This window comes from Ylistrum balloti, unplaced genomic scaffold (assembly GCF_031769215.1).
Source record: "Ylistrum balloti isolate Yb309-2 unplaced genomic scaffold, AGI_CSIRO_Ybal_v1 Utg370110, whole genome shotgun sequence".
In the NCBI taxonomy this organism is placed as follows: Eukaryota; Metazoa; Mollusca; class Bivalvia; order Pectinida; family Pectinidae; genus Ylistrum; species Ylistrum balloti.
In genome coordinates, this window is record NW_026782132.1 from 1,143,986 (window position 1) to 1,216,074 (window position 72,089).

Genomic DNA, 72,089 nt, shown 5'->3' on the forward strand with positions numbered 1-72,089 from the left:
GTAGGTTAAGTAAGGACAGGGAAATAGAATAATGAATTTATGGGATTTTATCGCTGAAAAGTGCCTCCTTACCTACCTGCATTCATGCTGGAATAGATTTTCAGAACTAAAAAAATGCCTGTTGATGGTAACTGAATAACACAAGCTGAAATAGTTTCATCCTCTCTCATTTACATATTTATTTCCTGGTGTAACCCATACTACAGAAAGCAATCATGATACATTTTTGTCAATATATTATGACTGGTAATATCAATGGTATTATAATTTTGTCCGTTTTGTTGTGGATAAGAAATATCCATAAAATTGTTAAAATATCATTTATGCTGTTACACATTTGATTGAGCATGGTTTTATATTGTAGGCGACATTACCCTGGAAACAGAGAATTATTTGTCTGCTTCCATGAAAGTGTGCCCCAGACAGCTATAGAACTAGCATTCCGCCTGGATTTTGGATCCTGACTAACCATCTGTAACAAGCCAAGGAGACACTTTATATCTTCTGTCCAGCAGCGTTAAAGTTTTTCCACAAAAAAAACCACTTCATTCCAAAAGTGAAAAAATTGCAATTTTTCAAAGTAAGAAAATATTGTTTTGTCACTTAGATAGTGTGTAGACAGGAGACCATCCTGCATCTTCCCTAGCAGGTTGATGTGTTGGGACACAGAATATAGACAGTGCATAATACTAAGGTGTGAACATTCTAGAAGACTACATCATAATAGAATTGGTGCAATCATGTATTTTCAGTTAATTATTTCAAACAAATTGCTAGGTGATTTTGTATTTGCAATAATGTGTCTTCTTTATCTTTTGTTGAAAAATTACAGGGTTTCAAAGGATATTGTAGAATCCAATCAGTTAAGGAAATCAATAATTAGTGCTTTTGTAATGTTTAAAAGGATGGAACGAGGTAAAGTTCTTCTGTTTCAATTTTAAAGATAAATTTTTATTACATGTATATATATATATATATATATATATATATATTAGTTGAATTTATAATATTACAATTATAAGCATTACCAACAATTTATTGATAATATGAATACTGGCATGGTGTTAATTACTAAGCTATATTGCTTCCGTCCATATTTACTATACATTTATACTATTTACAATACTAAATTTATATTTACAGTTGCTAGCCTTGTGCTTTACATAATCAATGTTAAATGTCATTGATTTGTTGGAATGTCTGTCAGATTGTATGAAGTATGTAAGACTATGAGAAACAACCAACGTTTTACAGGGTTGATTCTATGGTTTAAAGGATTGTCATGTGATGCAGTGTCTATTTGGTACTGGAGCAGATAAGGGAGGAGATTTTGGTGTAGTGGAAAGGGACAGTCTGAAAAAAACACTATGATGAAGGTCAAATTAATCATGTAAATTACACATTACTTGTATCTAAAGGTATTTATTGCATGGAATATACCAGTATTTATAATATGACATAGCTTGTTGGCTTTAAAATCGTTTATATCATAACTCATTAGTATTTTGAAGGACATTTTGTACAGATTAGCTGACGTCTTTCAGATTTGATATTAAATATTGCTATTCATGAAGCCAGTTCAAATATTATATAGTGTTTTGAGTTACTTATGATTGTGTTGTGTTCGTTGAGTGCGATATGTTTTGATGTGTTTGTACTCGTGTGCTATTTTTGGGTGGAGTTTTAGTACCAGTGGGATATCATATAGCAGTGAATCTGTGAATGTTATGACTGTGATATGTGCCAAATTTTACATACCTGTGATATAGATATTTAAATCATCACGTCAGTAGTGATTATGTGTGTGTGTGGTAATTAAGGTGTTTAATATTTTATATATATCAAGCACCATGTATTTTCTTACATTGTAGGTTTATTTTTGGTTTAACACTGGAGAGTTATCCCTCAAATCAAATATCTAAGAGAGAAGTCCTGCTGAAAATTTGACTGTGTAACATGATGTTTATATTGTCTTTTTTCTTATTTAAAAGAAGAAAACTGAAGCTATTTAGACTGGAAAGAAATACCTGTCAATTAGAGATGAACATTTAAAATGTCCACAGCTGGATTCTAAATGGCTGTTAGTTTGAAAGCTGACTTGATATATGAAATTCTTATCATTTCCTCAGTTTTCATTGGTTAATTATTAGAAAATTTTACATTCAGGTAAATAAACATTTTAGTTGCCATCTCAAAACTTCATGCATCCTTAAAAAACTGAATATGTTGATATGATTATTTGCTACTTTCATCACCAAATTGTTGAGTCTCAAGGTAGAACAACTCATGTGGATGACTTTGTCATGTTTTGTTAGAGTCAAGAGTTGTGATAATTACTATCAACAAGGACAGGTTGTTTGTAGGATCAGTAGCTACAGAGAGTAATGTGTAATTGTAGACAGAATGTTGGAAATATTCTTACTTACCATTCCACATAGACGGTGCTATACTTAGATAATGTGTTCATTTTACAGGTGTATCAGGTTGAAAATGTAGAGAAATATCATTCAACAGTGTTAGAAATATTTCATTCACTAACGTAGTTGTCACCCTGTCATATTATGACTACACATCAACTGATGTTAAATGTTTATTCGTTGTCAAAACACCAATAAAAATTTAATGCTGCTCTAATCTTCACTAATCTCTTCTATTCCTTGGTATTGGTTAATAATCATTTACACATTTTTTGTGAACTTGTATGCTCATATAAAGTTTTATCTGTCATATAATTGTGAATGATTTAATTGAAAATCAAATATTTGTTAATTGAAAATAAGAAACAGAGATCATTCCATTGTAGTGCAAATGAAAATTTCTGTGTGCAGTATTGTTTGTATTTTGACAAAGCCGTATTATGGATATTGGGAAAGAAATCCTAATACTGCTGAAAGATTTTTAAAAACCATTCCTATCGGGCATATCAACATGTAGTTGATGTTATACCTGTAACTTTCTACTTCTATTACAGAGTGGTCTTGACTTTAAAGCTGGAAAAAGAAAGAAATACTCGAAACTTTCATCTGCTTAAACAACTTTGAATAGTATTTATTATCTTATTTATGGTTTTGACTTTGATTTCTTGGCAACGTTAAAAGAAATTACATTTTTTCCAGGAATGTGTTTTTTGACTGCCCTATTTTAACTTATTTGTATATAGTAAAAATTTGGAAATACTGATACAATGTACATCTTTTTAAAACTAAAAGTCCCTTTGGCAAATTACAAAAAAATAAAATACTTCATGTGCTTAATTTCCCCTTGACGTAAATGATTTTTGAAAGTAGATGTTGGATGTTCATTAATTTAGTGTTACTAGTAATCAAATACAGCACTTTGTGAAGTTTCTATACATTAAAGTCCACCTGAATATTGCCACTTATACTTTGATGTCTTGTTCTGGAAGCAAGAGCTCACCTTGTTACCTCAGCACCACTGACTTTATCATCCTTTATAAACTTATTACTCGTATTCAGCAGGCCATCTACTGATCCTATGTAGATTGTATTTGTTGATATAGTCATGTATGAAACCATTGTTATGAATAAAATTCAAATCTTAACTGATTTGAAAAATATAAAATATTTATGGAGTTTTATTTTCATTTCTTCATCTAAAGGATAAAGTAGTTGAATACAGTGGGAAATAATTCAGATCTGAACGGTACAGTAATAGTTGTATATGTTTTTTTTTAAATCGAAATTTTAAATGAATCATTAACTGTTGTAACTTCGGTATCCAGTCTTCATGTCTCTGGACATATTCACAACAGAAGCAGGTTGGGTACTGAGCAGTTATTGTGGGGACATTTACTTTTTCAATATATTTTACATTGGGATATCTAATTAATCACACCGGTCCAAAGAGAAAGTAAAGATCCATTAGGATGTAGTGTAAGTCCTTCAGTGTCAACTCTATATATTTAAAGATATCTCAATAACCACAAGGTCAAAGGTCATGTTTTTTCAGCAAAAGGAATACTGGGATGAAAGACTTTAATGCAAATTGTTTACCTACAAACGACTTTTAGTAACTAAAATACTTTGGATGCAAATATTTTGCGAGGGGAATGACCTTTGCCTACTTTCCAGATAAAAGAGGTCAAACGGTTATTTTCTGATTAACCAAAGGGACAGTTTTTGTGACAGTTTGCTGGAGGAATATAACACTGCAGTAAACGTAATCAAGTTAGTCAAATGAATAATCCATGTCACAACGGTCAAATAGGTAAACATTTTCGAACAAATTCTTCTGGATAACTAAACATCCAAAATTCATAATATTAGGCTAGTAGTATGCTTGGACGAATGCTATTATGTTTACTCGAATCAAGGACTTTTTATAAGGTCCCGAGGGTCAGATGTGTTAAACATTCTAATGTTGGCTGAATGAACAAGAATATGCCGGAATTAAAATTTTCAAGTTAGTACTTATGAATGACCTTGACCTTGGATAGGAAACGTTAAATAATCTTTCAGTGAATTTCTAGATTTGTTTATAGCCTTTAGTATAATGAGATAAATGCTACAGGTTTGTTCAAATTAATGTCCACAATCCACTTTTCAGGTCACGTAGTCACATGTTAAATCTTAAAATCTGAGAATAACCATAAGGCACAGGGACATGATAATTTAGCCATAGCATGCTGGATGCAGGACAATCATATAATGTGTTACCACTTCCTGCATAAAGACAACATATGTTCAAGTTTGGCGTCGACCATTCATCCGTCGTTCTTTGCCGGCCGTCCGGAAATAACCGTTTTCAATAAACGACATGTAAATAACCACATATATATGTATTCTGACTGATGGTTTCCAACAAAGGTCAATAGACTTAATTTCCTGTAAATACCTTCATTGAAGATTTACAAAAGGAAACTCGGGAAACGTATCTGGGGTCGTTATAGGTTACTTATTTCCGTGAACAATGTCGATCTAAAGAGTAGAAAATATTGCTGTACAAGAAAATAATTCTCATGTGAGATGATACTAAGCATATATTTCGGACATAGTATCGTTTCGACGTGTATATGAAGATTGAAAAAAAAAAAAAAAAAAATTGAAAATCTAACATTACAGAAAGGAACACATAAAAAATTCATATGACTGAGACATCATAACATGTTTATTATAGATTTGACATCATTAGAGCTACGTATTGTAGATTTAACACCATCCAGTTATGTATTGTAAATATGACAACATTAAAGTTATGTACTGTACATTTGACAACATTAGAGTTATGTGTTGTACATTTGACAACATTAGAGTTATGTATTGTACATTTGACAACATTAGATCTATGTATTGTACATTTGACAACATTAGAGTTATATACTGTACATTTGACAACTTTAGAGTTATGTATTGTACATTTGACAACATTAGAGTTATATACTGTACATTTGACAACATTAGAGTTATATACTGTACATTTGACAACATTAGAGTTATGTGTTGTACATTTGACAACATTAGAGTTATGTGTTGTACATTTGACAACATTAGAGTTATGTATTGTACATTTGACAACATTAGAGTTATATACTGTACATTTGACAACATTAGAGTTATGTGTTGTACATTTGACAACATTAGAGTTATGTGTTGTACATTTGACAACATTAGAGTTATGTATTGTACATTTGACAACATTAGATCTATGTATTGTACATTTGACAACATTAGAGTTATATACTGTACATTTGACAACATTAGAGTTATGTGTTGTACATTTGACAACATTAGAGTTATGTGTTGTACATTTGACAACATTAGAGTTATGTATTGTACATTTGACAACATTAGATCTATGTATTGTACATTTGACAACATTAGAGTTATATACTGTACATTTACATTAGAGTTATGTGTTGTACATTTGACAACATTAGAGTTATGTGTTGTACATTTGACAACATTAGAGTTATGTATTGTACATTTGACAACATTAGATCTATGTATTGTACATTTGACAACATTAGAGTTATATACTGTACATTTGACAACATTAGAGTTATGTATTGTACATTTGACAACATTAGAGTTATATACTGTACATTTGACAACATTAGAGTTATATACTGTACATTTGACAACATTAGAGTTATGTGTTGTACATTTGACAACATTAGAGTTATGTGTTGTACATTTGACAACATTAGAGCTATGTACTGTACATTTGACATCTCTGGAGCTATGTATTTTACATTTGACAACATTAGAGTGAAGTGTTGTACATTTGACAACATTAGAGTTATGTATTGTACATTTGACAGCATTAGAGTTATGTATTGTACATTTGACAACATTAGATCTATGTGTTGTACATTTGACATCATTAGAGTTATGTATTGTACATTTGACAACATTAGAGTTATGTATTGTACATTTGACAACATTAGAGCTATGTACTGTACATTTGACATCTCTGGAGTTATGTTTTGTACATTTGACAACATTAGAGTTATGTACTGTACATTTGACATCTCTGGAGTTATGTACTGTACATTTGACATCTCTGGAGCTATGTACTGTACATTTGACAGCATTAGAGTTATGTACTGTACATTTGACATCATTAGAGTTATGTATTGTACATTTGACAACATTAGAGCTATGTACTGTACATTTGACATCTCTGGAGTTATGTTTTGTACATTTGACAACATTAGAGTTATGTGTTGTACATTTGACATCTCTGGAGTTATGTACTGTACATTTGACAACATTAGAGTTATGTACTGTACATTTGACATCATTAGAGTTATGTATTGTACATTTGACAACATTAGAGCTATGTACTGTACATTTGACATCTCTGGAGTTATGTTTTGTACATTTGACAACATTAGAGTTATGTGTTGTACATTTGACATCTCTGGAGTTATGTACTGTACATTTGACAACATTAGAGTTATGTACTGTACATTTGACATCATTAGAGTTATGTACTGTACGTTTGACATCATTAGAGTTATGTATTGTACATTTGACAGCATTAGAGTTATGTATTGTACATTTGACATCTCTGGAGTTATGTATTGTACATTTGACAACATTAGAGTTATGTGTTGTACATTTGACAACATAAGAGCTATGTACTGTACATTTGACATCTCTGGAGCTATGTATTGTACATTTGACAACATTAGAGCTATGTACTGTACATTTGACCGCATTAGAGTTATGTATTGTACAGTTGACATCTCTGCAGCTATGCATTGTAGGTTTATCAGCACTGGAGCTTATGTTGTTATTATTTTAACTAAGTTAAGTTGATTATAAGACTGGAAGGAAGCCGGATGCCTCGCATACTGTTGTATCAGCTACTGGTCAACACCTTTTGCGCGATATCTAGCCTATAGCTTGTATAATCCATTTTGCTTTCTTCGGTAGACACCATGGGGGTAAGTTGCCTGATCACCTTTGAATAGACAATAAATTCCTGACTTCATTTGGAATTTCGTCGATGTTTTCACATCTATCGTTGTCATCTATGTAGTAATTCATAAGTTAATTAAGAATGATTGCATCTTTTATCAGCAATGGCTGTCATGGTTCTTTGGTCGTCAGGACAAAACCAATACAAATAACGATGAAAAGGTAAGTGTTTCATCAAATAAAATTATTTTTAAATGTTTTGTATCTATACTTGTATCAACGTGGAATATTTATGACCCAGTAGCTAGGATACAGATAGAACCAGGTATCTACGTGGAATATTTATGACCCAGTAGCTAGGATACAGATAGAACCAGGTATCAACGGGGAATATTTATGACCCAGTAGCTAGGATACAGATAGAACCAGGTATCTACGTGGAATATGTATGACCCAGTAGCTAGGATACAGATAGAACCAGGTATCTACGTGGAATATGTATGACCCAGTAGCTAGGATACAGATAGAACCAGGTATCAACGTGAAATATTTATGACCCAGTAGCTAGGATACAGATAGAACCAGGTATCTACGTGGAGTATTTATGACCCAGTAGCTAGGATACAGATAGAACCAGGTATCAACGTGGAATATGTATGACCCAGTAGCTAGGATACAGATAGAACCAGGTATCAACGGGGAATATTTATGACCCAGTAGCTAAGATACAGATAGAACCAGGTATCAACGGGGAATATTTATGACCCAGTAGCTAGGATACAGATAGAACCAGGTATCTACGTGGAATATTTATGACCCAGTAGCTAGGATACAGATAGAACCAGGTATCAACGTGAAATATTTATGACCCAGTAGCTAGGATACAGATAGAACCAGGCATCAACGTGGAATATTTATGACCCAGTAGCTAGGATACAGATAGAACCAGGCATCAACGTGGAATATTTATGACCCAGTAGCTAGGATACAGATAGAACCAGGTATCAACGTGGAATATGTATGACCCAGTAGCTAGGATACAGATAGAACCAGGTATCTACGTGGAATATTTATGACCCAGTAGCTAGGATACAGATAGTACCAGGTATCTACGTGGAACATTTATGACCCAGTAGCTAGGATACAGATAGAACCAGGTATCAACGTGGAATATTTATGACCCAGTAGCTAGGATACAGATAGAACCAGGTATCTACGTGGAATATTTATGACCCAGTGGCTAGGATACAGATAGAACCAGGTATCATCGTGGAACATTTATGACCCAGTAGCTAGGATACAGATAGAACCAGGTATCAACGGGGAATATTTATGACCCAGTAGCTAGGATACAGATAGGACCAGGTATCAACGTGGAATATTTATATTAGGATATGACCAGGTATCCGTGGAATATGTATGACCCAGTAGCTAGGATACAGATAGAACCAGGTATCTACGTGGAATATTTATGACCCAGTAGCTAGGATACAGATAGTACCAGGTGGAACATTTATGACCCAGTAGCTAGGATACAGATAGAACCAGGAACATTTATGACCCAGTAGCTAGAACCAGGTATCTACGTGGAATATTTATGACCCAGGATGGAACATTTATGACCCAGTAGCTAGGATACAGATAGAACCAGGTATCAACGGGGAATATTTATGACCCAGTAGCTAGGATACAGATAGGACCAGGTATCAACGTGGAATATTTGTGACCCAGTAGCTAGGATACAGATAGGACCAGGCATCAACGTGGCATATTTATGACCCAGTAGCTAGGATACCGATAGAACCAGGTATCAACTTGGAATATTTAGAACCACAAATGTGCCGTTTATTCGGCAATGTAAGCTTAAATGTTATCCAGTCAACAATATTATCACCTGTTTGTCGTGACAATGTAGGGATTCCTAAAGCAGAATTATTTTAGAAGTGCAATACGAAGACCAATACTTTGGTAATACTATTTCTAAAGAACGTAAATATATAAATCAAATTCTGCCATTTTTATGGTAAAAACTACAACAATTATTTTGTATGATATGTTTAACTGGATGAAAATTACAGTGGTACCGTTGAGAATTAATAGACTGATTTCGTCCTCGGACAATTTCACCTCCACGGGTTTGATAAAACCAAACACCAACCTGGCGAAAATAACTAAATCACATTGTGGTATATGAGGAAATGTTTATTTTCAATATACACATTTATATATATATACACGAACTTTGACATAGATATAGGAAGTCTAATTCATGCTGAATAAGGAAAGCAACAAGATGTTGTTGTGATGCTGAGTAAGGAAAGAGAGAGGATGTCATGGGCTAAAGCTGGTATTTGTGTATACTTGTAAAGATAGTAGCAGACACCGTCTGTTGTCGTACTTACAATGTGGTAAAGAATTGTAATGGAAAATACCTACACTTCAGAACTCATCTAAAATTTCTTCTGATGACACGAGTCCAATTAGGGAAATCTTGATTGAATGTACAACTATTGTATATCGATCTCGATTTAAAAAAAATATTTGAAAGGCCTGCCTCTAAGATCTCATATGATGGTTGTGGTAGATCCCTTGATCAAGAAACACTTTTCCGTGCTTAATTTTTTTATCATTTCAGTGTATTAAATCGAAACCGACTTACGTGACGGATGATGGAAACAGCACATCTAAATCAGGAGAGCAGATACAGCAGGTTGTACATTTAGGCGAATGTCTGCATTTCTTGATAAATAACAAAGCTAAAAATAATCAGACTTTTACAATGTCCAAGTTGTTCATATCTTAAGACATTGTTGACTATAGGAAGTTCTGTTTAATTCTTTTTAAAAAAATGTTGTTGATCACTAATGTGGTGTAATAGGTCATTTTCTGTGAGACTTGCCTCATGCTACAATGCTCTACATGTCTGGTAAATCCATGAAGTATATGTTGCAGACTGAGTACAGGATTACTGTCACAACTATGGACCGGAAAGGTGCGGGAACCAACGCGAACGTGATGTGTGTCCTTCACAACGATCAGGGTCAATCGACTGGTACGATCGTTTTAAATGCGTTTTTGAAAAACGATTTTGAAAGAGGAAATACGGACGAATATCAGATAAACTCTACTCCACTAGAAAAAATAGATACGATAGAGATATGGCGAGATGACACGGCATTATCAACAAATGAGTGGTTTTTAGAGGTTATTAAAGTGTATTCTAAGGCATCCGACACAACGTATGTGTTCCCTTTCCTACGTTGGATCAAGGAACACTATCGTTACAAAATTCGTCATCTCGATACATCGTTACCACAAGATGATCCTAACAAGGAACAAAGACGTATGGAGCTAAATGACAAAAAAGAGGCATACCAAATGGAGGTGAAGGTCCCCGGTCTCCAGATACAGGTAATAAACGACAGACAAGGCAGAGGTCAAGGTCCACGGTCTTCAGATACAGGTAATAAACGACGGACAAGGCAGAGGTCAAAGTCCCCGGTCTCCAGATACAGGTAATAAACGACAGACAAGGCAGAGGTCACGGTCCCCAATCTTCAGATACAGGTAATGAACGTAATACACCGCAGAGGTCAAGGTCCCCGGTCTTCAAATACAGGTAATAAACGTAATACACCGCAGAGGTCAAGGTCCACGGTCTTCAAATACAGGTTATGAACAAGAGGCAAGGCAGAGGTCAAGGTCCATGGTCTTCAGAGAAAGGTAATGAACGTAATACATAACAGAGGTCAAGGTCCCTGGTCTTTAGATACAGGTAATAAACAACAGACAAAGCAGAGGTCAAGGTCCCCGGTCTTCAGATACAGGAAATAAACGATAGACAAGGCAGAGGTCAAAGTCCCTGGTCTTCAGATACAGGTTATGAACAAGAGGCAAGGTAGAGGTCAAGGTCCCTGGTCTTCATAGAAAGGTAATGAACGTTATACACAACAGAGGTCAAGGTCCATGGTCTTCAGATACTGGTAATAAACAATACACAAGAGAGAGGACAAGGTTTCCCAGTCTTCATATATGGCAATAAATGACCTAAATAGAATATTTGCTAGCTTACCAAAGTTAGTAGGCGACCTATAAAGAAACGGTCCGTGACTTCCGATATTAGAAACATTCTACAAGATAGAGGGTATGGATATGGGACTAACTATACAGTTGAATTTAAACAAACAAACATACAAGAAAGATTTAATGTTAAAGAACTTCCGATACAAGTAACATCAAACCTACTTGAGAGGAACAGTTTATGGTACTAGGACTGTCTATACAGGTAACACCAAACCTACCAGAGAGAAAGAATTAATGGTACTAGGACTGTCTATACAGGTAACACCAAACCTACCAGAGAGAAAGAATTAATGGTACTAGGACTGTCTATACAGGTAACATCAAACCTACTAGAGAGAAAGAGTTTATGGTACTAGGACTGTCTATACAGGTAACACCAAACCTACTAGAGAGAAAGAGTTTATGGTACCAGGACTGTCTATACAGATATTATCAAACCTACTAGAGAGAACGAGTTTATGGTACTAGGACTGTCTATACAGGTAACATCAAACCTACTAGAGAGAAAGAGTTTATGGTACTAGGACTTCCTATACAGGTAACATCAAACCTACCAGAGAGAAAGAGTTTATGGTACTAGGACTGTCTATACAGGTAACATCAAACCTACTAGAGAGAAAGAGTGTATGGTACTATGACTGTCTATACAGGTAACACCAAACCTACTAGAGAGAAAGAGTTTATGGTACTAGGACTGTCTATACAGGTAACACCAAACCTACTAGAGAGAAAGAGTTTATGGTACTAGGACTGTCTATACAGGTAACACCAAACCTACTAGAGAGAAAGAGTTTATGGTACTAGGACTGTCTATACAGGTAACATCAAACCTACTAGAGAGAAAGAGTTTATGGTACCAGGACTGTCTATACAGGTAACATCAAACCTACTAGAGAGAAAGAGTTTATGGTACTAGGACTGTCTATACAGGTAACATCAAACCTACTAGAGAGAAAGAGTTTATGGTACCAGGACTGTCTATACAGGTAACATCAAACCTATTAGAGAGAAAGAGGTTATGGTACTAGGACTACCTATACAGGTAACATTAAACCTACTAGAGAGAAAGAGTTTATGTTACAAGGACTGTCTACACAGGTAACACCAAACCTGCTAGAGAGAAAGAGTTTATGTTACAACGACTGTCTATACAGGTAACACCAAACCTACTAGAGAGAATAAAGAACTTAGTAGCATACATTCTTCAACAGAAAGGTTATTGTTCTAAGCTATAGGTTGTCCAAGAACTATTGTTGGCTCAAACCAACTCGGATACAAATATAATTACAGGGTTTAACTTCTAAGTGGTCTGATGGTATTCTGTAAATCGTAATTAACTGAAACCTTCTAGCATTGAATTCGTGCCTTCTTCAGGCGTGGTTAAAGACATTCCTTTTGGACCACATATTTATCTTACCTGTTATATAAACTATCGTCTTGGATTTTCAGGCCAAGGAGATCCCGGATGACGAACATTTTTCATTCGATTATAAGGTAAATGCCAATATTGTTAAATCATTATCATACCGTTACTAACATTATTGTTAATTCATCACCATACTATTACTGACAATATTATTAATTCATTATCATACTATTGTTGACAATATTGTTAATTCATCACCATACTATTACTGACAATATTGTTAATTCATCACCATACTATTATTGACATTATTGTTAATTCATTATCATACCGTTACTTACAATATTGTTAATTCATTATCATACCGTTACTTACAATATTGTTCATTTATTCTCCTACCATAACAGATAATTCGTTCAATAGATTACTTTGCGATTACTGACAGTATTGTTAATTCATTATCGCACCATTACTGATATTAAATTTGAATTTATTCGTTAAAAAAATCAGGAACGGAGAATCTTTTAAAGTTCACTGATCGGTTGATATATTTTTTCAAAATTTTCTACCTCAAGTTTATATGATTATAACTTGTCTGTGCTTGTGATGTTTGGTTAATCGCACGTCTGTGTTTACACTCTTGTCTATTGTTTCGTTCTGAAATCGGTTCGTGCAATGTTAACGTCGAGTCGACTTTTTTTCTTTATGCAGTTTGACATCCTTGCGCAGGCTGCAGGGTTGACTGTTACCGGCAAGATTGTGGAAGTGACAAGTGGAAGATGGGAAGACCTTGATGACCTTTCAAACATCTATTTACCAACAGTCTTCACTAAACCATCAGTAAGTATCTGGCGAGAGATCAGCATTTATAACCTACCTCGAATTAAAAAGGTTTCCTTTAAAGGGCTAGATTTCAACTGGCAATACAATATCATACATCATTAAAACAATTTTGATTTTAAACACACTACCGGGGAATGGAGAGCATTCATGGTAGTATTGAAAACACATATATGTAAAGATGTAACTTAATTACCTGTAAGATATAAACAAAGATGTCGTACATCTATCTACATGGTTTATAACTGGAGGTGTCTTTTATGCTCCACCTGTATCAAGCTAATAGTAAAAGATCACATTGTAGTCACCTAGTTGATAGATAATCCAAAATCAGGACGACACTTGTAAAAGGTGAGAAAGTTATTCTATGTCTAGGACTCGAGCTAAGGAAGACTGCTTTATATACAATATTCTGTCATGGTCGGACCCTATCATACCAATCTGGTTGTTTATGTAAGGGCGTTCAACGGATTTTGCTACAATACTTCGTCTTACAGAGATGTCCTGACATCATAGACCTAAGCATATGCTATATATAAATTCTCGTACCTTTCTCATTGTTTTTATTCATAAATGTAAACATCTGCAATAATCCTTGCATTCCAGCCGCTAGCAAACAAAACCTGGGACACTGATGAACACTTTGGCTTTCAACGAATTGGTCGAATCCACAATACCCTGATTAGTCTCTGTACTGAGATACCAAACAAGTAAGGACTTTCTAACAGTACTATTACAATAACCCTTATTAAACTTTGTAGTAAGATCCAGGTAGCAGGTACTTTAAGCACTACGGATTAATTTAATTTAACATTTTTCACCAGTTTATGGATATTACTCCTACGTAGTCTATGAAAATAGGTCACCGAGGATACATATAACTGAGAAAACGATCTAAGATCAGTTGGTTCACAATCATTTGATAGTATTCCATTACAAGCATTTGATAAATACTTGTCTGTGGTTTAGTCCACTTATCGCCTCAGTTGTATTGATCTTGAAAGGAAAAAGTCGGTGAGTTGTTAAATAACTATGATCTAGGAAAATCTATCGTTGACAACTTTGAATAGACGCTAAAATTAGAAATATGTTTCCTTGGATCCTGTTCTTTTGTGGTGTCTCGAAACACTGACGTTTTTGTCACTTTCTCCTAAATGATATCGCTTTCTCCTCATATGTTAATGATTTTCACTGATTTTTCAGGTAGTAATATTTTCACTGTCCTCAGATGCTATTTTCGCCCCGTTATCATGATTTTACCGGTTCGCAGATGACAATTTTTTAACTGTCTCTACGGTTGCTAACTTGTCCCTTCTCGGGTGTTTTCTGTCCCTACCAGTCTCAGCCTTTATAGTTTGGTGAGCAGATCATCATTTGTATTTTTTACATTTAGAGTGTTACATTCCTACTTATGTCTTTAAAATCAGATATGAGACCCGAGTATCCCGATGGTACAAGTAGATTGTTTTGTAATTTCTCTTATGTATGAGGTTACACGATGAGTGGTTGTTGTACATGGTATTTATTTCACTCGAATTATGAAATGTTTTGTAATATTTGAAAAATAACTAAAAGAAATATCGAATACAATAACTAGAGTTTGTGTGATCTGTTTCTTCCATAAAAGACCTATTCCAGCGATGAAATGACCTGTTATATACCCACATGTACTTTCTTTACAATAACAGTCAGGGCGTAATAAGATGACCTGTAGAGAAAAACTGCTAATTAATATGCAAAAACTGACCATGTCGGAAATATATGTTGAATTATGATTTATATATATAGTGTTATAGGAATCAATTGGTTAATTATCTTCAATAATTGGATAAACTTCCAGTTAAAAAAGAGACTATCACAAAACAACTGCGAACCTTTTTTTACAGTGCTGCAAATGTTGCTGACGTGTATGTTAAAACACCATAAATAGATCCCCCCAAAATAACTGGATTCAATTGTGTTCCAGCAAATCAAAACACCTTCAGAGTATACTTGACGTATGGATTAAATGTTGTCGTCTACACCACAATTGCAATGATTTTTTGATTCCTTAGGAGTTGAATTTAATATGGTGGTATTATTTCAGATTGGCAGTCACTGACGAAATGCTACAACCTTTCCTGGAGGGCCAGACTGTACAGGACGTAATATCACAGAAAAACCTTTTCTTTGTAGATTTGGAACTGCAAGATGGGATACCGACCAAACCTGGATTTACAGTTGAGTGGTTTAGTTAAAGCAATCGATAGTTTTTTGTTTGTTTTTGTTTTTGTATATAATATCATCACTGACGAAAAGATATCTAATCGTAACATTTTAACGTTTCTGTACGTCTTATTTAAACACTATAACCGTTTTCCCCAATATTTCTAAAGATAACAGAAAAAAAAGATTTGAAAGAGAAAATATCAACAATGATACTTAAGTCGATAAGAATTGATTGATCGGCGAAAAAACAAACGATAGGAAATCAATAATCAGTCGCATCCAGCATTATACGTTCTTGGCAATAGAATATATACTCAACAAAAAAAGAAAGGTTAACATATTTCCTTGGCGAATACCTGTAAATGAGTGAAAACAAAATGACGTTTGTGCAATATTAGAAAATGATAAGCGTGAAAGTCTGTATTAGCGGAAGAGCTGCACGAGGTTTTCTAACTTGTATCTTCGCTTGAATTTCATAAACATTCAAACTGACAACTGTTCCTTAGATCCTTAGGACTTAGAAATCACCAAATCTTGCTATCTATCAACTTTATCATTATGCCCCGGCTGTCACAAGTACAGAGAGAAAGGGCTGTAGGCATGATCCAGGCTGGGGAGTCTCGCCGTCGAGTTGCACGGCATTTTGGTTGCAGTGTTAAGACAATTTGCCAGTTGGTAAGTCGTTTAAACATCAACATCCGATCGTCCCCGAAGCGGCCGACCCCGTAAAACGACCGCCAGGGATGACCGTCGTATACGATTGATACACTTGCGCAATCGATTCGTAACCGCAGTAGAGACTACAAGGACATTGTTTGGGCGTCGTGTGTCTCCCCAAACAGTCTGCAACAGGTTGAGGGCCTACCAGTTGAAAGCGCGGCGTCCCTACACTAGACCCAATTTGTTGCGACGTCACCGTAATAATCGGCGTAACTGGACCCGTGTTCACCGTCGTTGGGCCTTACGACAATGGAACAATGTTCTGTTTTCAGATGAGTCCAGGTTTTGTCTGCAACACGGTGACGGAAGGCGCAGAAGGTGGAGGCGACGAGGGAAGCGTTTTGCGAACTGCTGCGTTGCAGAACGGGACCGCTTTGGCGGCGGAAGTGCAATGGTTTGGGGTGGTATTTGTGGGGGACTCGTACCAGGCTTGTTGTGTTAAATGGCAATTTAACCGGCATTCGATATCGGGACGAAATTTTAAGACCAGTGGTTCTGCCATTCTTAAGACGCCATGGCGTTAGCGCCATTTTTCAACTGGATAACGCACCAGCGCACACCAGTCGCGTCAGCAGAACTTTCTTGCAGCAGAATAACGTACAGGTGTTAGATTGGCAATCTAAATCACCTGATTTGTCACCGATTGGGCATGTCTGGGACGCTCTTGGGCGACGCGTGAGAAAACGTCAAAATCAGCCGTAAAACTTGCAGGAGCTGGCCCAAGCCTTGATCGCTGAATGGAACAACATCTCTCCTCGAATTATCCGCCGGTTTACGAGTTCCATGCGACGACGCTGCAATGCTGTTTACTTTTATGAAGGGGTTAATTAATTAATCACAGAATAAAGTAGTGTTACCTTTCTTTTTTTGTTTAGTATATATTGCGACGAGCTACATTCCTCAATGTTGATGGAAATTTTTACGATCTACATTCTATGTGGGTGGATGATGGGCAGTATTGCGATGATTTCAGGTTAAGGGGATTGTTCTGTAACAGGCTCATGGGCTTTTTTGTATACCTTTATGGTCGGCTTCAAAACAAACGTTGAGAACTCAGTAAACTTATAATGTCGATCGGCCATGGCATTTTCCTATATAGATGGTACGGCATATGGTTTTTCCTTACCTTCGTCGTCTTTCGTCAATAAATAATTAACTGTAGAGATGTTATCAACAGAAAACAACAAGTGCAACTAATTATCACAAAACTCACCGGCAACAGCCATTTCAAAAATGCAAAACACATAAGGACCTGCTAGATCTTGGATTATAAGTTTGCAATGTCATATACATATTGACTCAAAAGTAAATTATATTATTTTTTTATATATTAATATATATCAAAAACAAAACAAGCGTTTTAAATAATTCGACATTTAAAAAATAAACCAGAAGGAAAGAGAAACAAAGTAATTGGAATGGGCGCCGACGCGGACGCCGTTATCGAAGCACGAATTTACTGTTATTTGTTGTTTGTGAGCTAAAAAGGGCAGGATAGAAATGAAAATTAAGTCTAGATCTGAAGACTTCTGAGTTATGTATACTGTACATTTTTGTAACATCTCAAGTATTTCTCTCTCTGAAAGGTGTGTGCCCCGATTGCATTATTTTACCATAACAAGCAGTCGAAACTGGTTCCAATAGCGATACAACTAAAGCAACAGCCTGCTGATGATAATCCGGTGAGTAAAATAAATGTATAAATTATTTACCTGTATTTGGCAATGTGTAAGGAACAGCCTTTAAATCATTTACTATAAAGTAAACGTATACAGTACCTTAAATGTATTTACAACCTAATAATGCCTTACATCTCTAGATAATCTTTTACCGAGAGAAAATAGTGGTTTTCATTGTATACAGTATATGATCAATGCATTAATATTTATATTTTACAATGTATTCATATTTATATTTTACGATGAATTCATTTTTGTATTTTACGATGCATTAATATTTGTAATATTTGTCAAAAAGTATAGCAACATGTCCTTCTTCATTAAACTGTTATAGAAGTTCATTGAAGAAATAAAACTATGCGAAGTAATTTATTTGAGATCTTTGAATTTAGCCATGTGTATTTAAGGTTAGAGCACAACAGCAGTTTGATGCAGGTTATTTGACTCTACTGTAGGTAATTCTGAATTTGTATTGAAAAGTGTTATTCACTTACGTGTCTTTTGCACAACTTTGTTGTAGGTTTTCCTGCCCTCCGACCCACCATACACGTGGTTATTCGCCAAGATGTGGTACAACAATGCAGACACATGTTACCACCAGTCCGTCGCACATCTCGGTTTGGCAGTTTACGATATTTTGCTTTTTTCATACCCTTTCCGAACAACTCTTTATCTCTGTTGTTTTTCAGAAGTGTTCGTGTATATATTTCTTTCTTTTGTTCGTTTCCTCGAATTTGAATTAAGATTCTGTTCACATGTCCGTATTTTTTGTGTCGTTTGAGTCAATATCGTACATAGAAATCATTTTAATTTTAAGATAAAATAGCTTTAAAGATATTATCTCTTTTATAGGTTTCACACACTTGATAATGGAGGGATGTGTCCTTGTCACCCATAGAAATCTTTCTCATTCCCATCCGATATTCAAATTGTTGGCGCCGCACTTTATCTATCTCTTGGCAATTAATGGGTAAGGAAATGCTAATGTATCAGATCTGTTAAGTACAGTTAGCAGTTTGAAGGTCTCCTGGCCAAAACGAATATTTTTATAGAGAAATTGTTTCAAATTGACATGATCAAGATTATTCAGAATATACCTGACGGCTCACTCTTCATTCCTTTGATGTATAATACTGTGTAACGTAACTACTTCATGCATTATCTTGCTTCATTCAATATCACGCTGTCGGAACCAAAGAGTACGCGGAAAAGTCTAGCCTACTTAGAATGAGTGATAGTACGCGTGTAATTATGTCTGTATGATCATTTGGTACAATGTTACACGTGAATCATATGCATATATCAATATATAAGTGCATAGGTGTAAGAGAAAGATTGATAAAAATATTAACGACAGGTTGTGGTGTTTTTCTAGGAAGTCATAATCACATATCCAGTCAGTGCTATGTACTGAAAGACAACAGGATATTTAACGAACAATACCTCGAATTAGTGATGAATTAAACTGCATCATGCAGCTGTTTCCCTTTTCTAGACTTGTCAGTGATGATGAATAAAACAAATGTGCTTAAAACTGGTTTTTTTCCCCAGAACAGTTGGCTGTTAAAATTGTAGTTTACTGCACATGAGTCAGTTTAAACTGTATATTATTCAATATACGACAATGACAAAATCATTCATCGATGAACAAAGATGTGCATAAGTATAAGGTAATATCGATTCATCTCCTTATTATTATAACCTGTAAGTAAGATGGTATGACGTGTATTGTTGTCTGTTTTCTGTAGCAGTAATCCGGGATTCTAGGAGGGGAGGCTTCTAGTTAATTTTCATGCGAAAAGGTTAAGGGATTCATTTTATATATTCCTTGAAAATGTGTATTGTTTATTTTCCACTTTTGCATATTTTTACTGGGAAACATTTCATTATATCTGCATTCGAGAGAATGACTGAAAAATATCATTGTAATGTCACTTAATGTTTAAAATTATAAAACGCAAAATCACATATTGCATAAAATAAGATTTAGCAGGTGATTCCAATTCATAAATCTGTTAAAATGTGATGTTATTGAAATAAAAATAGTCAATACACATTCATTATAAAAAACTGAACAAGGATCTATTAAAAATATGATATTCGCTGCTGGTACAGTGTCTTTTTTCTGGAAAAAACAATTACTGGTACAAATACAAAACTGACTACCGTCACAGTTACATTAGAGGACGTAGATAAAATTACATTGTTTTTTACATGTATATTATTTTTGTGTCTTATTCTTTTCTAAGTTATATTGATTCTTATAATTTCATTTATCATTATCATAAAAAATTACAAATATCACTATTTAACGCATAACGTCTGTCGCTGTAACTCTTTTTCTGACCATTGTTTTCAGAAATAGATTCTTTAATCTTGAACTTGCAGAATAATAGGATAAATCATCAATAAATCTCATATCCCTGAAAACATATCAACTGTCCTTAGGCCAGAGCTTAAAAAGTTCATGCTTGTCATCACTGTACATTAATTATTTTTCTTACTGCTTTTCTGACCAGTAACTACTTTTTTGTATAGAGTTCTGTTCAGACAATACGTAAACAATGGCGAGGTATAAAAACAGGAAAAGGGAAAAGAACTTGAACGAATATACCACAATATTAATTGTATAAATGCTTTTTCGTGTAGTTACGATAGATTAATTGTCATTTTTGTGTTGTGATTTATGATATTTCCTTTGTTTCCTTTTAAGATTAGCACTGGAAACACTAATCAACCCGGGAGGTTCAATAGATAAAGTGATGGCCAGTGGAATTGATGGAGTCTTCGAACTAATCAGTCGAAAGTACGTGTGGCTGAGATGATTCTGGGCCTAGTCCTTTAAATATATATATAGATGTTTTTTTCTATTATCTAACCTATCAAAATGAGACCTAACTTGCTCTTGTGTCTCCTGTGACCCGTGACCCTTTGTACAATTGAAAGACCAAGAGCGATATTATTGTTTGTTGGGATCTCGTGTAACAAATCAAACATGAAAGTCCCTTCGTAGATATCAACGGTGTCCAGTTAAAAGGTCCATTATTAATGTAATTAAAGTGTTTTAAATGTTCGTTTTGAAAATGTAGGCAGGTCGTCAATTACGAAAATCTTAATGGAAATCATAGATGTAAACATTTCACTAAAGATTCTAAATAGTTCATGTTAATTAGATAATTTCGATCAAGTTGGTCCACACTTTCCTATAAATCCAGGTCAATTTTGTTACTGACAAAAGGTTATTTCCAACATTTCAACAAAATAATTTAAAGAAAGCAAACATGGAGTTAGGAATGTTGTCGTGAACAGAATGAAACATTCATCGTAAAATAACTCTTTTCATGTAATCAAGCATCAGTTGTTTGATCAATTTAAAACTATATCTTATGAGACACTCAATACACTAAAATCGTAACGTTTTTTTCTGCTTTTTATAAACGATTGTTCTTAAATCGATTTAGCAATTGTCATATTCTAGCACTCATATTTGATTTTCCCTTCGTTCGCTTTCCATATGAAGTTGTTTTAAGTGATGAGGCTATAGAATTAGAAATAAAATTTCTATGTACAGAAGTGTCTGATTAGCAACCAACACATGATGCTTACGTTTTTGCTACAGGTTGGCGGTATGGCGGTTAGACGAGGATGGGACACTGCCAGTACACCTAGAGAAGCGAGGGGTATATACATCTCTTATCCATATACCTGTTGATACACCATCTCAACAATAAATCAGTAGTGTTCGTTCTGACCTCTATTTGTTATTGTTAATTGCATATATATCGTACAAAAGACGATCTTGATAATTAAAACACTTTTCAATACCAACTTGTGAATATATACCGTAAAGCCATATAATGAATTATACTGCTTCATAATACTGCTATTTCGTCGCTGTAGGATTCGAAAGTAATGCTAAGGGCCTGGCTTTCAAATGCAATGGAATATAGCTTTGTATGTCCAGGTAGTACAATCACATAACCTTTATTCAATAGATAAAAAAATATTCCCTTCGAAGTGATCCTAACTAACAACGTTATATTTACAAACAGGTGCTGGACCCATCCGTACTGTGTGGCTACCACTATAGGGATGACGCCTTACCGCTGTACTATGCCATTAAACATTACGTCACGAAATACGTCAGACTCTACTACGGTTTGTAAAATATAGATTAAATAATTACTGTTCCATTAACACTATACATCATTTGGAAACATCTGAACTACAACAATGTGCTTGTAGATCATTCTGTTTCTTTTCCCCCATATCGCTCTTTCGCTAAAAATGTTCTTAATAATTGAAAGTGTTTGATACATCTCTGAAAGGCAATATTTTAATACTGAAATTCGTGATATATAAAGATAATAGAAAGTAAATAAACTGACTGTCGTGGTAAACCTACATTGTAAGAAACGTTGTAGTTTTTTTCATCACAATAACGTTATTCTTCATATTTCATTCCGTCAAAAATAAGAGAAATATTTACAACGACGGTCAAAGAAATCTATGTGACAGATACTAACACGATATATATTATGTAGGTGGTAATTAGGTCAACTTATAATTGGAAGTTTCTGGGAAGGAGTTTTAGTTCGATATATATTTGTGGAAGTAACGACATGTCAGATGTGCTCGAAATGGATTTGTATCGTTTTCAACAAAGTTGAACGGATTTGGAAATTGCGTTTCATATTTTGTTTAAGATAGCAAATGTCACGATGAATACACAATGAAACAAAATCATTAGAATTGGAATTCAGGAGGGTGTTCATCCAACTCAATGCATTCTCTGTTATCAAAACTTCAACTTCATTGACTACAAAAATCTTATTCAAATCAGATTTATGATTGTACTCTTTTATTTTATCTTTGTAACATACAGATCATACCCTCATTGCTAAAGGTCGTTTGTTACTGAATAAGATTTCTTTATCTAATGTTTAAAACAGTACCGAAAGGTCAATCATTTAAAATATTACATGTATATACTGGTCCATACACAAAATTACAAACCGTTTCTTTTTTACGGTGGCATACATGTAAGTCAATATACTTTTGTTAAAAACACGCACATCTTTAAACAAATATAAGAAATTAAGCCAACCTCATGCAAACATAAGGCCAGCAACCAATTGTGTCGATGGAACAAACCCACTCTTCAGAGCACACACCATTTCAAGTGGTATTCAGCCATTTCAGTTATATTGTGTATTAATATTCTATTGTTCTTTGTATTGTTCTCATTTGTGAACGTGACATTACTTACTTTACTTGAATAAGATTTACATGACCTAGGTTGAATGCCTTATCTTTTTTCCTTGTACTTTATCAAGAGCCTCGGTCTCAATCTTTCCAACATGTTCTAATATTGCTTTTATTTAATCGAATTTGACTTTGAATTAAGATTGTGTTAACATGTCGGCATTTGTTCGTTGTTTTAGTTAGCCCTGAAACATATGCTGCGGATCATGAGATCCAGGCCTGGGCCCAGGAACTTGTAAAACCTCGGACAGAGGGAGGATGTGGCATTCTGGTACGTATGAAGTATTCCCACTATCGTATTGAAGCAAACGTACAAAACAATGCATTGGTTGCAGTAGAAACTAGTATACTATAGCTTCCATGAAATTTTGAAGGCAACACGATGAACGATGAGTTTCCATTTCTAATTTTCAGGGTGTTCCCGGCGATGGCAGTATCAACGGTGAACCTGATCTTGTTACTATACTGACCAGTATCATTTTTACGGTCAGTGTAAGTCATGCTGCGGCCAACTTTGCCCAATACGATGTGTATGGTTTTCCACCTAATTACCCAATGACTCTAGAAGGAACGCCTCCTGTAGACAAGGTAATATGTACAGAACTAAATGACGTAGCATACTCATATAAAGATATGTGTAAATAGGTACAGACATATCTGAAGATAGATAGCTCATACAATCTTCCACATCAATGAAATCCATGATGCATGTTCATGATGAAATCATTGAAAATGTACATGTATATTAATGTAATGTTTAAAACAATTAATGATGATTTTTTCGATACTCGTCAGTTGACATTAGTAAACAATCGAAGAATGCCAATAACAAAATATGCAAAGCTATTTATATATAGTGTTTGGATAGAAATATATTTGTGTAAGAGCGAAATGAAAAATCTTATTGAGAGTGTGAGAAAACTAATACTAAACATATAATTTAGAGATAATCCTGTAGTTCGATTTCTCTTGTGTCTGAAGCATATACATTTTGTACATAATTACGTCCTTAGCCTCTAGTTTGTCATTTTAGGTTCATTTACAAAAAGGAGAAGCAAGAAGAACGTTCATAACTTTGTCAACTTTCTTTTCACATATCCTATTATTAATATCAGATTCTTAACCACCTCTCAATTACTGAAACACACGAATGCAATTAGCTGTCTAATATTTGAGTATAAGTAAGTTTCAAATTCCCGTATTGTCGTTTTTATTAATGTCTGGACTTCTGGAACACTTAATTTATTGGTGACCTTCCTACCTGTAAGGAATAACACTAACTGACCGCATTGGACATCCTTACTTGTTATATAGACTTCATTTGGAGCGATGCATTCTACGAATCTGGCCAATTTCGGCCTCTTTGGTGGACAAAAACGTTTACTCCATTGTTTCACTATTTAATTCTTAATTTGTGTTGAAAAGTGTTATGTCTTTTAAACAATCTTACTTAAATGCAGTAAGTCGAAACGGCCAGATGACTTCCTCTCAAGAACAATCATGATCCTTTTCATTGTATTCAAACTGTCAGGTATCAATACAATATTTCATTCCACATTAGTTATGTTGAAAATATATTCACATTCACTAATAGACCATATCATCCCCTCCCCAAATAGTGTAAAGGGTTCCTTATGTTGACTTAGCGATTTATTGGTATAATTTTGATGAATATACTTAAATTAATTAAAGTTGAAAAAGTAATTTGTAGATCATCATAGGTGTGTTGTGAAGCACCTTATTAAGATTTTCCTAGCACCGGTTTCAGAAAAAGAAAAAAAATGTTAAAGTAATTCTTGTATACTAATACGCAGTTCAGTCTCCAGTCTCACCAAAGTTTCATTCTTTCGGACGAAACATTCTGTATTAACTCATATATTTATTTGAAATTAAATATATTACATCGTATTATTGTAAGGAAGATTCTTACCAAAACCGATTTAAAATGACTAGTGAAGTAGTTCTAGTAGAGGTGACAACATGAATTTCGGAATATTGATTTTTAAGGTTTAAAGCTATACCCTGAAACAGTTTCCCATTTGGAGTGTAGCGACAATCAAATCAACTGCATTTTGAAGATTTATTATCATTTGCGGTCATTTTAAGTTGTGTTTATTTCGTTATTTTTAATCCTTTTAGTTGATTTAAGACTGTCTTATTGTAATCCGGGCGATTTATTGAATAGACTCCTCTAACGGAAGCCGCCATCATCGATGCTCTACCTGATAAAAATGCCACTTTTGATGCGTTGACTCTTGTCAAAATTCTTAGTGGCATGGGAACAAACAAGCTAGGGGATTTCGAGGTCAAATACGTGTACGATCCAAAGGCGGAAGAGGTCGTGAACGAGTAAGTACTCGGAAAGCAATGTATCTCTTGTTAGGGAAATTCTCCGTATTTCTAAATTACATGTCTTTAAAATATACTTATTTATTTTTGTAATTATATCATTTTAATTCATATCGTTTGATTAATTCAAATGTCTATGTCATCGATATACCTTATCATAGATAAAACTGGTTCAAGTGCACAGCCAAATAACCAGCTTCAACTGCCTAATTGTGCATGCCTCATACCACAAGTAATTTTCGTTAGGGTTCGAACCCGGAATCACTGGATTACTAGTATAACGCTCAACCGATCGAGCTAAATAGAAGTTCTCTGTGGCCGAGCATAATATTACGGCCAGTACTTTAACAGACGGACCGATAGATGGGTGGTTGAATGTTGGGAACTGAATACATCTCTTTGTCTGAAGCATACAGAGTTATAGACATTTGACGTGTGTTTCTTGGTTTGAACAAGCCACAATCTCGTCAAAATACCTTTACAGCGCTATGTAATTTTTCATAATATTTTATTGTCATGATTTTTACTGACAAAAGGATTGGGCAACAGGCATAGCCTAGAAAAGCCCTCTACTTGCTATTATAGACAAATATACACACCAGTCAGATAACGATTGATAAATATTAAACACATTGATAAATACTAAAAACTAACATTTTAGTGGTCAAAATATCACTCAATGACTGGGACAAGAATCAGTCCGAAAGTCGATTTGCAAGGAAGGCAGCAAAAACAAACTACCCATACATTACTGTTTCATAAGGGACAAAGGGATCGACAACAGGTAACATTGTGTTAGTAATAATAAATTTCATATTGTCAATATCACCTTGTAAATGGTTATTCCAGTCAACTGTACTAAGAAAGTTATTTGCTCCATTACATTTGGTATTTTGGAAATAGAAAAGGGTTTTCCTGTAAGCATGCTTTGTGGTGGTTTTAAGCAAGCACTAACAGGGCAGTAGTCACTACGGGAAGGAGGGAGAACAGAGGCATTATTAACAAAGTTTACATTATAAGTAACCAGGATATCAAGTGATGTTGAAGATTGTGGAGAAATCCTTGTTGGTTCAGTTTTAGTATATTGTAAGCAATATTTTAATAACAGCCTGTGAAAATGATAATTACATCCCCCATCAGAATGACTTTCCTCTGTAATATCAGCAAGGTTATTTTCAAGTTTGGCCAATAATCAATTAGTAAGTTTGGAGTTCTGTAGATACAGCCAATAAGAATAGGCATATTATGTTTGGTTACCTCGACCCATCGGAGTTTGAGGTCATCAAACTCAAAATCAAGTCTTCGATTAATATTAAGATTATTTTCAGAACAGATGAGCACCCCACCACCACCACCACCACCACCACCACCACAATAAGCTCCATCCTTTCCGCAAATATTCCCGTTTTTTTTCAAGTGATATATCATAATCAGAAATACCCCCTCATTTCGTCCGAATCTCTAAGCAGTGTTATAGTCCTTTGTCGGAGTGATCCCATGTTAGAGCGCATATTCCATAGTACTACTTATCCTACTTATGACATCCAACTTCTGCGTTTATGTATGCTGTTCTCTGACATTCCTTTGAGGCAATTGTGTTAAGACATGAAGTCGAGATTAAAACTTCTTCTCACTATTTGTAAATCTACCTTGTTTTAATCCGACTGTCCTCATTATTTGGTTCTTCGTCTTGTAAACTGTGCATACTTTGTATTCGATAGTACTGTTCTATTATATTTGAAATTTAGTTAGATCTATTTTTTTTACACTTGATATGATTCCACTTTATATCTTTATTCAGATTCCGACAGGAGCTGGAAGAGATCAGCAAAAGAGTGGAGACAGCCGAAAAAAGTCGAGAATTTTCCTACCCTTGGCTTAATCCTGACAATATTCCTAACTCGATCAGTATATAATGGAGTTCGTCTACCATGCATTGTTACCGAAGTGATATAATTTCATTGTTCATATTCTCTTCAAACCATCAATGGGGTGTGACACTGAAAACAACTTTAAACGACATTACTGATTGAGTTATACTTAACCAATACGTTATTAGTAGTGATATATCAATATTGAAGAAAATGATCATGTATTAACAAATATTATTGGATTAAATAAAAACGTTTTCCCATGGGTTATATTTACGTTCTCCTGCGACTAATCAGTGAGTTGGTTATATGTTCCTACGAGATACACTCATCTATCCTGAACCAGTATCAAACATTTGTTCAGTGCATGTTAGGATACCGAATTATTACGTGTCTACGTATTGACCTTCGGCCTCATTCATTGAGAAAAAAAATCCCATTTCAATCAGCAATACATATTTTAATGATAGAGTGCAGTCAACCAACAGTAGATATGTGTTCCATATTTTGATCTTACCTCTAAGATGTTTATCGCTGAAATATTTCAGATAGTAACTTACCTGTATCTTAAGCTTTAAACATCAAATAATGACAGAACATTTATGTTTGCACAGGGACTCTGCACGAGCTCCCAACCAACGACCCATATATATTTTATAGTAACAATTATAGTAACTCCTCCACAACGGAAAACAGTTTTTTTGTATATCATATCCTACATATTGTACACGGGGTAGATATTAGTGGCACAGATGTAGCAGTTTGGAAAACATTTTATCTTTCCACTGGGTGTTTGATGAACGAGATTGGCCATTCTTTTTTTCAAGTTATGCCCAGACGGATTCGGAAACGTATGTAGAAATAACTACGGATATTAGATTTACCTCTGTCCGTAGTTATTCATTTTAAGACTACACCATTGATAAGATAAAAATCTCCTCCAGGACTTCAACTGAAAAGGCTTCTTGTTGTTATTTCTTGAAAAGAAAGAGAGGGGTCATTTTTGCAAATTCTGTACGTATATGGGTCACTTTTCCATAGTCCCTTTCTTTTATGTTCAATTTGGGGTACAATAAAAAAAAGGGTCTTGAAAAGAATATGTTTATCTTGGGTTTTGAAAAATCAGTTAACAAAATCTCGTATATAGGCTTTTGATGCTCTCTTATCTATTTTTACTTCAGAGATCGAAAAGAAAATTAATTATTGGTCATTATTTCACTTTTTGGACTAAATAACTCAAGAGGCCATGGCCGGGTCTGTAGTCTTACTTATCGGCAATTATACACCGATAGAATGACAACTAAGAACATTGATGGCGAATAAAGATAAGTTATTATTTAGGTAGTAAAGAAGTTGTAAGTGATTTAAGTCACAGGGACTTGGCACGAATGCCCGCCATCGCCAATACGTATATGAGCCATGGGTCTAAAATTCGTGCCAAGTCCCTTTGATTGATATTACTCGCGGGTAATGTTAATTATAATAAATTTGTCCGAGTCAGAGCCCCATTTTTATATATTAACTTGTCCTAACAAATAACGTCCCTATTTTTTAAACTTCTAAACATATCCTTATACGAAAAGTGAATATACTGTCCATCATCAAGATCAAAGAGCAAACTTAAAAGACACTAGGTAAGATTATTAATTGAGTATTGTACCGACTCAAAACAAAGAGACTTGGCACAACTTCCGAAAGCATGCTAATATATGTAGCAAAAGGGTACTCTCTAGGAGAACAAACTAACTTGCAATATCATTTTTGTTCAAATTCTGTTCTTTTTATATTATACAGGGACCGGGCAGATCTTAGTCACACACACACAATGCCCGCAAGAAAATGTTTAATTTTTCCAATGAGTGTTTGATGAACGGACAATGTAATTTTTACTGTCTGAGATATATTAAGAAATCAACGAATGTAATTGTTGAATATTCTTTTCATTATCCGGCCTGCGCATTCGATATAAGATTGGTTTCCTCTGCAAACTGATTCAGCCTTTCGTTAATTATTGGCGTACAAAGTTTTCCAAAACATGAAACAAGTGTAGTAGCTGTATAGTTATCTGGATCACATTGGTCACCTTTGTTTTTGTAAATTGGTCAAATTACATCAACTGTCCGGCTTCTAGAACTATTCCGGTGTCAAATAAGAGTTTCAAGCCCCTCTTTATCATTGTCTGTAGTTGTATTTGCTTTACGCTACCAATTTGAACCGTTTAGATTGTTAAGGATATTCCACATTTTTAAGGGATATTTCTAGGAGGATTCCCTGATTTATTTTTCACAACTGAAATGTTTTAAAACACTTATTCCTGTCTTGTCTCTATTTCATACTTTACCGTTTTCCTATTCGCAGTATTTTTAATCCTGCTGTATTTTTTTCTTGCTTCGCGAAATTCTTTCCTGTGTTTAGCACAGTTACCAGGGTTTATCATTATAAGGTATCTTTTGTTTGCCATTATATAAAACTTTTAAATCGAACGTCTTTGTCTCAGAAGACTTAAATAAATCACTGATATTATTACTTTTTGCATTAACTTCATTACATGTTATAACATCCTCGGGTGAATAGTTGTAATTGAACACAGAACCTTACGGCTTTTGGATTTACGGCCCATATGTTCAATGAAACATAAAAATCGATGAATGAATGACACAGTTACTTACACATTGTCTCACTCTATGTGATTATTGGACTTAACCGCTCGTCCTTAAGTGTTAAATTACACAATTTTGATTTGAGCACCTACGTGGGAACACACCTGGTCCGCAATTTTTTTCACGATCATCTCAATGTACATTTATTTCATTTTAATGTCTTTTTCAAATCGCGCTTATCTATTCCATGTGGAGTAAATAGGTCGCCCTGTCGCCGTAGTTGATGTAGTCGATCTCAATAGAGGGATGTCTTGCAGGATGTGTAGGTTAGAAGCTGTTCCATTGGTTGTCTCTAAGCTGCCTGGCCATGTGTCTGTAATTGGCGACTTCTTCATCGTACATGTAGATGGTAGGTATGGAGCTTGAGTTCCTCTCTGCATTTTTTCCTTAGGCTGTTCGCGATCTTCTGAACTTCTCCCTGGAAACGATCGGGTAGATGATTGTGTTGGTGACCAACTTTCACAGGATCGTTGATGGTTGCAAGACAGTCTCGAACACAGCACCTCCAATAGGTATAGTCTAGTCATTCTAAGATTTGACCTCAAACTAACTGCAAAAGAATTGCTGTTTTTTGTATTGTACAGAACACGAATTACCTGAAAACATATCAAAAGTCTAGAAAAATCTAAACAAGGGAACATTTTATAAATCATTTATTGTTTCTAAAAGTATTTCAACGACACAGACTTGGCAGAATATTGAAATTAGTAGTGTATCGTTAAAGTTCTTTACCATGTACCGGTAACCAGCCTGGAGCAGAGTCCTACCACCATGTTTAATAGCAGTAAACTAGACTTGCACTGGATAGTTCGCCATTATAAGAATGTTACTTGGAAATTGACTGTATATATACTTATTTCATACTTATAAAATTTTACCTCTGGAGCATCTTACCTAAATTACTAATCCTTATTGACAACATCTCACCTGACGTTAATTTAAAGGAAATTAATTACATCAGCTTTTTGGTACATTTTGTTTCATTCGATATACATTTAATTACCGTAATGAGAATTTACTTTTTAACTAATGCATAAATTAAATATATAATAAAACACCAAAATGTTTGTCCAAATGTTTATTCCATTCTGTTTAACGATAATAGGAAATATTGATAAATTTTACTAATCTGCATGTACAGCTAAAGGATACATGTACCTTAACTGCTAAAAACAGCATGCTACCCAGCTTATTTAGATAAGTTTTAGGGACAACCAGCACCCACTATTTTCATTTTTGGGACAAACAAGACGACACCGTGATATGCTACAACGACGAACATGTAAACCTCGATCTCCTGTTTCGTCAAAATGGATTATCTCTGTTTTCTGTTGCTGTGCGCATGCTAAGTCAACCTGAAGTCATGAAATTTTGATAGAAAGTAATTATTGATTTTTACCTCTATTGGTTTCTCTTCAAATATTTTAAAACACAAATTTCATTTAAGTAAATAACGATTTTACCAAAGTGTTGTTAACACATAATTTCCACTTAAGTAACATCATTTCTACTTCAGTGTTTTAAGACACAAATTTCACTAAATATTTCTGATTAAGTGAGTGCTCTAACACACAAATTCATCTTCAGTAACATCATGTCTCCCCGTGTGTTTGAAACAGAAATGCCACTAGCCGATTTGGTCAAATAACGGCTAAACTCTTCTGGTCCGACCGCAGTACAAAGAAATGAACCAGGGAACCAAGTTCGTGCTGGGTGATGGTCCGGAGTGAGAGGACTGGCCAGGTGAATAAGGATAGCGAACAGGGCAGCGCATGCGCTACTCATTCACTTACTTACTTGCACAACTATCATTCACTTACCTGAAATAATCGTGACGTGGTCCTGACCAAAGTTTGTTAATTTCGGATTGGTCCGAAATCCAACATGACCGCCATGGCCGCCATTTTAAAAATACATTGAAAACACATGTTCAACTTCTTCTCAAGTGACATTGAGCTGAAACTTACCTGAAATGATCGTGACATGGTCCAAACCAAAGTTTGTTAATTTCGGGTCAGTCCAAAATCCAACATGGCCACAATGGCCGCCATTTTGAAATATATTGAAAACACATTCCTTGCCTCAATGATCTGACGTCCAGAAGATTTGTCAGTCTTCTAAGCAATGACTGTTCCGAAGAATCCTCTTTGTTGAAACAAATGACCATGATCCCCTTTCAAGGTCACAAGGGTCAAACGATATACGTTATAGAGGTACACGTGGTTAATTGTATTGCAGGGCCTCTAAAGCGTTTTAATTGCTCATTATGAAATATTTGAATATCAATATGAGTTTAATAAATGTGAATAATGACATTAGATTATAAAGTATCATTTTAGAGACAAAAAAATGATCTAATTAGGTACACCAGAGACGTAAATAACACAATAATGTGTTATGTACGTCTCTGGGTACACGTGTACATGTACCTCTATAACGTATATCGAAATCTCTTTGCGCTTTTGAAATAAACACCTCTCTGGTTAACGTACCATATTAAAACACATCCACGTCGACAAGTGGGTCTACTTGTAGATATGATGTGTGTAGACTCGCCAGATAGTAAACCTTATACAAGAAGTTATATCGGTGTCTACACCCACAGGACATAACGAGGGATAACAAAGGCATGTGGTGGTCAGATTGACGGTACAACAACGAATACGCCGATTTGTTATTTTTCTTAATTATAGCTAAGGGCACCAAGCTAGGAAGTGTTCTTCTAGCGATACAGATCAAGCAGGAGGTAAATTTTAAAGGATAAACTTTGTAAATATCTCGAAGGCCACACCCATATATAAGTGTGGAGTTTTATATGATAAAAGATTTATGTTCGTTTGAACGTAGTGAATTAGAATCATAAGTTATATCGGTGTCTACACCCACAGGACATGCGCATGTGTTGGCAGATTATGAGCCCCATCTAAGACTTGTTCGGTAAATTTTAAAGGATAAACTTTGAACTAAATAACAAATGTCGTTTACTATAATAAACGGCCAGATTCAATTCACATCTTGTGTTCTAGTTGTTATTTCTATGACGGTCTTACTAGCTTGCCATGGTGGAGGTCCGGTATAAAAGAAGTTATATCGGTGCCTACACCCACAAGACATGCGCAATGGGTACTTTCGGTTTGAAGGCTATCGGCCATGAAAACCTTAAGTGGAAGTAAATAAACATTTCTGGCTGATTTCAAGTGGGATACTTCGAGATCATCACTGTACTAATCTGCACATTACCTACATTGTCAGGTAAGATGTAAAATTATACGATTTTGTGGTGAGATATTGTACTTTGTCTTTCTTACAAATCTTTATACATACCATGTACTATATGCTACATTTTTGTATATGGACTACTCAAATCAGTATGTGCAGTGGTGTCATCACCGTTACCTTTTGGCTGGCTAGAAATACTATATAACATATGTGTTAGTACCTACTATCTCGAAGATCATTACCGAAAACTGCGCGGTTTGGTTGAACAGCAAGACGAGCCAGCAACAAAACGTTGTTTATATCGATTCTTGTGAAGGTTCCGAATCCAAAATAAACGGTAGTAAGGGGTGAATCTTTCTCAAATTTCATATGTTCATGTAGGTTCCCCTTGGTCCCTAGATATTGATCAAAAATGACAGACAGAGGTGATAGGAACTAGAGCGAAATGAATAGAAGAAGGGGGTAAACCAACATCATGCTTTTTAAATTTAGAAAATAGGAACTTTACCTCAAAAATTATCCGTTTGATTTAGAAAGAAAATGGGGTCATTATAAAACCAAGAGGATATCTTGGCTGAAGTTTGGTTTTTTATGGAAAATTTGTTAAGTATCGAGATGTTAATCGTTTACAGTCTGTCATTGATTTTAAACATATCGGGTATATTCTTATAACAAACAAGTTTCTAATGACCTACAAGCTATCGGTGAATTTGACTTCAATGTGTACCAGAAAACTCTGCTAGCTCTTCATTTGCGTTATGTAACATGGAACATGAGACAATAGGTCAGTGTTTATGGGAATGTCAAGAGGTGCAAATCTTACTTCAGAGATTTGAAACTCTTCTAGATTTATTACTAATTCTGTTTACTTATAACAAGAAGTCACTTCTTTCTGGAATAGTTACACAATATTGTAATCATGTTGGTAGTGAAGTTTTAATTCTTATCCAACATTATATCTACAAAACTAGATGCCATAGTAAAGCCCTAAACCTCAATGTTATAAAAGATCATTTCCTGGTTCAAAAATTTGTAAATAACAGTAGATGTGAGCCTATTAAGGGATATTTTGTAAAAGGTTGGAGAAAACCTCTTTCGGAATTATAATTATATAATACAAAAGGTATCCTTTTTTTTATTTTTTATTTTTTTTTATTGTTATCAATATCAACATTAATAATAACCCATTAATTTATGATTTTGGTTCTAGTTGGCAACTTTTTCATGATCATTTTAACCCTGGTTTTGCTTACTATTTTGCACACTTTTATACCATGCAACCATTCCCTTTTTATCTGATTTCTTTCTTCTCTGTCCCTTCCTTCTTTTGCTTTACTTATCACCTCCGTTCTCTAAAATGTGTGTACATGTATTTATGATGTGTGTTTGTATATGTGTGAAAGTGTGTGGATGTGTGTGCAAAATGAGTGACAGCTATTGACATTATGGATGTGTATAATTTTGAAATGAAATTGAGGTAATCATACATACTGGTAATTACATACCTACAAAATGTATATGACTGAGTGGATTTACGATGCTGATGCTGCTGCTGATGATGATGTATATTACACATCTTTTGAAAAATAGAAAGTTATAAAAAACAAAAAAATGACGGGTGGCCATCTTAGATTTTGAAAAAGAAAGTTCATTATTTGAGAAGGACAGGATTCATCTCTCTCAAATTGTAGATTTCCCGTTGGTTCCTAGTTGTCCCTTTTTGATTTTGGGACTGATTACAAAAACAAAATGGCTGACAGCTGGTCCCTTTTGATTTCAACAATGAAAGTTTATTATTGCAATCTGTTGCAATTTCTTGTGGGATCTCTTGTTAAGATCATAACTGATATCTGTATTAAGAGGAGTCTTGAATCTTGTATGTTCATTCCCCATGACTCCCAATTGTGCCAGTTTGATTTTGATACTGATCGGAAAAACAAAATGGCCGACAGAAGGCCAACTCGGATTTTTTATTTAATGATTATCACCCGAATCTATTCAGAGGAATGTTCAAATTTTGTATGATTAAGACCAAAAACAGGATGAACAACAAACAATGGTGGACGCCAAGATATCTGTAGGTTTTTTATAAAGATCATAACTGATATCAGTGGTTTATGAGATACCTCAGAGGCAATAATTGACTTATTTCTTGAGAAGTACTCCATTGATCTATCTCAAGTTTCTTGTATAGGTTCCTCTTGGTCCTTATTTGTGCTTGCATGATTTTGGGAATGATCAGAAAAATGAAATGGCCATCAGGTGGCCGCCTTGTATTTTAAAAAAAGAAATGTCATTATTGTTTCATTAGAAGCAGTGGATGGATTGCTCTCTTGTTTCATATTTAGGTTGCCCTTGGTCCCTAGTTGTGTCTTTTTCGTTTTGGGACTGATTAAAATAGAAAATAGCTGACAGCCGATGATCTTACAACAATGAAAGTTTTGGAAGTTTACTATTTTAATCTCTTGTTAAGAGCAAAACTGATATCAATATTAAGAGGTGCCTCAGAGTCAATAACAGACTTTTTAACAAAATTTGTTCCACAGAATGATCAAGATCGACTTTGTACATATCACTGGCCTGACTGACCCGTTTGTTTGAGGTCCTGAGACATGTGTTAAAGACCTATGTGACAACTCCCCATAGGAAAGTGTGTGATAAAAAAAAGGGCTAAGTCCTGTAACCTCTGTCTGTACAAGTTGCTCTTGTAGAAATTTTTGAAATAAAGAATAGGTTTTTTAGGTGGAAAATGGAATTCTGATGAGAGGAATTACATGTTTTCTTTTGCTGAATCGGTTAGTCTTGGACCATTTCAAGTAGACCAACAGTATGTCTGACAATATTGGATTTTGTCTTTAAATTTCTAGATTCCCCAGGATCGTCAGTCGTGCATTAATGAATTTGGGACTGATTATCATGTTTTAACCATTATCATGAACTTTTCAATGTCAATTCATGCATGATTTTTGTGACAATTTTACAAACAAAAATGATGGCATTTCGATTGTTCATGGTCTATCAACCAAATCAAACTTCATGGTTTGATGTTTGTGAAAAATACTAATCACATTGGATTGATTGTAACTTTTTACCTTGAAACTTTAACAGTAGTCAAGGGATACATACAGTGCTTTCATTTAAAAGAACCTTATTTCATTTGTCTTTGAGTTATTACAGGTATAGATCTACAAACTTGCAGAAAAGAATTTCACTGATGAAGTTGCAACATCTGTATTATGAAAATTATCAACTTATATCAGTAAATTAGAAGACTTTAATTAAGTTATGCCTAGTATATACATTGTTTCTGTTGCTTCAAGAAAGAAAATATAAACTTTTTAAAGTAAATTAAAAGGCTTTAATACAGGTTTCGCTATATGATGTTAAATTTAATAAATATTTGTGAAACTGAATCTTAATTGAGACCCTTCAGAATCGAACAGTTTGTTTCTGAGCTTGACCACAGTGTATGATGAAAAACAACCAATATTCACAAATAATCATGAATATATATTAAAAATGAATTACTCTTCCTATTATTGATACTATTTTGTTGAATAATATTGACCAGAACATCATTTGAAAGTTTTAGAGGAAATATTTAATGACAAACGGTATGGCTGTATTGTACTTCAGTTAGGATATTTTTTCTCATGTTCTCATTTGCGTATGAAAACATCTGTATATTCTTTCTGAAACAAAAATTATTTGTACCTCAAATACATCTAATGTTTAACCCATGAATTGAAAAATATTGTCCTAAACATTATATTTTTCAAGAGAATGGATCTCGAAGCTGTATATGTATGCTAATATCTGATATATCTTTTATGAAATCTGATTCCAATTTTAAGAATAGATATACATGTTTAAACTCTTTTATTGCTTTCCAGAGTGAAATGGCAGCAGCAGGGGGTAGAATATCAACTCATCTCTTTGTAGCTGCCATAGATTTTGGCACTACATACTCCGGATATGCCTTCTCTGCCAAAGATGACTTTGAAAAAGACCCATTGAAGATCAATGCCAATGTGTGGAATTCTGGTGCACGGTCCTTGATGTCACACAAAGCGCCAACAGCACTACTTCTCAACCCTGATCTATCTTTCAATTCTTTTGGATATGATGCAGAGAATAATTATTCACAACTAGCAGAGGATAATGAGCATCAGAATTACTACTTTTTCCATCGTTTCAAGATGGTTCTCCATAACAACAAGGTTTACACTTCTTCATTGTTTTCCACTTTAACAACAAGGCCTCTGGTTATTGATGGTTTCTCACATCATCAAGACCTGTGGTTATTGATGGTTTCTCACATCAACAAGACCTGTAGTTATTGATGGTTTCTCACATCAACAAGGTCTGTAGTTATTGATGGTTTCCCACATCAACAAGATCTGTAGTTATTGATGATTTCCCACATCAACAAGGTCTGTAGTTATTGATGATTTCCCACATCAACAAGGTCTGTAGTTATTGATGATTTCCCACATCAACAAGACCTGTAGTTATTGATGGTTTCTCACATCAACAAGGTCTGTAGTTATTGATGATTTCCCACATCAACAAGGCCTGTACTTATTGATGATTTCCCACATCAACAAGGTCTGTAGTTATTGAGGATTTCCCACATCAACAAGACCCGTATTTATTGATGGTTTCTCACATCAACAAGGCCTGTACTTATTGATGATTTCCCACATCAACAAGGTCTGTAGTTATTGAGGATTTCCCAAATCAACAAGATCTGTAGTTATTTATGATTTCCCATTTCCCACATCAACAAGATCTGTAGTTATTGATGATTTCCAACATCAACAAGACCTGTAGTTATTGATGATTTCTCACATCAACAAGATCTGTAGTTATTGATGGTTTCTCACATCAACAAGGTCTGTAGTTATTGATGATTTCCCACATCAACAAGATCTATAGTTATTGATGATTTCCCACATCAACAAGGCCTGTAGCTATTGATGATTTCCCACATCAATAAGGTGTGTAGTTATTGATGGTGTCCCATACCAATAAGGCCTGTAGTTGTTGATGGTTTCCCACATCAACAAGGTCTGTAGTTATTGATGGTTTCTGCAAGGGTCCTTAAGTTTTGAACTAATTAATTCATGCTTCAGTGTAGACAGCATTTCTATCCAGGGAACTGATCAGAAATTCTCACTAGTCAGTATGGAACAATAATACCAACATGACAACTTGCTTCTTTGAACATTTTCTTGAAAACTATGATCAGAGTCAATAGCTATTGTTTCTTTTTTCATTTGTATAAACATCAGATTTGCTTTTGATCTCACACTGTAAGCAAGAGATGAAAAAAGAATGTCTGTAGCAGAGGCCATAATGATCTTTATCTATTCTATTGAAGTTTTCTCTTTTCTGATTTTTGCAAACTAATGACCTTGAAATAGAGGAAGTGAAAACCATTGACACAAACGTGTGTTATATTTATTTGAATTGCCTCTAGATATGGTAGTATATTTTTCAGGCCTTGCGAAGGGACACAAGAGTTGAAGAGGTTACAGGAAAGAAAACATTACCTGCAATAGATGTGTTCTCTCATGCCATCCGTTACCTGAAAGATCACTTGATGCAAACCATCCAAAAGATGGTTGAAGGAATTAACTCTAATGATATCAAATTTGTAATTACTGTACCAGCAATATGGGATGACAGGGCCAAACAATTCATGCGAGAAGCAGCCAAGAAAGTAAGCTTTCTTTTTTATATTACAAAGTACTGACACAAATAACTTCATCAAATGACACTATATCTCATTTGTGATATCAAGTTGAATTATAGTACTGCAGTTGTCATATGAAATCAGCTATGTGATATAGTATTTTGACTTTGATGTTAATTATGGTCCCTGACTCACTTTACTGTTGTTTTGTTTGTATGTTCAGTCAATGCATATTTTACCCTATGATTGTTATTGATTAGGGAGGTATCAGAGAGACACAACTGTCTATAGCTTTGGAACCAGAGGCGGCCTCCATCTATTGTCAGAACCTCCCAGTGGAGAGAGCTGGAGCTGGAAATGAAAGTTTTCTTAAAGTTGCTAAATCAGGAACAAAGTACATGGTGTTGGACTTGGGAGGTAATTTGTGTTATCTTTTAATATCGTAGTCACTACAAGACGTTTGAAAGATTAAAGGCTTCTTTGTGTACAGACAATACATGGTGATATATTAAAATGTAAAGGATATATCTCGTGTATTGTCAGTCATCAAGTGCCATCTCTAAACTTTTCCTTTAAAATGCTACTCTGCTTAATGCTTTGGTGGATTTCAATCAAATATGGTTTGAAAAAGCAACCCCCTAGGGACCTGGGAATGGGGCCCCGAAAGGGTAGTCAGACAATACTTTGCTTCAAAACGCTATGCTTCCTTATTACTTGAATTGATATCATCCAAATTTTGTCTGTAACATCAGTCATGTAGGCAAATAATTTTTAAATTCAGGAATTTGATTTGACCCTTAGGGACTTGGGGGCGGGGCAAGTTGGGGAAAGTTAGTCAATATTTTGCTTAAAAATGCTTGTCTTTCTTAATTTTTCCTAAGTGCTTGAATGGATTTATACCAAGTGTGGTGTGAAATATCATCATGAGAATTCATCAGATTTGTCCGACCACCATCTGCAATTCTGTGGTTTGTCCATCTATTCATCGATTGTCAGATGACTGTTAAGGGCCATGGCCCTCTTATTTTGTAAAACCCCTGCAATGAAGTTGGGGGCAGGAGGGTATGCTGGAATCACCTTGTCCATCCATCAGTTTGTCAATCTGTCCGAAGACTAACTTCGTCTGGCTATGCATTTTCACAGTTTTCATGAAATCTTTTTAGAAAAATTGTGGGAAATGCCAGTACAATTTGGAGATGTGCCCACATAAATGAGTTTTTATTTCTCCCACTTTTCAGCGAGTTGTCCCCCTTTTATATAAAAAATGAAACAAATCTTGATTTTGACCAAATTTGGTATGTAGAGGTACAAGGGGATGCCAAATGTCACTGTATATGTTTTATTGTCATGACAACTATGCTGAGGCAAATTGTAGCCTCTTCTTGGTTGACATTTAGACATTGTCTGATTTTTACGTTATTTTGTATATCAAGGTATTAGGCAATGCCAAAAATTAATTTTCAACTGTTTTTGACTTTTTTGATTAAGCAAATTTGGTACATGTATAAACAGATTTTCTTCTCTCTTGAGGCTGGTGTCTGAATACATTTGATGATTTCTTTGCCCACATGAATCAAATAACTTATCAACAACATACACTAAATATACCAGAATATAGAAATGTACTTGGGGAACATTTAGATGTACATGAACTAACTGGGATATATGTAAAATAGCATGGATGTATGTGAACTAGCTGGGATATATATGAACTAGAATGGATGTATGTGAACTAGCTGGGATATATATGAACTAGAATGGATGTATGTGAACTAGCTGGGATATATATGAACTAGAATGGATGTATGTGAACTAGCTGGGATATATATGAACTAGAATGGATGTATGTGAACTAGCTGGGATATATATGAACTAGCATGGATGGATGTGAACTAGCTGGGATATATCTGATTAAGCTGGGATATATTTGAACTAGGTTGGATATATATGAACTAGCATGGATGTATGTGAACTAATTGGGATATATGTGAAATAGCTAGGATGTATGTGAACTAGCTAGATGTTTGTGAATAGGTTGTGATGGATGTGAACTAGTTGTGTTGTATATGAACTTGTTTGGATATGTGCATGAGCTGGGACATATGTGGAATAGTTGGGATGTATGTTAACTAGCTAGATGTTTGTGAACTAACTGGAATGTATGTGAACTTTTAGGATGTACTTGATATGAACTAGTTTTTATGTCTCTGAACTAGCTGAGATGAATGTGACCCAACTAGGCAATGTTAAAGTTTTGCATAATTATACAATGTATGATATTTACCTTATATATCCAGTAATAACCCCATGTATGATAATAAGCCCACTCATATCTATTGTAGTTTAGTAGAAATGAGTCCTGATATAAGCTCACCCCTTTATATTAAGTATGAAAAATCTCTCACTTTGTGAATAGATATCCCGTACCCTCTCACCTCAGCATTGTTCCATTTGACTTCTCAGAGGTTTGGTTTACAACAATAATTTATAGTCATATCTGTTTTTGATTTTAGGTGGGACAGCTGACATCACTGTCCATCAGCGACAGCATGATGGCACACTTAAAGAACTGCTTCCAGCAACAGGGGGTGCATTTGGTGGGAAATCTGTAGATGACGCATTCAGTGCTTGTCTTGCAGATATTGTTGGTGAGGAAAACATGAAGAAATTACAGGATGAAAGCATGGAGGATTTCATTGATCTTTTCCGAGAATTCGAAACAAAGAAAAGAGCAATTTATGAAGATAAGCCAACGAAATTATCAATAACAGTGCCTGTAACCTTAGTGGACATTGTAAGGAGAGATAAAACAAGGAGAAAAATGGAAGATGCTGTGAAATCCTCTCCCTTTAGCGAAGACATCACTTGGGGCAAACAGAAACTACAGATTTCAAATAATCAGTTCCAAAAACTTTTCAAACCAACGATTGACGGAATTATAAAACACATGGAAGGAATACTGCAACAAGGAACATTCCAAGATGTTGGGAATATACTAATGGTGGGGGGTTTTGCAGAATGCGAACTTGTTCAAAGTGCTATCCGTAAAAAGTTTGGTAAAAAACGGATTATTGTACCAGATGAGGCTGGTCTGGCTGTACTCAAGGGAGCTGTACTCTTTGGTCATGTTCCTCGGATAATCAGCAGTAGAGTTGCACAGCACACCTATGGAATTCAGAGTTGGCCAGCGTTTGATCCTCGCAGACATCCTGCTTCAAAGAAGGTTTTAATCAATGGAGTTGAAAGGTGCAAGGATGCATTCTTCAAGTACATAGAGATTGGACAGCAAGTAACACCTGGTCATTCAGAGTCACAAGTGTTTCAGGCACTGAAGCCAGACGAGGCAACACTTGAGTGTACTGTGTATGTATCAAATGAAAGAAACCCTGTCTTTGTAGATGATGAAGGTTGCACTCGATTAGGACTTCTCACTGTTCCCTTAGATCCAACACGTACAGGAGCAGTGGAGGTGGAAGAGACACTTATATTTGGAGAAACTGAGCTTCATGTTCAGGCAAAGGACATTGGTACTGGAAATATGTATGAGGCTCACTTTGACTTTCTGTAAGTATTGATTTTTAGGAAGAATTTTCCATCTTGTCAAACACCCATCTGTAGAAATTGAATTGACTTGACCCAAATTATGTCTAGATTCTATTTCAGTCCTCAAAAACCATTCTGAATATGCAGTTTGACCACTTAAACCACTCTTAAAAATAAAAAAAAAATATAAAAAAAATTGTAAACACATTTGCTGTGGAATGTTATAATTTTATTGCACACTGTCTTTAACACCTTAAACTTTATTCATATTTCAAACATTATTCATTTTACTATCATAATTTTCCCCTTTTGAGGCCCCCTTTATTACTTACATGTATACTTGTTGACTTTAATGTAATTAGAGCACAGAGTATTTCTTCATTCCTATGGCAATTGTTTTGCTGAATTCCTATCCTATTAGTGAATTTGGGATTAAAAGGTCAACTACAAAAGTCACTTGCTGAAAATATACTTTTATCATCAAATTTTGGTTCCAGTTCATAACTTCAGAGGGGATTTATCGATTTTGTTGAAACTTCAGACAGTGTTAGCTTAATAAAAGGTTGGATTGAAATTGGGGTCAAAAGGTCAACTTCGAAGGTCACTGTTACTAACAATAGACTTTTATCATATTTTGGCTTCCAGATGATAGAGTTGTGAATGGGTCAAAAGGTCAACTGTGAAGGTTACTTACATCAATAAACATTTATCACCATTTTTAGGGCCCTGCATCAAAGATGCAGGAAGCAAAGTTTGTCAGAATGAAACCAGTAGTCAACTGACCATTGTTCTAGGTCACTGTGTCAAAAGGTCAAGGTCATATATATACTGACAATGTAACTAGAATGGTTAAATTTACCCTTAAAGGTCAGACACAAAGCCTGATCTTTTCTGATATGTCAGTGTTTTAGTTTCTTTTCCAGATAATCACTTAATTGAATAAGGGATGTGTGTTATTAAGCACAAAAGAGTGCATGTAAAGTTTTTTCCATGTCATTTTCTGGTTTTTGCATCCTTCCTGTCAAGACACTGGTTTTTGGAGGGGAGACGTTTAATTTTTCAAATAAGATATCTTTTCATTGCTATCGAGGTCCATTGACTGAAAATTGATTAACTGAAAGGGGACGAGTGTTGAATGGAACACTAAATGTAGGCTTGTTTATGTTCACTTGATCATCAACGAAAGTGTTTCATCAACTAAATCCTGAATTTACTTTGTTTCAGGGGCGGTGGTATTTAAAGATATACTGGGAATGACATTGATCAGAGACGTATGGCAGCCATTGAGTAACCAAGATAGGACTAAGCTGTGATAATTAGGATTATACATGTGTACATGGTTGTGTATAAAACATGGACCAAATAGTGGTTATAAGTTTATCAGAAATATACACTTTATGTAAATCCTCATTGAGTAAGACTCTGGGGTAGAAATGAGATAAAGTGGTTATAGTACCATTATCTATTTGTTTATAGAACATTTATAATGTTTACTATCATTGGGCATACAATCATGATTCTGTGTTTTAGACGCTTGGGTGCCATATAAAAGCATCACTGACAGGACAGTGCTATCAAACATTTGTTTAGTATACAATAACATGATATCTGTATTGCTTACTTATATTCCAGAATTTTTATGTACTTCATAACATAGGATTGATGCACATGAAGAATACAAAAGGCAGAAATGATGTGAAGGCCAACACATGAATTAGAAAAGCTGAACAATATTACAACCAAAAGAGAGGGAAATTAATTGAACTAAGAAAAAGATCTCACTTGGCAATTGATATATTTAGTTTATCCTGCAACTGTCGCTGTCATTGTCGAAAAACACCTGCTACATATATTTTTGTTGTATTCGGCAGTGAAAGAATTACTTTCTGAATTTACTTGAATATTATGTCAAGAGATATAAAAAGTTGTTGAAATAAGAATTCTATATGTTGTGATGACAAATTGATTTATGAAAATTCATAAAAATGGTTGTTATATCAGATGAAGTTTGGAACCATAATTCCATGTGGAGCAATCACTTTTTGCTAATTCTAACTGACTTGTTTTTCCCTTGCATAGACAGTGTATTTGTAGAATATAGAATTGCCCAAATATTGGTTTAAAATGACAAGTAAAACAAAATTTCTATCAATGTGGTGTCCTGTTAAGACAGTGTTGTTGTCAATGTCTTCCTGTGGTATAGTATCTGCAAATGACTTACTGGTTCCGGTCATTGACTACCACAGGTACATTACATAACCTTTAGAGTTTCAGCACTATGAATGGAGTTATTGTCCTTGATCAACATACAGTTGAAACTCATTGTCTCCATATCACTTGATTCGAAATTCCATTTGAGTCAAAATAATTTACAAGTCCCGATTTTTTCCATTCAACATCTTTGTGTTTTTAGTTTGGATGACTTGAATTTCATTGAGTCGAAATTTCGGTTGAGTCAAAGCGATTTTTAAGTCCATTTTACTGTAAAGCAAGGGAAAAATCATTTGTTGTCTCGAACTTACTTTTCATCAAAACATTGGCACGTCTTCTGACAAAATAAGTCAATATATACACAGAGTAGAAAGTCACCCCTGCATAACACTTGGCTTATTACAGCGTATCGGTCCCTCGAACACTTTGTCACTTACAATTAATCACCAGTTTGATTATCCAATTAAAGTTTGGCTTCTTACTTAGTGTCACAATCCTGTAGCAATGACTTACCTGTTGTTAAAAATGTAGCATGTTTACATGAAAATATTTAGCTTGGTTGTGTGCATTTTCAGGAGCGATAAAAACGAAACCGTTGAACCAGTTCATACATTTTGATGAAATCTGATCCCCACAATTTTGAAAGAAACTTATTCTAAGTTTGTTAAGTAAAGGACTGTGATCGGGCACTTTGTCAGAATGTATTTTTCATCAATAGAGTCCATATCTCTGCGTGATTTGTTAAGTCTAATGCTTGTACAATGTTTCTGTAACAGATAAAAACTCTCCAGTGCCGCATTTATCATACATGTATTTATTCATCATATAGTCATACTGATCTGTAGCCTCATACATCGTTTCTTGAAGCCTATCAAAAGCAAATTTAAATTTCATTTTATTTTATTCCGTAAACTATATGATGTATATGTGCTTAGGTATTGTGCACGAGTGCGGAACAGACAACAATTAAAGGAGAAAGTAGGATAAATTCATTTGTTCATTTACTGCCATTTCAAATATTAGATTAAACTATGCTGTTTACATGCTATCGTAGCCCAACTTTGTTCAACCGTAATAAATGTCAGAAACTGATATCATCAGCCTTATTTATACACGAGTCGAAATATGGATAAATCAAAATATTTTCCACAGTCCCTTGAATTTCGAGATAAGGAGTTTCGACTGTAACTTTTTGTGGTGTGTTTTAATTAACTGATGTTAAATATATAGTATGTACTGAATCTGCTGATCAGGTTTCTTAAATCTGTAAATCATTCTATTAGTAATATAATAATAACTCATATTGCACTGCTTGATTTGTTACAAGTTATGAATTAACCTATCTGATGTATGTGTATCTTGAATGTGTTTCGATTATTATCGAACTACTGTCTAGGTCAGGAGAAATTCTTATTTCGATTCTTTTTCTGCAAGTGTTTATTTTTGTCATCATCTAATGTAAAGAGTGAATATTTACCAAATACGTTCCTATCCAATATCATGAATCATGTGCATTAGAGATCACCTCTGCAACAATCTCAAATATTAATGAATATTTTTAAAGGATTTAAATTTTAAACTATCAAAATTAAAATGTTTTTATTTGATGATTTCGTGTAACTTCCCTTTGTCTGTAAATGCCTAAACTTTGTTGAGTTTAACAAAAATCTAAAATCACCCAAAGTGCTGAACATTTTTAGGTCACCTGCAGAGACAATGTCACTGGGTTACCTGATGTGATTGCCTTTTGTCTGGCATGCGGTATCTTGATTTCTTCTCAAAAAACCTTCGACCCAATTTCACGAAAATTTTTCAGAAATCTTCCCCCATAGCCAAATGTGAGCCAAAATAATGAAATCTATGGTCCCTACCCTCTTGGGGCCTGAGGGGCTGTGCCAACAAGGGTCAAATTGACTCAAAGTCTTTAGAATCTTCATCACACAGATATGGTAGAATCAAATGTACTTCATGAATGGTCTTGAGGTGGTTTACCAACATTGTGAATTTCATGACCCTAGGATCACCTATTTACCTGTGGATAGTTTAATATAGTTTATATAACTAAATTATATTTGAGCATTATTTGTTTAGTTCCCATTGGAAATATTTCAGACTTCATAAGAATAATTTGTACAGGATGACAACTTGATGATATGAAAATATTGATACTGGCTGAACTTTAGGAGCTGATAAATAAGGCTAGAAGGTGTCACAGTGATCCAAGTTTCAAAAATCATCTTCTCAAAAGTCAACTATAGTATACATAGAATGAAATGATCTTTCTGGATGGAAGGGTCTTTAGGTGGCGCTTTATTGAAATTGTGAATTTCACGAATCTCAAATTTCACCTTTTGGCCCCCCTTTGTCCCTAGTTGTTCACCAACTATTTCTGGGACTTATCAAAATATCAAAAAGGCTTCTAGGTGGCCATCTTGGATATTGACAATTATAGTTAATCTTTTTATGCTCCCTGTAAATTTTTAGGGGAACATATACTTGCTGCCTTGTCCGTTCGTTGTCTTTCTGTCCATCCTTTTGTGTCTGGAGCATAACTTTGCCCATAATTAAGCAAGGATCATGAAACTTGGTGTGCATACATGTGTCATACTAGCATAACCAGATTCGTGTATACATTGTTGTACACAAAGATAATGAAATTGTTGTATACATCCTTGTCCAGGCATAACTTTGCCCATAGTTAAGCAAGGATCATGATACTTCATGCATACATTTACCAAACTGAGACAATATGCTGTGTACCAAATTCAGAGCCCTTAACCCCTCAATTACAGAGTTACTGCCTTTTCATAAAATTTCGTGTCTGGAGCATAACTCTTATTGCTTTTAATGATCAACTCAACAACATTTTGCAGATATCTATATTTTAAGACAAACATCACCTAGGAAGTACCAATCTATTTGCACCTCTCAATACGGTTGTAACTGAGTGCTTTCGTCTACAGATGAGTTTGATTGCCTGTTTTGTCTTTCTCCGGCAGCTTTCCGAAGTCTTCAGCACCCTAAGTCTGTGATGTGTATTCCGCCAGGCAGTAGTGACTGGCGCTAACACAGTGTTGGTCTCTTATGATGAGGTAGTTCAATGATCTGTCATATTTCAGCAGGTGGTACACTCTATTGTGTAGATAATCGGTCATATTTCAGCAGTGGTGGTACACTCTATTGTGTAGATAATTGGTCATATTTCAGCAGTGGTGGTACACTCTGTTGTGTAGATAATTGGTCATATTTCAGCAGTGGTGGTACACTCTATTGTGTAGATAATCGATCATATTTCAGCAGTGGTGGTATACTCTGTTGTGTAGATAATCGGTCATATTTCTGCAGGTGGTGGTACACTCTGTTGTGTAGATAATTGGTCATATTTCAGCAGTGGTGGTACACTATGTTGTGTAGATAATCGGGTCATATTTCAGCAGGTGTTGGTACACTCTGTTGTGTAGATAATTGGTCATATTTCAGCAGTGGTGGTACACTCTGTTGTGTAGATAATCGGTCATATTTCAGCAGGTGTTGGTACACTCTGTTGTGTAGATAATCGGTCATATTTCAGCAGGTGGTACACTCTGTTCTGTAGATAATCGGTCATATTTCAGCAGTGTTGGTACACTATGTTGTATAGATTGTGTAATATGTCATATTTCAGCAGTGGTGGTGTCATATTTTAGCAGTGTTGGTACACTATGTTGTATAGATAATCGGTCATATTTCAGCAGTGTTGGTACACTATGTTGTATAGATAATTGGTCATATTTCAGCAGAGTTGGTACACTATGTTGTATAGATAATCGGTCATATTTCAGCAGTGGTGGTACACTCTGTTGTATAGATGATTGGTCATATTTCAGCAGTGGTGGTACACTCTGTTGTGTAGATAATTGGTCATATTTCAGCAGTGGTGGTACACTCTATTGTGTAGATAATCGGTCATATTTCAGCAGTGGTGGTACACTCTATTGTGTAGATAATCGGTCATATTTCAGCAGGTGGTGGTACACTCTGTTGTGTAGATAATTGGTCATATTTCAGCAGTGGTGGTACACTCTATTGTGTAGATAATCGGGTCATATTTCAGCAGTGTTGGTACACTCTGTTGTGTAAATAATCGGTCATATTTCAGCAGTGGTGGTACACTCTATTGTGTAGATAATCGGTCATATTTCAGCAGTGTTGGTACACTCTGTTGTGTAGATAATCGGTCATATTTCAGCAGGTGGTACACTCTGTTCTGTAGATAATCGGTCATATTTCAGCAGTGTTGGTACACTATGTTGTATAGATAATATGTCATATTTCAGCAGTGGTGGTGTCATATTTTAGCAGTGTTGGTACACTATGTTGTATAGATAATCGGTCATATTTCAGCAGTGTTGGTACACTATGTTGTATAGATAATCGGTCATATTTCAGCAGTGTTGGTACACTATGTTGTATAGATAATCGGTCATATTTCAGCAGTGTTGGTACACTATGTTGTATAGATAATCGGTCATATTTCAGCAGTGGTGGTACACTCTGTTGTGTAGATAATTGGTCATATTTCAGCAGTGGTGGTACACTCTGTTGTGTAGATAATTGGTCATATTTCAGCAGTGGTGGTACACTCTGTTGTGTAGATAATCGGTCATATTTCAGCAGGTGTTGGTACACTCTGTTGTGTAGATAATCGGTCATATTTCAGCAGGTGGTACACTCTGTTCTGTAGATAATCGGTCATATTTCAGCAGTGTTGGTACACTATGTTGTATAGATAATATGTCATATTTCAGCAGTGGTGGTGTCATATTTCAGCAGTGGTGGTACACTATGTTGTGAAGATAATCGGGTCATATTTCAGCAGTGTTGGTACACTATGTTGTATAGATAATCGGTCATATTTCAGCAGTGTTGGTACACTATGTTGTATAGATAATCGGTCATATTTCAGCAGTGTTGGTACACTATTTTGTATAGATAATCGGTCATATTTCAGCAGTGGTGGTACACTATGTTGTGTAGATAATTGGTCATATTTCAGCAGTGGTGGTACACTCTGTTGTGTAGATAATCGGTCATATATTTCAACAGTGGTGGTACACTCTGTCATGTAAAGTTATTGTACACCTAGTGAAATAACAGTCAGAGGAATTCTTCATTATCTGTTTATTGGAGGACATGTTTCAATTTTCAGCTGGTGCTGACATCCCTTTCATAAGGAATATTACACTTTATGATCAAATTAAAATGAGTTTCATTTGGCCCTTAACAGTCATCTGACAATCAATAAATGGATAGACAAACCACAGAATTTGCAGATGGTGGTCGGACAAATCTGATTAACTCCTAAGATTTCATACCACATTTGGTATAAATCCATTCAAGCATCAAGGAAGAAAAGAATGGAGCAAAATCATTGACTAACTTTCCTATTTGGTGCCCTTTCCCCAGGTCCCTAGGGATCAAATAAATTTTCTGAATTTAGGAAATGGTAAGCCACCTGCATCAATGTTTCAGATCAAATATGGTTGAAGTCTACCAAAGCATTAAGAAGGAGTAGCATTCTGAAGCAAATTATTGACAAACTACTTCTTTTTGAGCCCCATCCCTAAGTCCCTAGGGGTCGAATCAAATTTCTGAATTTAAGAAATAATTGCCTACCATAACTGATGAATTTGACCAAAGCTTTTGGAATCCACCCAAGCAGAAAGGAGTTTAGTTTTAAAGCTAATTTCAGCACCTCCCTGTTTTGGGCCCCATCTCTCGACCCCTAGGGGTTGAATCTAAATTCTGAATTAGAATATAAAACCCTCACCCAATGATTCATCAAACCAAATTTGTTGAAATCCACCACAGTATGAAAGAAGAAGGTTTTTTAAGAAAAAGAATACTCATGATGTAGGATGCCCGATGCATGGTGGACGGTGCACAATGACGGACGAAGCATGATGGCTATAGGTCATGTTGATCCTTCGGATCAGATGACCTGAAAAGTGAAAAGACGGTTACCATCACTGAAGTGAGTACATAAAAAATTGTGTCAAAATAATTTTAAGCATATAAAATAATTGTTCAATACTCTAGTGGCAATCATATCTCTGAAATGAAGATGTGAAAATCTTCTTTACAAAATAATTTCAAACGTAAAATACACCTTGATAGTGTTAAACATAATGTAGAAAAACAATTGACGATGACATAATGAGTGTAAAACCATGTTTATTAATAAACAAAGATATATATGTACAGTACAACAGTATGTAATTAAATAATGATAAAGATCCTCAACCTTTTACAATGTTTTCCGATTCAATTTACTTACCGGGGTGGTAATCTGAAGCTATAATTCTCACCTGATCTGGTTGCATGAAATATGAAACTCTCAATATATACTATAATATATAAAGAAAATTGTTAAAAAAACAAAAGAAAAAGTTAAGTTAGCATTTTGCACAGCATTTTCACAGCTTAGCTGCTCCTCATAACATATAACATATATATATAATAGTTATATACAATAACCTTTGGGAATTGTTCAATTTGCTTCAATGTAAAAACTGCAACATTATTCTGAATCAAGAAACAAATTTAAAGTCAATGTGGTTAATTTGTTTCATCAAGCTATTCAATAAGTCTTTTGCAGAAGTTTTAAACAACTGGTGCTTATAGATTAATCAATGAATGAACTTGATTTGATTGTCCAGTTTTTCCATCTTGTGATATCCTTTTGAGAGACATAATGACCCTTAGTTGTTTTTAGAGGTAACCTTGCCAGTCTTTCACTCCCATTTGCCAATCTTACGGTCGGAGACGTAATTGCCTTTTGGGCTCAATGTATTTGGTGGTAGCATTGCAAGGTACAGTGGAGTGTCAGCACCTACAATACACAAGATATATTTATAGCATGTTGTCAAGCTGAAATAACAATGTATTGTAATCAGGTGAAAATTGGTAATATTTATCAAAATTCACTCACATGATATTTTTACCAAGTATTGCTTTACCCAAGTTTTAACTTTTCTGATGTTTTACTGTGATTAAGTACTGGTTTCAATATGCATAGAGTTACAGGGTGATCTATTCATTTCAGATTTAGTTTATAGTCATGACTGAAATGAATAGATCACCCTATAAAAACTATGTAGTCATTTCTGAAAGAAGAAAGTTTATGTCCCAAAAACACGCCAAAACAAGAGATCCCAGAGGGATCTTGGCCCCTACAATTGTTTGATCTTTATTTGTTCTATTAGTGTTGGACCTTTTCCCTTCTTTTCTCTTTTCTGTCTTTGCTCTTAATGTTAAGAAATTTGAACATTAATCTTTTGCAGAATTAGTGATAACGAGAACTGTCACCAGGATGGCCAACTAATCCTTCCCACCCTACCCCGCTCCCCAATCAACGATAGTTTTTGAGGGGTTGTCCCAACAAGATTCCTCCATGGCAATCGAATGGAAACAATTTCTTTTCTTTTTTGAAATTGATATTATTTTATTTGTCATCCCCCTAAACCTTTTTATATTCAATTTTCAACTTCATCAGATAGTATCTTGAGGAGGGGAGGGTGGTTGTAATAATATTTAACTGCTAAATCCAGGATGATCAGATGGAAGCCATTTTCTGATCAGTCCCAAAAATCAAATGGGAGAAGGGACCAAGGGCAACTTACATATGAAATTTGACAGAGATCCACTCAGTACCTCTTAAGAAATAGTCATGACAAACTCTACTACGTAAAGTCCAAATGGGCACAACAAGGGATCACAGGAATCCTACACATGAAATTTGAGAAAGATCTATACAGTAGTTATCAAGAAACAGCAATAACAAACTTTCAAAGTGAAAATCCAAGATGGCTGCGTGTCAGTCATTTTTATTTTTCTGATTAGTACTAGGGCCAAAAAGGGCACAACTAGGGATCACATGAAATTAGAGAATGATCTATGCAGTAATTGTCAAGAAATAGCGATAACAAACTTTCAAAGGCTATCCAAGATAGCTGCCTGTCGGCCATTTTGTTTTTCTGATCAAAACCAAAATCTAACAGGTACAACTACAGACTGATGATGGAGGGCTAAAAATTGTTCATGTTCATATGGACGGATGGATGGCAGACACCGAACAATTTGAAAAACCCACCATGAAGATAGGCTAAAAATCCTAAACCAGTAAAGATATTTCAAATTTGACCTCGACCTTTGACCTACAAATTTGGCTGTGAAATATTTCAAATTTGACCTTGATATATACCAAATTTGACCTTGATATATACCAAATTTGACCTTGATATATTACAAATTTGACCTAGACATCTGACCTGATGACCTTGACCTGTGGTCAGATAACATTCTATTTTATTTCAGTCAACTATTCTGCATTATGTCATAAGTAAATATTTACCAGTAACACTCTGATATAATATATTTTTGCAGTACATTGATTTCTATTTATAGTAACAGTGACCTTGACTTTTCAACTCTTAACATGAAAAGCATAAGAGTGCTAGCACTTCTGTTCCTTTAAAGAAGCCATGGAGAAAGTTGGAGAGTAATCATACCAAAGGAACTGAAGATACTTTGCAGAAACCAATTTTCTATTTAGCAACAAACAGAGAGACAAATACAAACAGAAAATCTTATCATCCATCAGGGCATGATTGTGATTTAGTTTGAGTGGTGTGGAAGGGGTGTTTGTGAGTATGTGTGAATTTTGTATTAAAGGACTGTCCATTCACTAACCTTGGTCAATAGTCTTTGTTCCTTTGTGTGAAGACATATCAGTATTCACATAGCCTGGGCAACACTGTAATATAAAGTTTACAACTATGATGACATGAAGTGAATCAAGTTGGATCCTCTGAATTGATGGTACATCAATAGGTAGCCCTAAAGTACACCAGATATAGGTTCCTCTGAAGTATAGGTACACAAGACTTCTGAAGTACACCAGATATAGGTTCCTCTGAAGTATAGGTACACAAGACTTCTGAAGTACACCAGATATAGGTTCCTCTGAAGTATAGGTACACAAGACTTCTGAAGTACACCAGATATAGGTTCCTCTGAAGTATAGGTACACAAGACTTCTGAAGTACACCAGATATAGGTTCCTCTGAAGTATAGGTACACAAGACTTCTGAAGTACACCAGATATGGGTACCTCTGAAGTGTAGGTTCACCAGATATTAGTAGACATGAAGTTTAGGTACACCAGATGATGTGAAGATTCATTTAAGTGAAACAAATAAATAAATACATAATGAGAATTATATTTGTATGATAATACAGGTATTCATATATGAGTAAAGTTTGTACAATGATGAAAATATTTGATTTTCTTTAGATTAACTGTTATCATGATCACAATTTTAAATCACCAATTTAAATATACAAGGTATACGTAAATGATCAAATGGTTGTAGGATAGATATATTACAAAGATTATTAACAAGTCTGTGCTTACTGCATTCACTACAATATCTGTCCTTGAGTCCTTGAGAAGTTCTTGCTGCTGGATAATCGACATGGCTGTTACTCCAATTTTTGATGTCCCATAGGCTGTGTTTGGCCAGCCAGCCTGCTGGTGAGAACCCTTTTTAGCTTCACTGTGAAAGGATATTTAGAATCTATTCAACTGAGGTATTTACAAATAGCCAGAGATTATATAGCAATTTTAGCTTATTCTTTGAATTTGATTAGTGTCATCATGTTTGTACAAAAATATTGTCAACCAGCAAATTTATATACTGACAATATCATGTGTCTTTCATAGATGATATGAACAATTCTTGTTGATTTCTTTTAACAAAAACAAAACTAGAGTTGTCACTGAAGTGGTGATAAGAATACTCCCTACTTTTTTTCAAGATTATTATTTACACAACAAATTGTGCACAGTAGTATATGAGCTTACAAAGTTTTGTTATATCTTTCATATACAAGGTCACAGCTCTGTCAAGCATGTACCTTATAAATATATAAAAGAAATCCATGTAAAAATGAGCAAACTTTTAGACAAATGTGTTCCGTAAAGGGGCAAAATTCTTCCAAAAACAGTAACAAGAGGCCCATAGGGCCTGTACTGCTCACTTGACTTTGGCTGACTAAAACATACTTCATCAAAACAAAAGGAAAATTAATTCTAAATATCCAATATCCAACCATACCACACATCCATTTTCCCATTGGGTCATACCTCTGTCTCAAGGGGGAGGGGATGTCTGCCAGACAAACCATTCATGCTTCAGACCTAGTTGAGATAGAATCCTGCAATTCTTATAAGCTGAGTAGGATTTAAAGAATTTGTTCTATTTCCCCTATTGGGCCATGCCTCTTCGGCCCAGGAAAGCCAAGACCCATCATTTATACAGAATTTATTCCCCACCCAAAATGCTTCTGACCAAATTTGTGCAAAATCCAATCATTCCTTTGGGAAACATAAGATTTCCTTTGATTGGGCCCCAGACCCCTTAAGGGCAAAGACCCACCATTTATACCAATTGATTCCCTTCACTGAAAAATTCTTCAGACTGATCCATTCATTCCAACATGAAGATTAGGATTTTAAAGAATTTGTTCTTTTTCCTCTACTGGGCCCCACCCATTCTGCCCCAGGGGCCGAGACTAACTGTTTATAAAACATTGATTTACCTTCATCCAAGGATGTTTCAGCATAATTTTGAGCAAATTCCATGCATGTCTCCAGAAGAGGGAATCTACAGAACTTCATTTCCCCTTTTGACCCCGCCCCTTAGTCATCTGGGGCCAAGAACCAATATTCATAACTAGGTTCTTTTTCCTCCAAGGATGCTTCTGACCAAATTTGGTCAAAATTCACTCGGATGTTCAAAACGACAAAGTAGTAATAATTTGGCAATGTATATAAATAGGCGGACAGACGGATGGATGATGGAGAGAAGGACTGTCTGTCCTTCTGACCAGGTAAGCTAAATTGATCATATGATAACGTCTTTATACACTACCATAAATACTTACACAACAAAGTCATTTAGAAGAGATTTGAGTTCCTCCATAGAAAGGTTTGGATCCACAAATTTTTTCCTCAATTTGTCACTGCACTTTTTCACTGCACTTAGTGAGACCAAACTAGAGACATTAACCACTCTGTCAGAAAACAAAAAGGATGTTAATACAGTTTTAAATTTTTATGAATAGAAACAAAACATTTTTGTCTCAGCTAAAATTTATCACCCCTGTCCTGAAACCATCTTTGTTCAACTTCATTGTTATATGCAAAATGATAAAACTTACTGCATTTCAACAATGCCTCATCAAATTTAAGGAACATGTAGATTTCTTTATGAAGGCTTGTGTCTGTCTAGATCTGTTTCTTTCCTTTTATCTATGATTTTTTTTTATATAATAAATGGCAATTTAAAAAATACAGCGATTAATCATTAACAATACATGTACCGTGCATGTGGTCGAAGTATGGGAAATAGTGATTCACACACGTCTAGTGTTCCTGTAAAGTTGGTTCTAACTGTGACCTCTGCCTGCTCTCCAAATGGAGCAGTAGATGAAACCTAGAATGTCCAGCAAAATAATATTTTGAAGATAAATTCATAGCATCATAGTTACAATGTGACACACAACCGATCAATAGGCCCTCGAATAAATTTGCTTGAAATATTATTGTATAGTCCCAAATACAAAAAAGCATATAGATATTTCAAAATTTTGACAGGTTTACTTAGCATGATTTGTCCTTATAGTAAACAACATTAATCTATGCAATAGTTATTCTATAGTGTTTACTTAAGTAGTTATAGTTAATGTTCTGATACTCTAGGTTTACCTTATAGGCTATACCAGCATTGTTCACCAGTAGGTCCAGTCCTCCGTATGTTTCTTGGAGGAATATCTTAAGTTTATTGATGGTTTCGGGCTTTGTGAGATCCAAAATGTGGAACTTTGGGTGCAAGCCCTCTTTTTTCAGATCCTCCACGGCTTTGATACCAAGTTCCTCATTTCTAGCTAAATATTGATAACAGGATTGAATTACATGTATTCTGTTTCATACTTACATCTGTTATAAAAGTTAAAACATAAAAGCTTGCTGGTCATGATCAGCTATTTTATCAATTCAAAGTTTTACATTGTGTGTATTCACCAACTTGCTATGGGGCTTCTGTTTGAAGCATTTCACTGTGTAAATCTCTAACATTATTGGAATGTCTAGCTAGTGATTGTTACTAACAGTCTGAAGGCTACTTTGATTTTTTACTGATACTGTACTTCATAAACAAAGTTATATGACAAGGTATGCGATTGTGCGAGATAAATACAAAAATGTGCTTTGCCCAGTGTGTGAAGAGGGTGTGTAATGCAGTATTGAGCTTCGGTTTTTCATTTGTTGTAATAAGTACAAAATATAGTGTAGATTTAGTAAGAATGTATGTTTGTATAATTATGTGTACTCCAAGTCATTTTACTATTTTCTGATATATAACAATCCCATGTATAGTTTAATTCCTGCATTTTTTTCAGCTTTCGCTCTTATTTGCTTTAACTTACCTGTTAAAAAGACATCGCCCTTGAACTGCTTACATAGACCACGAACTATTGCAAAACCCACGCCTTTGTTAGCACCGGTTACCTTAAAAATAGTTAATAATGAAGAGTTACTTCCCTTTAATCAAACTGGACGTTTCACTTCAGACAAGAAAAGTATAAAGTAGTAAACACTTCAGTCGTTTAACATATATAAAGCATAGACGACAAATGAATTACAAATAAAATGCAGTTAATATATAGATATCTAGACTGAAGTTGAATCACACCATGGAAAATTCCTGTTAGACTAAATAACTTTGTCAAAATTGTTCAGCTCGTGCAAGGAGTCTGGTCGATAAGGGCACGAGTTCTTCGTTAATATGATAAAGAATGATTTGATAGTGACGTGATCCTCCTGATAAATCTGAGAGTAAAAACATATGCATGTCAGCAGAGAGGTATATAACACATGTGTTATATACGTCTCTGATGTCAGTCATAATTTATAAATGGAACTCTATGTTTTCTTTTATATATGAACAGTTTTGACATTAAAACACACATATCCTATTGAATTACACAATGTTCTTATTCGCAAAGAATAGAAATAACTCAATATGACTAAAAATAAGCCACTAATAATGATACAGAATGTTTATCATAACAGAGCTACAAACTTACCACGGCTACAAGGTTGTTCCCACTCATCTTTGCGTTCGTTTGGGCGACAGAGTTGTCTCCCTTCGTTTTTACAAGTTTAAGGATGCTCTAACGTAGGCAATCCGCTGAAATCTCAAACTGATGCGTTCAAAATATATGGTTGTTGCAAATTTATATCCTTGCTACAAGAGAGCTAATTTCATTTTACAAGATGATTAGGTATATCACACGAGCTTTGATAAACTCATGTACGTATGTTTTAATAACGCTATACAACATAATAATACGGGTACATATATACCATATGGCATGCCAAGTCCGTGCACGCCATATTACCACGGTCCGCGATCATATAAGTCCGTGATATTACTACACAAACATGTACAGTGTGTGTGATAGGATCTCAATTAAGTTTCAATTTCATTTGGGATTTTATAAATGGGAGTCCCAGAAGTTTTGATTTTTGTGTGCCTTTGCAGCCATTTTATTGCGCCATTCAAGGCGTCATTATCTATACTATGACATCACAATCTATTTCTGACTGGCACAGCCAATGGAAAACGTTTTAGGGTATTCTATACTAGTGGCATGCACCAATTCACTAGATAACAGACGGGCTGTGATAAATTGTCATATTCATAATGACACACACTGTACACGCATGTACTTTTATCATATACAGAGTACTAATATCAATCCAAAAACATGATGTAGCAGAGCATTTCTGCAGTCAAATTGATAAATATGACGCTTCACACACGTATTATGCACGTGCATATGTGATGCAAAATGAATTTAAGACTTGAAAAACCTGTAGGCATGGTTGAAATGTTTAAAATACATGACATGCACGTACGCGTGTGCATTTTATGACATACACATATACAAATTACTGATTCTATTTGTATCAAAAATGTACATCTTTTGTTACTTGGTTCCTACATTTGATACACGTATTCATTTTAATGCAAGGTGAGACATACATGCAGCTTCAAGAGTTTGTGACATGCACACATAATGATATAATTTACACTGAAGGTAAAAAAATGTCGATATTGTGTTCTTTGTATGGCATTTACTCAGGCTGATGTGTAGAACGATGGAGGCGACTAATACGAAACCTCATACTGATTGGTGAGGAGTCTAATGCGGAACTTATTGTCAACTTGTGGAGGAGACTGATTTTGAATATTTCTGTATAATTGTTGAGATAACTGATGTTGAACCTCATGTAGAATTATGGAAGAGACTGGTCTTGAACTTTTCTGAAAAGTTGTTTGTTGAAGAAACTGACGTGTAATTTTTTCTGTAGAATTGTGTAGAATGATGTGGAACCTCCTGCCGATTGTTAAGGAGACTTATAATAAATAACTTTTTGTAGAATTGTTGAGGAGCCCGATGCGGAACGTAATTTCTATTGAATTGTGGAGGAGACTGATGTGGAACCTCTTGCCGAATTGTTTAGGAGACTGATTTGTAACTTATTGTGTATGAGACTGGTGTGGAAACTACTGAGGGATTGTTGAGGAAGCTGATGTGCAATCTCCTGCCGTTTGTTGATGAGACTAATGTGGAGCATTCCTGTAGCATTGATGATGAGACTGATTTGGAACATTCCTGTAGAATTGTTGAGGAGATTGATATGGAACATTTATGTATAATTGTTATGTATAATTGTTGAGGAGATTGATGTGGAACATTCCTGTAAAATTGTTCAGGAGACTGATTTAGAGCCTTCCTGTAGAAATTTTGAGCAGACTGATTTGGAATTTTCCTGTTTAATTGGTGAGGACACTGATGTGGAATTTTCCTGTTTAATTGTTGAAGAGACTGATGTGAAATTTTCCAGTAGAATTGTTGAGGAGACTGATGTGGAATTTTCCTGTAGAATTGTTGAGGAGACTAATGTGGAACGTTTCTGTTGAAATGACGAGGAGGCTAATGTGAAATGTTTCTGTTGAATTGATGAGAAGACTGATGTGGAATTTTCCTGTTTAATTTTTGAAGAGACTGATGTGGAATTTTCCAGTAGAATTGTTGAGGAGATTAATGTGGAACTTTTCTGTTGAATTGATGAGGAGACTGATGTGGAATTTTCCTGTAGAACTGTTGAGGAGACTAATGTGGAACGTGTCTGTTGAAATGATGAGGAGGCTAATGTGGAACGTTTCTGTTGAATTGATGAGGAGGCTAATGTGGAACGTTTCTGTTGAATTGATGAGGAGACTAATGTGGAACGTTTCTGTTGAAATGATGAGGAGAATGATGAATTGGAGACTAATGTGGAATGAATTTCTGTTGAATTGTTGAAGACTGATGTGGAATTTTCCTGTTGAATTTTTGAAGAGACTGATGTGGATGAATTGAATTTTCTGATGTGGTAGAATTGTTGAGGAGACTGATGTGGAAATTGCCTGTAGAATTGTTGAGGATATTAATGTGGAACGTTTATGTTGAAATGATGAGGAGACTGCTGTGGAACGTTTCTGTTGAATTAATGAGGAGACTGCTGTGGAATTTTCCTGTTGAATTGATGAGGAGACTGATGTGGAAATTGCCTGTAGAATTGTTGAGAAGACTGATGTGGAAAATGCTTGTAGAATTGTTGAGGATATTAATGTGGAACGTTTATGTTGAAATGATGAGGAGACTAATGTGGAACGTTTCTGTTGAATTGAGGAGACTGCTGTGGAAGGTTTCTGTTTAATTGTTGAGGAGACTGATGTGGAAATTGCCTGTAGAATTGATGAGAAGACTGATGTGGAAATTTCCAGTAGAATTGTTGAGAAGACTGATGTGGAAATTTCCTGTTTAATTGATGAGGAGGCTGCTGTGGAATTTTCCTGTAGAATTGTTGAGGATATTAATGTGGAACGTGTCTGTTGAAATGATGAGGAGACTGCTGTGGAACGTTTCTGTTGAATTGATGAGGAGACTGCTGTGGAACGTTTCTGTTGAATTGATGAGGAGACTGCTGTGGAACGTTTCTGTTGAATTGATGAGGAGACTGCTGTGGAACGTTTCTGTTGAATTGATGAGGAGACTGATGTGGAACTTTTCTGTTGAATTGATGAGAAGACTGCTGTGGAACGTTTCTGTTGAATTGATGAGGAGACTGCTGTGGAACTTTTCTGTTGAATTGATGAGGAGACTGATGTGGAAATTGCCTGTAGAATTGTTGAGAAGACTGATGTGGAAATTTCCAGTAGCATTGTTGAGAAGACTTATGTGGAAATTGCCTGTAGAATTGTTGAGGAGACTTATGTGGAAATTTCCTGTAGAATTGTTGAGGAGACTGATGTGGAACGTTTATGTTGAATTGATGAGGAAGCTAATGTGGAACGTTTCTGTTGAACTGATGAGGAAGCTAATGTGGAACGTTTCTGTTGAATTGATGAGGAGACTGCTGTGAAAACGTTTCTGTTGAATTGTAGAATTGATGAGACTGATGTGGAATTTTCCTGTAGAATTGATGAGGATATTAATGTGGAACGTTTCTGTTGAATGATGAGGAGACTGTGGAACGTTTCTGTTGAATTGATGAGGAGACTGCTGTGGAACGTTTCTGTTGAATTGATGAGGAGACTGCTGTGGAACGTTTCTGTTGAATACTGATGTGGAACGAATTTTCTGTTGAATTGCCTGATGAGGATGTGGACTGCTGAATTGGAACGTTTCTGTTGAATTGATGAGGAGGCTAATATTGAACGTTTCTGTTGAAATGATGAGGAGACTGCTGTGGAACGTTTCTGTTGAATTGATGTGGAGACTGATGTGGAACGTTTCTGTTGAATTGATGAGGAGACTGCTGTGGAACGTTTCTGTTGAATTGATGAGGAGACTGCTGTGGAACGTTTCTGTTGAATTGATGAGGAGACTGCTGTGGAACGTTTCTGTTGAATTGATGAGGAGACTGCTGTGGAACGTTTCTGTTGAATTGATGAGGAGACTGCTGTGGAACGTTTCTGTTGAATTGATGAGGAGACTGCTGTGGAACTTTTCTGTTGAATTGATGAGGAAGCTAATGTGGAACGTTTCTGTTGAATTGATGAGGAGACTAATGTGGAACGTTTCTGTTGAATTGATGAGGAGGCTAATGTGGAACGTTTCTGTTGAATTGATGAGGAGACTGCTGTGGAACGTTTCTGTTGAATTGATGAGGAGACTGCTGTGGAACGTTTCTGTTGAATTGATGAGGAGACTGATGTGGAAATTGCCTGTAGAATTGTTGAGAAGACTGATGTGGAACGTTTATGTTGAAATGATGAGGAGACTAATGTGGAACGTTTCTGTTGAATTGATGAGGAGACTGATGTGGAATTTTCCAGTAGAATTGTTGAGGATATTAATGTGGAACGTGTCTGTTGAAATGATGAGACTGATGTGGAACGTTTCTGTTGAGAAGACTGATGTGGAATTTTCCTGTAGAATTGTTGAGAAGACTGATGTGGAAGAATGTTTCCTGTAGAATTGTTGAGAGAGATGTGGAAATGTGTAGAATTGTTGAGGATAGACTGATGTGGAAATGTTGAAATGATGAGGAGGCTAATATTGAACGTTTCTGTTGAATTGTTGAGGAGACTGATGTGGAATTTTCCTGTTTAATTGTTGAGGAGACTGATGTGGAATTTTCCAGTAGAATTGTTGAGGAGATTAATGTGGAACTTTTCTGTTGAAATGATGAGGAAGCTAATGTGGAACGTTTCTGTTGAATTGATGAGGAGGCTGCCGTGGAATTTTCCTGTAGAATTGTTGAGGATATTAATGTGGAACGTGTCTGTTGAATTGATGAGGAGACTGCTGTGGAACGTTTCTGTTGAATTGATGAGGAGACTGCTGTGGAACGTTTCTGTTGAATTGATGAGGAGACTGCTGTGGAACGTTTCTGTTGAATTGATGAGGAGACTGCTGTGGAACGTTTCTGTTGAATTGATGAGAAGACTGCTGTGGAACTTTTCTGTTGAACTGATGAGGAAGCTAATGTGGAACGTTTCTGTTGAATTGATGGGAAGGCTGCTGTGGAACATTTCTATTTAATTGATGAGGAGGCTGCTGCGGAAATTGCCTGTAGAATTGTTGAGAAGACTGATGTGGAATTTTCCTGTAGAATTGTTGTGGAGGTTAATGCGGAACGTTTATGTAGAATTGTTGAGAAGACTGATGTGGAATTTTCCTGTAGAATGTTTGAGATGACTGATGTGGAAATTTCCTGCAGAATTGTTGAGAAAACTGATGTGGAAATATCCAGTAGAATTGTTGAGAAGACTGATGTGATACTTTTCTTTAGAATTGAAGATGCAGCTGATGTAGAACCTTCTGCAGCATTGCTGTATTTTCTTATACCATATCAAAACATGCAGTAAAAAGTAAAAGTTTACAACATTCGCAAGAAATCTCTCTAAAGCTGTCTGTTTGTTATTTAGATGGTTGAAATTCTTGCGATGTAGATGATCGTTAGTCCTGTGACTTAGACAGTTTGATAGTCTTGTGACGGTAAATATTTGTTAGTCATTTTGTGTTTTTGATTGGGTGTGAAATGTGTTTTTCTTTAATTACTTGAAAGCAAATTTAGTTGAGAAGTTGTCTTTCATTTGAGGAAAACTTAAACGGTTGTCGTTACTTCCTGATCGCCATTTGCCCTTCTTGATGTATCGTCTACCTCTGGTGTTATTCGTCTGTTGGATTTTAAGATGGCGCGTTTATATTTTTTCTGTTCTAGTTTTTTCTTCGCGATACGTTTCTTTTCTTTTGCTATGTCTAGTTTATATTTGAATCCAAGAAGGTCAAGGGCAAGAACAAACATAACAGCTGAAACAATCCCAAGTATACCCAGAAAACCAATGTATTTTTCGGAAGTACTTTCGTTGTTGGCGCATTTCAGTTTCATTTCTTTTTGTTTCGGCTTCTTTACAGACAGTTCTTCTTTAGATTTTTCAATTAGTTCATGTACTTCATCAGATGTGTAGTTTAAAGGAATAGGTCTCTTTAAATACCGAGCCAGACACCTGCATCTTAACAACTTCCTATCTGTAACAAGGAAAAAATACTCATATAAATGTGTGTCTGGTTTTCATTTTGTATATGGATTTTCGTTTATAATTCACTTAAGATAATTAGAATGCAAAAGGGGGTTCAAGCGTGTTCTTCACCTAGAGTCAATTACATACAAGAAGAATGATTCTTGGCACCACCACCTCCACCACCACCTCCACCACCACCCACCACCACACCCACCACTACCACCACTACCACCACCACCACCACCACCACCACCACCACACCCACCACACCACCACCACCAACCACCAGCCACCACCACCACCACACCATCACCACTACCACACCCACCACTACCACACCATCACCACTACCACCACTACCACACAACCACCACCACCACCACACCCACCACTACCACACCACCACCACCAACCACCACCACTACACCCACCACCACCACCACTACCACACCATCACCACTACCTCCACTACCACACAACCACCACCACCACCACCACCACACCATCACCACTACCACCACTACCACACAACCACCACACCCACCACCACCACCACCACCACCACCACCAACCACAACCACCACCACACCCACCACCACTACTACCACACCATCACCACTACCACTATTACCACACCACCACCACCACCACCACACCATCGTACATCACATTTCATACATCATACATCAAAATGATATCGTACATCACATTTCATACATCATACATCAAAATGATATCGTACATCACATTTCTTACACCATACATCAAAATAATATCGTACATCACATTTCATACATCATACATCAAAATGGTATCGTACATCACATTTCTTACATCATACATCAAAATGATATCGTACATCACATTTCATACATCATACATCAAAATGATATCGTACATCACATTTCTTACATCATACATCAAAATGATATCGTACATCACATTTCATACATCATACATCAAAATGATATCGTACATCACATTTCTTACATCATACATCAAAATTCTTACATCATACATCAAAATGATATCGTACATCACATTTCATACATCATACATCAAAATTATATCGTAGCTTATGTATGTGTAAGAAAGAAAGACAAACACTCACGAATTCTGATCGTTTTCTGAATGTTTCCATTCTTGTTGTTGATGTTACAAGTGTATCTTGAATCGTGTGCACTGTCCACGCCGGACACCGTCAGGTTGCTTAAGATCAGGTACTGGTTTACTGAACTGACCTGAGATATTATTCTGTGTTGAGAAGACTGATTGTTGATCCGGTTGCCATCTTTTTGCCAAGAGATAGTAGGAGTTGGAATGCCAGTGGCCGCACACCTAATCGTTACCGTCTGATTTTCTTCTGTGGATCCATGCATGTACAGGCACATCCTAGGAGGAGCTACAGAAACAAATCGAAACATGTTCAATATAAAACGAAACGTAATAAACGGAATGAGCGTTTTCTAGATCGCAAAAGTCATCATAGGAAGCCGAAACCCAAATCCCAACATTGTTCCGGACATCACCGCTAGGTATGAACTTTTTCAGAGTTATTGCCAAACAGAATTGATGATTTTCCTGAAAAAACTATCAAAAAGAATATGAAATGAAATTCAGTTTCTGCCTCCCCCACCCTCCCCCCTCCCCCTCCCCCCCTCACTAAAAGCTGTTTAATTTTGGCTGTACCTTTTTTTGCCAAACCAACCGCGTTTCTTTGAAAAAAATAGTTGAAACAGTCTCTGGCAGTCGAGAGGAGTAGTGCGTTAAAATTTTAGCTGTTTTGTACATCTTGTGAACAGAACTTATTGGAAAGTGCTGTTTAGTTTAGTAACGTACTGTTATTCTTCCATTCCTTTTTACTCCGATCCAGGTTTATCTCCTATCATGATAAACGCAGAGAAACTAAAAGTCTATTTACTCGTGTATACACATATCAATATCTTTCTTTCCTCTTTTTATATTTGATTTCCTTTTAAAATAAAAGTTTGACATCCTTCTACACGTGTTTCTATTAATAGAAGATCTTTTTTTAATGAACTGAAAACATATTAAATGTGCTTCTTTATAACATAACTCAGAAAAGTTACATATAATTCATCGGGGCAGTTAATTTTAACGCCATTTTAGTTGTTACGTCATCAGTTTACGTTAGAAAATATTAACGTCGTTTTCGCAATAAGTTTATGGTGTTGTCCTCACAAACATATGACCCAACAATTCATTCCTGCTCACAAGAGCAGATAACTCTGATATTACGAAAAGAAGTAACAAAGAAATTAGGAAAACAAAATATGTCTAAATCTTTCAGTTTCGGTCCTAAATAAAGGTATGCCAGATTACATTGCTTTTTTATCAAAAAGTGCACGTTCCGGTTATATTGTGCAACTATCTGATGTTATTACATTACATGTAAATGTGATTGTTTCGGCCTGTTGAACGTTATTAGCGAGGCAGGTCAACAAATAATTGATTATTCTATACAATGAACATGTACTTCCTGGTCGATTTCGCAGATAAACTATTGTTAGTGTTGACAATTTGATCTATGTGCGGAATGTGGTACTGTCGATACGGATCAGTGCGTGTTTCATTGATCTCATTGGTATTTGAAATGTACATGTATATGAATGTGTAAGTATAGTGACACTTTAAAGTTGTATACCTGTAATAAATTTAAATTGCCTGCGATTGTGTCAACAAGAACGATATTACTCATCTGTCTAAAAAAAGCACACACATCTAAAGTGATCGCAATCGTCCGGGTACTACAAGCTGTGGTTAAAAAATTAGCTACCGCGTTCGCGGATCGATGACATGTATGTAAAATTCTTACTGATCACTGACAGACATATTCTATTTTACGATTACAATTTCTGAGATTTTGATAGGATTGTTAAAAAAAAAAAAATCCCAGATTTAGGCCCATTAATATATATTTACACGACATGTCTGGTTTGTGTTTTTTGTGGTTACCATTAATATATATTTACACGACATGTCTGGTTTGTGTTTTTTGTGGTTACCATTAATATATATTTACACGACATGTCTGGTTTGTGTTTTTTGTGGTTACCATTAATATATATTTACACGACATGTCTGGTTTGTGTTTTTTGTGGTTACCATTAATATATATTTACACGACATGTCTGATTACCGTTTATATGTAAAATCGTTGTGTCTGCATCCTCGCCAATGATGTTGGTTCCATTGCAGGTGTAGTTACCGATGGCAGTTCGAGAAATATATGTAATGTTCAAGGTCTGTCCGATTGCTATGATATGACCTTGTGGATTCGACCATGTGATGTTTGCTGGTGGATTCGAAGACACATTACACTTCATCACAACATTTTCTGTTTCATCAACCTCAACATATTCCGTAACGTCCACAATGGGTTTATCTATATAATAAAAAAGGTCTGTTTTAAAAAGCGTGTAATCATAATAACAACTTATGTAAAATTCTCAATACTCAAAAGGCTAATTAATATTTTTAAAGACTGTATTACGTGTTGCAGCTATGAAAATAGTATTAGCTACATACTTGATTGATTATTTTCAAAGGTTCCATTAGACTTTATAGGGCATAACACATGAATTGTGAAGATGCTCAAGAATTTGAAAAAGAACGATCTCCTGTCTACTTCAACATCTGTTGATGAAAATAAGTTAGCTCCCTTCTCGGATATTATGTGAAGACATGGAAATAGGACAATTAGAATAAATCATACGTATTAAATACTCACACCATACTGTCACTGTGATGGAAATGTTGTTAATGGTGTTATTTTTGTATAAAACAAGACATGTTAATGTCTTGTTATCATCACGGGACAATTTCAGATGATAGACACTCTGTATTAATGTCTTCTCTTCTAGCCTTCCATTTAGAAGTGGAGTTCAGATACTCTGTCTGTCTCATCCACTTAATGACTGGCTTTGGTATGCCGCCGATAACCGAACAATTCAGATTGATATCCTCATTCTCCATGTACTTTTCCTCGTTATTGATGGTAGCATTTTGTGGTTCTTCACCTGAGTGAACACAAAAAACATTCGCTATCTGCTTTCCTATACATAAATTATAAATAACCTATACGTTGTCGTAAAAGGTAACTAATGTTTCACGATCCCTGGATATTTCATTCAATGCCTGAATGCAATATCTGCAAGCACAGGTTGTCAAAAAGAAAACTTCTTGTCAGTCACTGATGATGTAAGAGGGAATCATTCCTGTAAGTCAGTAATGACGTCATAAGGAATCATTCCTGTAAGTCAATAATGACGTCATAAGGAATCATTCCTGTAAGTCAGTAATGACGTCATAAGGAATCATTCCTGTAAGTCAATAATGACGTCATAAGAAATCATTCCTGTAAGTCAATAATGACGTCATAAGAAATCATTCCTGTAAGTCATTAATGACGTCATAAGAAATCATTTCTGTAAGTCAATAATGACATCATAAGGAATTCTTCCTGTAAGTCAATAATGACGACATAAGGAATTCTTCCTGTAAGTCAATAATGACGACATAAGGAATTCTTCCTGTAAGTCAATAATGACGACATAAGGAATTCTTCCTGTAAGTCAATAATGACGACATAAGGAATTCTTCCTGTAAGTCAATAATGACGACATAAGGAATTCTTCCTGTAAGTCAATAATGACGACATAAGGAATTCTTCCTGTAAGTCAATAATGACGACATAAGGAATTCTTCCTGTAAGTCAATAATGACGACATAAGGAATTCTTCCTGTAAGTCAATAATGACGACATAAGGAATTCTTCCTGTACGTCAATAATGACGACATAAGGAATTCTTCCTGTACAGTGATGTTAATATATGAACAAATCTACTAATGACGACTGGAAAGATGTACTGTTAGCGAATTGTTTATTGGAAGGCAACACTTAGGACTTTACTGAATAAAAAAAAAAAAGATAAGTTATCAAAAAAAAAAAAAAAAAAAAACACTTAGGACTTATCACTAAATATCTATATTTCCATTGTGTATTCTCTATTTCACCTTACCAACAAAATCAATATTCACACTTTGGTAAACGAAAGGCTTACAACATTTGCAACCAAAATGGAATCGGCTTGTTTGCTATCACTTGTCGGGTTGTTCGGTTAGTACATTTATACCGTCCAATGAATGGAAATTATTTTATTTTTTAACGTAGCGTAAGTAAAACAATGATGGAATGAATAACTGTCAAAATGTGAATATCAGAAACATGTTTTTTTTTGTTGGTTTTGTCGCTGATACCAGTTATTTAAAATATTCGTATGATGCAACATTAAATAAATAACCTTCATATCTCTTACTTGCGGTTAAAAAACGCATCAAGATTCACAAATAGTTTTTCGTTGTTCTAACTTCTTATACTTAGAATGTAGAGTAATTACATGCGTAGTGTGACATAGCAATACATTATGAGGGACGAGAATGCCACTTAATATATAGATGTGTGTTCAAAATAAAGTTAAACTCAAACTATATATATTGATCAGATCTGTCTCGACTTATCTACAGCTGTGAAATTAAAATATTAAAAGTGTTCAAATTTTGTTTAATTCACATTTGAAAAAAAAATCTCTAACGCTAATTAACCGGGGCCAATTAACAGGAAAGGAAATCGGCTTTGATCCTGATTGGCTATTTTTCAATTAAGGTTGGTAACTTGCGTTTCAAATTATCAATATAAAACTTTAAGACGCTCTTCTAATCAGTCATCACTTCGGAAGTTCACATTCCGTTATGTACTAAAAGTTTTAGCGACAGAACTGTCTTATAACAAATGTTGTTTTACGGTTTTTGTTTGATTCTTTCAACCACTTAAGTTTTCACACATATTATCGTAAATCGCTCTCTGCATCTGTGTAAGATATTTGCTAACGTGTAAATGTCACTAGTATTTTGTTGAATGAATTACCTGAACAATTCAGCGGAGTTTTGACACAGTTATCATCGTTCTCATGAGTTTCATAGTCAGCATACGAAAGACCTTGTCTAAATGGAAAGAAGTGCAATCAGAATAAAGTATATTTATAGAGAAAGAAACCGATAAACAAAAAAAAGATAATGGTGATAATTATTAAAAATGCCTCACATTCTTACAAAATAATTCTATCATCACTCTTTTATATTCTCAGTAGGATATATAAATATTTATAATTTAAACGAAACAAAAACAACAGGGACTGTTACTGACGTCGTGTTGCCTGTATTCATGGCAACTGATATCCGTGTGTGATACATGATTTATTTGATAAAGTGATGATAAAGGAAGTGTACCTGAAATCACTATATAACTTCGAACGGTGATTGCGACAAATTCCAAGTTTTGTCTCTTTTGACAAGGTAAGGTTGATGCATAAGGTATTCCAGACATTGTTTAAAGTGAATCCTAGATGGCCGGATGTCATATCACTCAGTCGAAACATGCTGGTGACTAAAACAAATTCGAGAAAATCAATGTCACTTGTTTTGTTCTCACTTTTTATTAGAAATGTATTTCATCAAAATATAGTCCTTCCGGACTTTAACCTAGAATAGCGAGGGTAAATAACACCTCTGTATCAGTATTATAAGTGAAGTGATATGTATGTTTCACAATCTGTTATTGAATATCATCTTACCAGGTTGTTTGCAAATGACTCGCTTGTGGTGGACAGCATTAGTGCAACTGTTGGTGTCACCTACATACAGATAAGCAAGATCTTACATGCATTGTAACTTCTGATTGTCATCTACATACAGATAAACAAGATCTTACATATCTTGGTAACTTCTGATTGTCATATACAAACAGATAATTAAGATCTTACATATCTTGGTAAACACCAGCACATATAACATGTATCTTCACCCGGTCATAATGACCGCTATTACCCTTTTAGATGTAACCCTCTTCTAATATTATGATAGAAAAAGTCATGACAAGCTTTGAACTTACTTTTTCTCCAAAATTGTTGAGTTTCGTTTTGCAGCAAGATGCCTGAAAGGTGAAAATAGATGAAAATAAATGATGTTATCAAGTTATTGTATAAAAGTTAAGAGCAACTACAGGAGAATACCTGATAGGCATTTTAAAATCTGAACGATAGTGTTTTATTATCAATCATTTCCAAATATCAGTGATTTCACTTACAATGTATTGTCACAAGATTGCTTATCTTTAAAATCATCGAAAAATCATCTCCGGCGTTCCTACTTAACATATTGGTTGACAATATAATCTAAGACAATTTGTCGAAGAGACACGAACTTGCCTTGTTAAGGCACCGTGATTACATTGTTCTCCCTCCGTCATGTTATAGCCCAGCCGGGAATTCATCACGTACAAATACAGAATAACAAGAGACCCATAGGGTTTGTATTTCCCATCTGGTTTACTTGGGCTGAAATTACTTTATTCAAACTAATGGTAAATAAATCAGAAGTTTTGTATCTATTTTCTCTACTTGGTACCACCTTTTTCATTCAAATGAGGATCAGCACAACCATTTATTCAAAAACACTTCGTATCGAAGGGTCCATCAGACAAAGCAGGGAGAAAATCTTGGTTTTTCTACAAAGAATAATTTCTTCAAAGAAATTGATGTAATTTCCCTTTTGGGAACAAGAGTATCGAAACCCACCTTATTTTAAACACACTAATTTCTTTTCTCCATAGAACGCCTCTTAACATGTTGCGAAGAATACATAATTAGTGACAGGTTACAGATTACCACTTTACAGGTGGCCATGTTTATAGATTCCCCGACTGTTCTTTGTTATCCCCTACAGGT

The 72,089-nt window shown here is 35.2% G+C and overlaps 4 protein-coding genes across 5 annotated transcripts in view; 3 read left to right on the forward strand and 1 right to left on the reverse strand.

Moving 5' to 3' along the window:
• Positions 1 to 954, forward strand: part of LOC132550207 (protein inturned-like) — a 12,796-nt gene extending 11,842 nt beyond the window's left edge. For both annotated transcript variants that reach the window (XM_060214241.1, XM_060214242.1), the window contains one exon: positions 365 to 954. In XM_060214241.1, the coding sequence (XP_060070224.1) occupies positions 365 to 464 (100 nt within the window). In that variant the 3' untranslated portion in view covers positions 465 to 954. The remainder of the gene's footprint in view (positions 1 to 364) is intronic.
• Positions 955 to 7,405: 6,451 nt separating this feature from the next.
• On the forward strand, positions 7,406 to 27,811 carry LOC132550191 (polyunsaturated fatty acid 5-lipoxygenase-like). The gene is made up of 18 exons (XM_060214222.1): positions 7,406 to 7,411; positions 7,548 to 7,607; positions 10,021 to 10,095; positions 10,338 to 10,796; positions 12,918 to 12,962; positions 13,546 to 13,674; positions 14,281 to 14,384; positions 15,761 to 15,893; positions 18,189 to 18,284; positions 18,802 to 18,898; positions 19,134 to 19,251; positions 20,995 to 21,087; positions 21,901 to 21,961; positions 22,334 to 22,439; positions 23,726 to 23,817; positions 23,961 to 24,134; positions 25,732 to 25,895; positions 27,697 to 27,811. Exons 1-18 carry the CDS (start codon positions 7,406 to 7,408, stop codon positions 27,809 to 27,811), a joined length of 2,127 nt encoding a protein of 708 aa, XP_060070205.1.
• A 5,774-nt stretch (positions 27,812 to 33,585) lies between these two features.
• On the forward strand, positions 33,586 to 46,658 carry LOC132550175 (heat shock 70 kDa protein 12A-like). The gene is made up of 6 exons (XM_060214202.1): positions 33,586 to 33,678; positions 37,539 to 37,865; positions 39,149 to 39,370; positions 39,604 to 39,760; positions 41,857 to 42,907; positions 44,111 to 46,658. Exons 2-6 carry the CDS (start codon positions 37,545 to 37,547, stop codon positions 44,124 to 44,126), a joined length of 1,767 nt encoding a protein of 588 aa, XP_060070185.1. The 5' UTR covers positions 33,586 to 33,678; positions 37,539 to 37,544; the 3' UTR covers positions 44,127 to 46,658.
• A 4,634-nt stretch (positions 46,659 to 51,292) lies between these two features.
• LOC132550206 (carbonyl reductase [NADPH] 1-like) lies at positions 51,293 to 58,343 on the reverse strand. Its single transcript, XM_060214240.1, has 8 exons — positions 58,286 to 58,343; positions 57,626 to 57,707; positions 56,907 to 57,085; positions 56,522 to 56,634; positions 56,084 to 56,212; positions 54,552 to 54,693; positions 53,828 to 53,891; positions 51,293 to 51,968 (listed from the first exon to the last, which is right to left on the reverse strand). Exons 1-8 carry the CDS (start codon positions 58,310 to 58,312, stop codon positions 51,871 to 51,873), a joined length of 834 nt encoding a protein of 277 aa, XP_060070223.1. The 5' UTR covers positions 58,313 to 58,343; the 3' UTR covers positions 51,293 to 51,870.
• Positions 58,344 to 72,089: the final 13,746 nt, after the last annotated feature.

Excerpts from the sequence above, each read along its gene's own strand:
- LOC132550175 (XM_060214202.1), top strand. The coding sequence starts at position 37,545 with ATGGCAGCAGCAGGGGGTAGAATATCAACTCATCTCTTTGTAGCTGCC. Across the intron at positions 37,866-39,148 it reads TGGTTCTCCATAACAACAAG|GCCTTGCGAAGGGACACAAG; the intron begins GTTTACACTTCT and ends TATATTTTTCAG. Across the intron at positions 39,761-41,856 it reads CATGGTGTTGGACTTGGGAG|GTGGGACAGCTGACATCACT; the intron begins GTAATTTGTGTT and ends TTTTGATTTTAG.
- LOC132550206 (XM_060214240.1), bottom strand. The coding sequence starts at position 58,312 with ATGAGTGGGAACAACCTTGTAGCCGTG. Across the intron at positions 53,892-54,551 it reads CAGATATTGTAGTGAATGCA|TGTTGCCCAGGCTATGTGAA; the intron begins GTAAGCACAGAC and ends TTTATATTACAG. Across the intron at positions 51,969-53,827 it reads AACAAAGACTATTGACCAAG|GTGCTGACACTCCACTGTAC; the intron begins GTTAGTGAATGG and ends TGTGTATTGTAG.
- LOC132550191 (XM_060214222.1), top strand. Across the intron at positions 7,608-10,020 it reads ATACAAATAACGATGAAAAG|TGTATTAAATCGAAACCGAC; the intron begins GTAAGTGTTTCA and ends TTATCATTTCAG. Across the intron at positions 10,797-12,917 it reads TCCCCGGTCTCCAGATACAG|GCCAAGGAGATCCCGGATGA; the intron begins GTAATAAACGAC and ends TTGGATTTTCAG.